Source organism: Alosa pseudoharengus, unplaced genomic scaffold, assembly GCF_046254945.1.
Source record: "Alosa pseudoharengus isolate Yale_2024_CS ecotype anadromous, Long Island Sound unplaced genomic scaffold, YU_APseudo_1.1 YU_APseudo_1.1_scf_8, whole genome shotgun sequence".
Lineage (NCBI taxonomy): Eukaryota > Metazoa > Chordata > Actinopteri > Clupeiformes > Clupeidae > Alosa > Alosa pseudoharengus.
The window spans coordinates 21,658,816-21,730,904 of NW_027468870.1; the positions used below are offsets into that span (position 1 = coordinate 21,658,816).

General features: G+C 41.3%; 2 protein-coding genes across 3 annotated transcripts in view; both read right to left on the minus strand.

Moving 5' to 3' along the window:
• The window catches only part of myo1ca (myosin Ic, paralog a), a 52,519-nt gene extending 46,485 nt beyond the window's left edge, over positions 1–6,034 (minus strand). The window contains exon 1 of one of the 2 annotated variants that reach the window (XM_076274608.1): positions 5,673–6,034. The gene's annotated coding sequence lies outside the window, so the exon portion shown is untranslated. Of the gene's footprint in view, positions 539–5,672 lie in introns of those variants that run through there. The other variant, XM_076274607.1, reaches the window with a different exon arrangement.
• Positions 6,035–14,466: 8,432 nt separating this feature from the next.
• LOC143112648 (amine oxidase [copper-containing] 3-like) lies at positions 14,467–35,773 on the minus strand. Its single transcript, XM_076274925.1, is given in 6 exon segments — positions 14,467–14,724; positions 15,016–15,148; positions 15,327–15,612; positions 25,522–25,893; positions 25,896–26,186; positions 35,704–35,773. Coding segments are annotated over 6 exon segments (1,410 nt in total).
• Positions 35,774–72,089: the final 36,316 nt, after the last annotated feature.

Sequence of the window (72,089 nt, forward strand, 5' to 3'; positions counted from 1 at the left end):
CCCAGGCATTGAGCTACAGCAGTGGCACACTGACTGATTCACACCTCTTTCTCTGTCCCACCATGACACAGGTTAAATAAACACTTCCTCTCTCTCGCTGGCTCGCTCGATTCGCTGGTTTTTTCACCCCCCTCAGCCACACGTCAAGCACGATCGCTGCTCCTTCTGACTGACTAACACATTTCCAAAACTCTCTCTCTCTCTGTCTCTCTCTCCTGGATTACAACACTACAACACGAGCAGCCATTTCACACACACATTACACAGCTGGACCGATTTGCCTCTTAAAACAGAGCAAAGAGGAGGGAAAAAAGGAAAAGAGCAGAAGGGCAGAAAAAATGACAGTAAATATGCTGGCACAGACCCATTAAAGAGGGAGTTTGCAGAGAAACAAGAGTTTAAAAAAATAAAAAAAAAATAAAAAAAGTGGAAAAATCTCTGACCAAACTGTCTGGGACTGCAAACATCTAATCGCTATGAGACTCTAAAAAAATACAAACAAAACTCACATGACTAAAAGCTCCAGGCATTCTTTCTTTTTCTCCCTCCCTTTTTCTCCCCCTCTCCGTCTCCCTCTCTGTCTCTCTCTTCCTCCCTTCCTGGCTTTCCCTCTCACAAGCTGGGACAGATTTATTTTTAAATGAAAGCCATGGAGCTGTCAAGTGGGTAAGATGAATATCATCTCTCTCTCTCTCTCACTCTCACACACACGCACACGCACACACACACACACACACATACACGCACACACACACATACACACACACACAAACACACACACTTTCTCTTTCAAACACCCAAAAAGGCACACATTCTCACATTCATACACATTTTTCTGCGGTGTATGTGTGAAACACAGAGCTGTTGGCATGGAGAGAAGGTGAAATGTGGGAATGTGTTTGTGTGGGTTGCTGTTGCAGGGACACCCCATTACATCAGTGTTCTGCAAGTCTGAGAAACCACAACATCACCCTGGCCCCCATTAAAGGAACACGCCCACTTTTTCGGAAATTAGCTTGTTTGCCGTCTACCACAGACCTGGGTTATTCCAGTTAGCCTATAGCTCCCTTTCAGCTATATGCTAGTTATAGGCTAACTGGAATAACCCACCTCCAGTGAATTATGCTAAGCTAGGCTAATGGTGTCAGACTGGGTTATTGAACCCACAGAGGAGAGAAGAGATGGGTATGTATCTTTTCATCTAACTCTGGAGTAGACAGCAAATAAGCTAACTTTCCAAAAAGTTGGCTTGTTCCCTGAACATTTGTTGCTCCCCCACCTTTGAACAATATTCTCTTTCTCTCTCTCCACTCCTCCTTCCTCACTGGGGAAAAGTGACTAATGTGTTCCCAATGCAGTGGCCAGACTTCATTCTAAAACCATTTCTAACGCCATGTCCAGATATGTAACTTCTCTCTCTCTCTCTCTCTTTCTCACTCAATCCCTTTCTCGCTCTCTCTCCCTCAACAGTAGACAATCCTCATCCTCTCTTTCTTTGACATTTTCGCTGGACACGCCTCATTCACTTAAACCTCTTTCTTAGATAAATGAAGAATCAGAGTTGAACATGCTTTTTTTTCCAAGCCACTGATGTGTTTTTTCCCCCACACAAATAGTGTAGAAAGGTCTGTTGCAGTCTGTTGTTTACCTAGTGATGTGTGTTTGTGTATTTGGTTCTTCTCTACTGTGGTGTAGCCCATACATAGTTGGGATAGGGTTATATGAGCCTTTTTAGGAGCCATTGATCCATGTAATGATTCAGTGGAGGGGTTTTTTCTCTCCCTCTCTGAATCCCCCTTGCTCTCTTCTTCCACAGTGGACAATGCTCTTCCTCCCTTTCTTTTACTTTTTCATTAACACGCCTTATCTCCCTAAAGCTTCTCCCTTCTGGTAGGCCACACGCATCCCCTCCCCATTCCAACACATCTGGATTCTGCAATCCCCCACTGACTAATTTATGAAAATTCCAAATTCCAAACAACAAGCAACAGCAGCAAAAACACAGGCAGCACAACTCGCAGTAAACAAGACCTTCTCAAGCACTTTTAATCTGCACCCCACTAGAAAACCACCACCCACAACAGAAATAGTAATGGGGAAAATATGGCAGTGTCTGCCATCTTCTCAGTGTTGTCAGTTTATAGGGCATGACACAATGCATAACATGGCATTATGCCCTCTCGTCTATACCCTCCAGGGCATATTCAGATTCATACATTGGTCATTTCCAAAGAGGGAGAGACACATTATAATTTTGGATTCATATCTTTAGCTTCACCTTTAATTTTGGATGTCTAATATCCTGGATGTCATTTTGGACGTCTAATATCCTGGTTGTCATTCTGGATGTCTAACATCCTGGATGTTATTTTTTTGGAATACGGCATATGCATGGGCAAGAATATGGCATAGACACAAAGGATTAAGTCATGAAAGATTAATCAGTTGAGGACACAGACACTACATTGTGATGAGTGACAGTATAACCTGGGTCACTGTTCGTACAGCCTTGGACACACACACACACACACACACAAACGTCTGCACATGCCTGCACACACACACACACCCATTGAAAGACTAACCTCGAGACTGAGTAAGAGTGTGTATCGGGTATAACCTTTGGCAATGTAGCAAAAGCTCATTTTCCCTGACTCATGCCAGAAAAGGTATCTACATCCTATATCTCTACCTCAGTCAGGCTCTCACTTACTCACACTCTCTAGCCTATACCTTACCAGTGCTCACTAACACACAGCATCACACAGCAATTCAAACAGTCTACTGTCTACAAACATCTCTATTACTCAATAATAATATGCAGTTTGTGAGTATGTGTGTCTGTAATTAACAACAAGAGCAGGCTAGTGAACAGACCTAGTGATGTCTGCACACACACACACACACACACACACACACACACACACACACACACACACACACACGTACATGTACAGTATAGCTTACTATCAAAATATCTGATTCCAACAGATACCACCAGTTTGACAGCAGCATGTTGGTCCAATAAACTGTGTGGAAGATGGACTGGGAGGAAATCCTATTAAGTCTGACATTTAGGCTACTCAGATTCATGCACAAACAGCTGGCATGCAGATGTACCCTGCATCATGCAAAGATCACCACCACACTGGCACACAGTTCACACAACACACTACAGGACAGTCCTCATCCCTAAGGGAATTGTAAAAGGTCTTGATCTCACATTATACGACTTCTTTTAGAATTACCACTCACCTACAATAAGCCGAAGTGAGTGTATTCAGATTATGAACCAATTAATTACATTTTTAATAATTTCATCAGTGGACACTCTACACCCAAGACCTTGGTCCAAATACATGTGTTCACACCCACCCTTTCTCCCATGAGTAGCCCTGAATACAATGTACTATGGCATATAGTTCACTAGGGCTGTTGATTAATCGATTATGCCTAGTTGTTTGATCGACAAAATATATCAATTAAATAATGATAGCGTTCCCAAAGCCCACAATTATGTCCTCAATTGTCTTGTTTTGTCCACTCACCAGCAAAGATATTTAGTTTACTGTAAAATAAGAGTAAGTACAGAGAATTTTAAGGTTTTTTTTTCCCTTAACAAATGACAGAAACTGATTAACCGATCACCAAAATAGTTAAATAATTTACCGTAATAGTAGTAGAATAATTGATCAATTGTTGCTGGCTTACTATTCACTACTCCTTACCCGTCAATTCCATCCTACTGCTATAGTGAGCAAATGTTGTGTTGCCAGCCAAATTAATATGCTCTTTAGAACATCTTAATTTTTTTCTGGGAAAGATACTTAAAACCAGTGAACTGCAGTTACATGATCACCGCCTGCATGTGTGGTCTTTTTGTCAGACACAGAGACAAGGGAGGCTACCTTGTCAAGCTCAACAGATAGGCCTACTACATAAGATCAGAGTAAGTCTTCCATTCTGAATGTGAAAGTATTTATAGCATTTTAAATTCATAGGTGTCTGGTATGGGTTTCATTGTAATCCGGCAATGGACAAAAAAACAAATCTAAAAAATTGGGATGTTGAGGGAAGGTGACAAAGATGCAAGGATGACACCAGGATGACAAATTAACGGTTTGGATTAAGGTCTTGGGTTAGACAAAATGTAGGCCTAAACACCGCGCGGGGGGGGGGGGCTGGGGGGGGGTAGCCATACCTACCATGTCAGTCTCCATGTTGCTGGATGTGGGATGTTTGAAACAAATGGAGACTCATATAAAATGGCTCATGTGGTTGGACCACAAGTCAGCTGCACAGAGTTTAAAATGTGTTGAAAACCTACACAGTCAAAGGGACCAATATCCAGAGAGGTGTCGTTTCCTTAAACTTAAACAGTTACATTTTTTAAATTATATTAATTTAATTACTCAAAAGTCCACAATTCAACGTCCAAGTCAATTATTTTGCCAAAGAAAAGTGGGTCAACCACATGAATCTCACATGAAACACATAACAGTTCACTTTATGCCACACCCTATCCAAATATCCATGGGGGGGGGGGGGGGGGGATATAGGCCTACAGTTGATGCAGCTATACAGTTGATGGGGGAAAGGTGGGAGATATTACACACATGTATAGAGCTGGTAAGGGAAATTATATGGTATCCACCAAAAAACAGCAACCTGTCAAAATGTAGAAATTCCACTAGGAATTTAGGACTGAGACCGATCACATTGTTGGTATCTGACAGTTACAATTCTAAATGAAAAGATTCCTTAAAGCTGCCAATTTAGCCAAAGGTTCACTGAACAGGGAAAATTACTTAGTTTCATCCATTTCTCATGAGTTAGTCTTTCTATGAAAAGCAGGGGAAAACAATGCTTCTACTCACAATGATGATGTAGCCCTGTAACCCTCTCGGTGTCAGCTCTTTTAAAGTTTATTATCGGACAAAGGCCCAGAAATCGATTGATAAAAACATCTCTAACTAAATATTCACAATATACTAATTCAATTCAACTATCTCTCAGCCTATGTCATGATCTGTAGGACTGGATGCAGGGTCTAAAGTCAAACTATTGTTCTCCAACAGAAGTATAGAGCACTGAGCTTCCCTCAATATCCATAAAACAATGACTACATTAATATTAACATAGGCTTCCTTTCCGTTTTAACTGCATCATCCTATTTTCACATCGGTCGAGCTAACTACGGAAGATGTTAGGTCTAGCTGAATTCCTCTGCAGGAGTGAAAGCTGCTCCCCTAGTAATTAAAGTAAACAACCCCGGAAAGCATGGTCCTTCTAACTGCTTAACAGGAGTAGAAATGCAACCTGCATAATCGGTTAGGTCTCTTCCCTCCTGCAACAACTGGTAATTAGAAACGATCTAACGGACCGTGAACGGCTGCACTATCTGATGTGGCAAGTAACCGAACACTTAATACAAATGGCTTTTGTTTTGCTTGTAACCAATTAACGCTGAAATGTGATGCTTCCTGCATCCAAAGCCTTTGCTGCAAAATGCACCACGGTAACGGATGAACTTATTATGACACCACCAAGGCTAATAAGTATATTTGTCGAATAAATTAGGATGTTACAGCTTACTTGTCAGACCTAGCTAAGGCAGCATTTACATTCAAGAAACCAAAACCAATAGGCTTATGAATCGGATACACACATACCTGTATGTGAGCAGTTAGAGGGTTGTACTTTGTAGTCTCTTGCTTTGTAGCCGTTTGATTAATATACCTGGTAGCTTATCTGGTCCCCTCTGCGTATAGCGCCTGTTCCACAACTGTGTGGTGTGGGCATTCCAGGCGTCACATTTCACGACGAGTCGCCTCGTATGACCTCCCGTTCCTTTGTGAAATAAAATAGTTTATTCCAATCAAGTATTGAAGTGCAGGTGTATTTTTAAAAAATTATACTTTGCGTGAGGGTTTTGATTCCAGACTATATGCCAGCAATATCAGACTGTCAATATAGGACAAGCCTTCAATAAATAGCCCAAATAATGATTGTTTACAGTCCTCTCGCAGTCGCGACTCTACTGATCTAGTCAGAAGCCCCGCGCCTGTCAGTGGATTTCAAGTTGTAGCCCACTGTGACATCACAGCTGTAGATTCATTATCTCTAAAGTTCTGAGTTCTTGCCATGAATGTGTTAGCCTGTCATAAATGCTCTATCACTAATCACTATGGCAGTTTGTAGTGTTACAATGCGCCTAAATGTTATGTTATATGCTAAATTACACCATAAGCAGACTACAGCGTTTAAACTAGGCTACTCTTGTCAACAAGTGAAAGCGTCGCCCTCCTGAGGAAATTTGGAGAAACTCTGTAAGTGTAGCACTGTCATTTGTATGCAGTGCCGCCGCTACCGCCACGCACATCACGCACGGTGCGTATGGCACCAAGGGACAGAGGGGGCAAGGGCGTCGTAGTGGGGGGACAAGTGGGAATAAATTACCCGGGCCCCAAGTGGGGGGAGGGCCCCTAAGGAGTTGAATTTTATTTTCCTTAATAATAAATAATTTCCTTAATTTAAAGATCTTAATAAATGTTATTAACTAATATAGATGCAAATATTTCCGGTAAATGCATCAGTTGATTGATGTATTAAATTGTGTCCAAGCCAACATTGTTTGAGGGCAGGCACCCTCTCCCTTGCACGAAATGGTTCAGTCCGCCTTCCCCTGCTAGGTGCATTTTTGAAGTAGGCCTAGCCTTCATTCTGTAGTGATGGGACAACCGACTCTTACACGCAAGTCGGTTCAACCGGACGGTCGTTGGTTGGCCTACCGAGTTAATAGATTCGGTCACCGGTTCGCGCCAGGGGGGGGGGGGGGGGGTTATATCGCGCGTTACTTCCCCCGCCATATCGCTCCAAGACATGTAGCCTCAAGCTGCAAATGTCATGCTCTCCATGTCTCTGAAATTAGCTGACATACACACTCATATTGACCTACACTAGACTCAAGCACTGCCCATGGTTAGCCTACATTCGGTCTTGTTCAGTAGTCAGCTGTGCGCGCGGTCTCCTCGTGAGCCTACCAATAGCCTATTCACTTCGAACATTTAACTTAACTACCAAGATAACATAGCCTATGTCATATAATATTTCCCCCCTTTGCAATTTAGGATATGAATTTCAATGAACAATTCCAAGATGCACGAAACATAAAGGCTTTCAACTTACCAAGAACCTAGACACCCGTTTCATTACTCATGCATTAGCACGGTTACGTCTCTAACCTGTTGTACAGTCCTCGTGACAGCCTACCAACAAACATCTCATTTAACAACTACCAAGATAACATGATGTGTATTTGTATTTTATATCCATCGGTAATGTAGCCTATGAACCTCTATGTAGGCTACATAATCACCTAAGATGCACGAGAAATAAATAGGTTTCTGCGATCGGTTGATAACTCAAACTTGCGATAACACCCGTTTGATTAGACTCATACCCTCGGTTACGGTCTCCTTCAGGCGCGCGGTCACTTCGTGAACCTACTATGAAGCCAGCAACATTCACCTCTCTAACATTTAACTTTCTAACTACAAAGATAACATGACGTGTATTTGTAGGCTATGTGATGAACTTCCCCATCGATATATGAATGGCCATGAACACAGCATCTACGATGCACTAAAACAAGGCATGGTTAATAACTTGCCGCGAACCTAGACAACCGTTTTGATTACATAGACTCATAGCCTATACCTCGGTTACGGTCTCGTTTAGTAGGCGAAGTAGCCTGATGCGCGGTCTCTTCGTGACAAACGAAGCCAGCAACATTTAACTTTATAACTAGGCTACCCAGGTAGCCTATTTGAAGCTTATGTGATGTAGGCTACTTTCCCATCAATAATGTGTAAATTGAACACAATCATCTACGATAGGCTACTAAGGCTTGGTTAATAACTAACTTGTCGAGAACCTAGACCGTTTGATAACATTAGACTCACCCTCGACTACGGTCTTGCTCAGCCTGGCACGGTCTTCGTGAGGCTAAGCAACATTCATTTCTCTAACATTTAACTGTAGGCCTATAACTTTAAGATAATATGACGTGTAGGCTAATATGAGATGTAGGCCTACTTCCCCATCGATAATGTGTGAATTGCCATGAATAAATAATCTAGGCTACGATGCACTAACAAGGCTGGTATCAAACTTGCCGAGAACCAGATAAAGGGTAGGCTACAGCAGTTGTTGCACGGTTACATTCGGTCTCCTCGTGACCGCCTGCAGCCTACAGTCATTCACTTCTAAGCATTTATTTAACATGACTAGGCTACTAAGATAACATTAGGCCTATGTGTATTTGTAGGTATGTGATATAATACTTTCCCATCAATAAAATGTCCATGAACATAAGCATCTAGTTTGCACTAGAAAGCCTTATGTGATCGGTTGATTACAACTTGCCGAGAACTGTTTGACTCGTGTGGCAGCCACGGTTACGAGGCCCGGAGAACCTAGCGAACTGTTTGACTCGTTTGACAGCCACGGTTATGAGGCCCAGAGCAGGCTCATCATAGTTTGACTGATTATACTACCACTCCAGTAGAGGCGCTAATACGCGATACGATGAAAGAGTAGCGACAAGAACACTCGAGCACAGCCAATCAAGCCAGTGTTGCTCTATATGTGAAAATGGATGTTAGGAACACTGAGTCGGTTTTTGACGTTTGGCACTCGATTCTCCCGGCTCAGTGACACGAACCGGGTTATTTAACCGACACTTCGGTCAGTTCGTCAACACTATCATTCTGCCGAAGCGGCAATGCAGACTGTCACGGTGTCTAAGAAAGCTAAATCCGGTTCCCAGAAAAGAAAAGAGAGGCAAGAAAGGGAGAAAAAAAGAAATGAGGGAAAACAAGTGTTAACAGCCTTCTTTCCCAAGAAAGGTGAGCCCAATGTGAAAGCAATAGTCTACAAATGAAATGAACTCCTGAAGGTTACAAAACACTTCAATACCACCGCGAATCCGCGATTATCAGTGCTAAAACAGCATTAACACAAAATTAGAAATAACATGATGCCTGGTTTATAGCCTACCACAACATTTCAATAGCCTACTAATCCGAAAATTATTATGAGCTAATAGCTTAACTTAGTAGGCTCAATGTTATATAGGTTCATGAGGAAAGGCTGTCAAATTAGTAGCAAAGCTAACTTGTGAAACGCATCACACTCAGCTATAGATAGCTGTTCTCTCAGCCAAAAGTGTTCAATTTGTATAGATAGCTGTTCTCTCAGCCAAAAGTGTTTTCATTCATTTCATGTTCTAGCTTTTAAACATTCTTTAAACATAATAAATTCAGTGAAGTCTTGGGTAATAAGATTATTTTCTGTTATACAGTACATATAAGAGTTGTTAGATTAATTCAATGTGTGATTAGATAGTAGGCCTAGTTAGTTGTGAACCTCATGCTTCATGCTTACAGCTACGCCTGTTTGAGTCGTGATTCACTCGGATCTTTCACCCGTATCTTTAAATTAACCCATGAGTCGCGAGTCTCTAGTATCATTAACTCGGATCAGTTGAGTCCTACTACAATTCAATCTAAAACGATAAACAGCGCCACACACAAACCTCTTGCAACATTAGCTAGCCTACTGGCCATCATAGCTGCCAAAAATGTAACAATTTCGTAGGTAGGATAACCACAACTCCACAAATCAACTCAAGCGACTGAGTGAGCAGGCAGTCTGAGATAACTGGTTAACTTCCCGCAGAGCCGGGTTAGTCGGATCAGCCGGCCGGTTAGGCTACATTGAGTACGAGTCGGCTACGGCTACGTTGTCATGAGTGGCTGTAGACGAGCGAGTATCCTCCTCAAAGTGAAAAGCAATTCCACAACAAAAGCCATTCTTCACCTCTTAAATAACATTCAATGTTCTGCATGTAGCCTAGGCATACTTTAGATTTGGTGTATAGATGTGTAGCATATTAAAATGCAATTAGGTCGCGCAGACAGTCCGAAACATTGCACGCTCTTAATGGCGCTGATTTGTATACCCGGGTTAGTCGGATCGCTGGGCCGGGCGGTTACGTTATGTTGTTATGAGTGCGAGTCAGCCGAATCAGCCGGCTACTTTGTCATGAGTGGATCTATAGACGAGCGAGTAACTCCTCGTCAAGGGGAAAAGCAAATCCACAACAAAAGCCATTCTTTCACTTCTGAAATAACATACAATGTTCTACACGTAGGCATAGCCTACTTTTAAATGCAATTAGGTCGCGAAGACAGTCCGAAACATTGCAAGCTCTGTATGGAGCTGCTCAGGCTAGCCGGGTCAGTTGGATCCGCAGGGCGGGCCGGTTACGTTGTTATGAGTGCAAGTCAGCCGAATCAGCCGGCTACGTTGTCATGAGTGGATCTTTAGAGGAGTGAGTAACTCCTCCTCGAGGTTAAAAGAAAATCCACAACAAAAGCCATGCGTTCACTTCTGAAATAACATATATTCTGTACGCATAGCCTACTTTAAAATTCAATTAGCTCGCGAAGACAGTCCGAAACATTGCAAGCTCTGTATGGAGAGTAGGCTAGCCAGTCGGATCAGCCAAGCGGGCCAGTTACGTTGTTGTTATGAGTGCGAGTCAGCCGAATCAGCCGGCTACGTTGTCATGAGTGGATCTTTAGAGGAATGAGTAACTCCTCGTCAAGGTTAAAAGAAAATCCACAACAAAAGCCATGCTTTCACTTCTGAAATAACATATATTCTGCACCCATAGCCTACTTTAAAATGCAATTAGGTCGCGAAGACAGTTGCAATGTCCGAAACATTGCAAGCTCTGTATGGAGTTCCTTGAGTAGGCTAGCCTACCTGGGTCATTTGGATCAGCCGGGCGGACCGGTTACATTATGTTGTTATGAGTGCGAGTCAGTCGAATCAGCCGGCTACATTGTCATGAGTGGATCTGTAGACGAGCAAGTAGCCTAGTTTCTACTCGTGTCAAGGTGATAATAATAATAGGCCTAATGAGAATAGTAGTAGTAGTAGTAGTAGTAATAATAATAACAATAATAATAATTTATTCACTGCAGGGCATTTCTACGTTCCTGTTTCTATGTCTACATTGAAAGTCAATTGCTTAGGCTAGGTTAAGACAATAAATAAACAGTCTGGCTCAAACTGCTTTCTTTCCGTGAGTGGGTGGAGGTTTTGATGCTATTATATTAGGCTATTTTATATTATATTATATTATATTATATATGATATTATATTAGGCTACCTAACATGATATATATATATATATATATATATATATATATAGCTATGATTAATAGGCTAATAATATTAGTTGCCTAGTATTAGCTGCCTATAATACCTATTAGAATAGATTCCTAGTAGCCTACTATTAGTATATAGTAGTGGTAATAAACATTGTAGCAGAGTAGCATTAGACCTAGGCAAATTTTCTATTGTTAACAAAACAACAACAAATAATTAATTATTATAATATAGGCTACCCTCCCTGTCAATAAGATCAAAGTTTCTGAACATGAGCACCAAAAAGATGAACAATGTGTGGATGCACTTTGACCAGGAGACCAAAACTCTTAGGCTAAATGCAAGTACTGCAAAAACCTGGTTTCAAATCATGGAGGATCCACATCCAACATGAGAAGGCACTTAACGAAATGAAGCACCCCACTGCACTGCTGGAACGTAGGACTGAATTTCTTTGCGATTTAGCAATACTGACTCAAGTGACTCGTTCAACCCGGATCAGTTTAGTGAGTGACTCAGAATAACCCGGATCCTTAAAAGGAATCGAGTTTGACAGGCCTACTTACAGCCGGTGGTTGGTTGGTTGGTTGGGGGGGGGCCCATGGCCACCACTTGTGCATAGGGCCCAGAATTTGGTGCTACGCCCCTGAGAGGGGGCGCCAAAATTTAGCCAAAACAGCTTTACTACAAACTGCGTTTCACTCTTCTTAGAGAACGTTGACAAAATGTCAAAATGCACCAACAGCATCTTACATAAGGATGATGTTTTTTGGGTCCTCTCTGTCTCCATTATGCAGCAGACCTAACTTCAACGTTATGCTACTTCTTTCAATTCGGAACGCGTCTGTCTGAGCGCACAAGGAGAAAGAGTGGCAGGTTCCACTGGTATATCATTTTTGATAATTGATTTCTCCTTTTTAATATAAGAAACGTTTTAAAGGAAATCATGAAGACAACAAAGACAAGGCTAGAGGAGATTGCAGAGTTATCCGGTTCCCACTAGGCCAGGGGTTCCCAAACTTTTCCACGACAAGGCCCCCCAAATACCACTAGGTTCTGGCCAAGGACCCCCTTGATGTGTTATTAAACCCATCGACAATACTACGGCAAATGTAAAAATACATTAAGCTAATCCTAATAATTATTTTAGCCACAAGCACTTCGCGATGGAGCATACAGTGTGTAAAAAATGTATTTGGGGCTTTCTGCTATATGAGAGCTATCACTCTACTATTATTCCCAGTCATTATCATGGGTAATATAATGTTCAGATATGCCTCACATTATTATAATGGCATTGTATAACAACCCTCATAGCAATTCATAGCACTTCCCCCGCCCACATTTTTTCTACTGGTCGGGGATCGAACCGGCAAGCCGGAGCTTGTCGAATTAAAAGATAACTAGGCTATCATTAAAAAGTTGCATTGCTTGCATAATAAAATGTAATCAAGTAATCCCCAACAATGTAACTGTAATCTGATTACACAATTTTTTTATTGTAATCTGGGCTGATTATAGTTACTTGATTTTTGTAATCTGATTACGTAATCCAGATTACATGTAATCCGTTACTACCCAACCCTGACCATTTATAAAGAGAGGGCACTTTGGCATACAGTGGGCTGCACGCACTGTGATTTGGACTTTGATGAAGAGTGGTCTTTGCCTTAGTGTAATGGAATTGGTGAGTCTTGATGTCTTCAATAATTCGCTTCCATACATTCGCTTCGCTACACGTCCATATCTCAAGAATCACTGAATGTGAAAATGTGACATTTGATACACATATACTTGGCCTAATCTGAAAACATTTCCATTTCTTGAAATCTCAATTGGTTCACTCTCAAATGGCCAACAGATCATTAAAATGTAGTAATTAATGTATTATAAGGATCATGTAGTTTAGCCAGTGCTGCTAAAGCCTGTTATTTAAGTCTACACATTTCTTCACTTTCTTACTCTACCTCTTCCTCATCTTCTTCAGTAATGGCCTACCCCAAAACACTATTGTGCAGACAGCTATGTTCATAGACTGTATCTTGCAACAAATATGAACACGGTGCAACAATCTACCGGTAATCTTAAATAATTACTATTATGTATGTCTGTGTGTAGTATATAGCCTACTGGGTATGCTTTCATGCAGATGTCAACGGTTTTCTATTTTCGTATTGAAGTGAAATAATGTGTAGATCCAAAGTTTAAATGGTAGCTGTGACGTGCAGTCACATGACATCACCAAATTAGAGGATTTTCACTTAAGATGAAGATGTATCCATCGTTATCAGGGTACCGGGCCCAGATATAAATCAACATGCAGTGACCACCAGCTGTGGCAGATTCATAATTCCATTTTTAATTAATTCCAAAGCCCCCATTTCAGAAAATGTTTCACCATGAAATGGCTTGAACCTGTTCACACACACTCTTAGGGCAGGGTATCGTTCAAACTTTTTCGATACAATTTTGATACCTTGATTTCGATGCCTGTTCCTGAACGATACTTTTTTGTATACCATATGTTTGTAAATCAATTTCAACAAAAATACATTCTCCTTAATTGGTAAAAGAAATCAAAGAAACAAATAGCATAAAAATACAAACTTTTCTTTGCATAAACATCTGTAAAAAAATATTAAAAATAAACAATATGTAAGACATTATTGCTGTATAGGCCTACTTAAGTATTGAAGTACTAAAGTGAATATTACATTGAAGTACTAAATGTAAATTGAACAGATTAGTGCACAATTTTTCTCAGCATCCTTTGCAGTGGCCTTTCGCCTTGTTGGCATCCACCTTAATGAAGTGGAGCCACACTTTGATTTCTTTGCCATTTATTACGCTACGTGAGAAAACAAAAAACAACACAGCCAACACAACGCTTGGGGAAAGTTCCCGAAAGGTTCACCGACAATACATGGGACTGGCTGGCCAGCTATTGGGAGACAAAAGGACAACATTTCACCCAGAAACCATTCATCGTGGTGTGCATGTTGTTGTAGCTGTCATGATTGGAGGAGTTGATAGAAAGTTCACTAAACAATAGACAATTTAGATCTCTTGACACAAGTTGTTTATTGGCTAACAAACGATAAGATTTATTTCTTTGGGTATCGAAATTTGGCACCGAAATCTAATCAATTTTTAGATATACGATAGGATCGGAGCATTTCGGTTGATGCCATAAAAGCATCGACGTTCGGTGCCCAGCCCTACACTCTACTCAAAACCTCCATCAAACCCTTTAAAAGTGAATGAGTCCAGTGTGGGTGTGCAGGGGTCATTTTTCAGGCAGGCCATCTTGTTGTACTCACAGCTATACTCGGACCCTGGTTCAAAGTACACCCCATCAGGCGAGTGGATGGATGGGTCCACATCAAAATAGTTGTGTGGTATCAGCATGACACCGCCACCATTACCTACGGTGACTGTGTTAGGAATGCGCAGGAAACCTGCAGTCACCCAGGCAACAAGATCCTGAAGGATAGAGAAAGTGACAAAGAGCAACATTAAAGTCGAGAGACATTGTCTCAATCCCCTAACTTATTTCAGCAGTCGTCACTATAAATATTAATAAATATATGTAGAATACCTAAAGATAGACTAAAGGTTATATGGAATATCTATTGCACATTTCTCCCAGTGTAATGAAAGATAAAAAAAAGAAACTTCTGCAATTTTCACATGTGAAATAAACATCTGACGTCCTGTTAGATGACCACATTATGAGCATGACTGTGAAGAAAAAGTTATGATTTCACCTCTTACCTCATTCACAATCGACTCATTATCAGCAATGAATCTGCTGAAGTCTACTGCAGGCGACCACATATCATCCTGGCTATAGAGACTACTACTGGTCTGCTCTACATCTTTGTGCTTGGTGATGGCCAACTTGTACCTAAGAAAGGGAGGATGGAGGGAAGGAGGGAGACAGAGGAAGAAAGAAAGAAAGAAACACAAACAAGCAAGGAAACAGAGAGAAAGATTTTTATTGAATGATGGGTGGGTTTGGGACCAGCACAGAAGTGTGAGAAGAAGAAACTAAAAAAAAAACAGAGAGAGAGGAAGGACTTCACCTGGCCCAGGACACGGAGCGCTTCTCTGGCTCGCTCTCAGGCAGGTGGTCTCCCACAGAGCTCATCACCTGGATCTTGTAGGAGCGATGGTGTCCCCAGCGGTTTGTCTGGTTGCTGGCCACGTGCAGGTAGCGAGGCATGGGCTTGCCGTGACGCAGAGCAGCCTCCTGCTCGCTGGTCAACTGCTTTTCCACCAGCACGGGGATCTTGGCCTTCCGCTCTGAGGCCTAGGGCAGGTCAATCTCTTCAAAAGCCATGTCTTTGGTTTGGAAGACGTTCTTCACACCTTTGGATGACAGCAGGATAAAAATGCCAGCAATAAGAATGTATTACAGTTCATGAATGATCTGATGCGAGAGGTAACTGAAGTAAGGTCTAGTTTCACCACTTTCCATTGATGAATCAGAGCACACAGCCATGACAAAGATTGTGTTTGTGACTACATATATGTGTCTGTGAGATCCTTCAGACGCAGATACTGAGACTCAATTATGGGCACACAGATATTCATATACTTGACAATTATATTATGAGATTATAAGGATTCATATGAGACTCCAATTATGAGAATATAATTTGAAATCACTGCTGTACAAGGAGGTATGTATATTATATACATTATGTATGTTTCCATTATTTACATATTGATGTTGTACTGATTTGCATCTAATGTAAATGAGTTTTCCAGATTTTAAATTGGATTGAATGGCAGAATTGCTGTGCATCCCTGCTTCCCAGGGTGACTAGAAAGGGTGTACAGGAGTGCATGCTTTCACACCTTTCTGTCTCTGGTCACGTCATGGATAGATTTTAAACACTAATTTAATGTAGGCCTATATTATGGTTTTGTCAGTATAGCAATTAGCAAATAAAACTTCTCGTGGCTTGTCCCCCCTGTACACAATGAAAATGCTTTTGTTGTGGTGGTGAAAGATTAACAACAGGTTAAAACTATCTCCAAAGAGCTATATCTATTGACAACGTAATGTTTCACGATTTTCTAAAGATGTCTTCGGGCCGCTGTACTTGAACTTGCATGGCTGGTTTTCTCATTAGTGACTCGCTACATCTATGCTGTATGGCTATGCCAGGTAAACGATTCCCCTATTACAAGTTTGTTTAGCATCAAATCAGCTTTGTAAACGTTATATTAAGGTGAACATCTTGCATAGGGTATTGTTTAATGGCTTATCACCTTTATGGAGAGGAGGTTTTAGTGGTGCAGTTTAGGCTATTTCATTTCTGCACTAACCAGTCATCCGATGACAAATATAGGATTTATAGGCTGGCAGGTAGGCTATATCTCGTATCATAGTTAGTAGTAGTTTCTGGCTTTGTTTGATAGCGTTAACCAGCTGTTTTTCTTCTGACCAATTTGGAGAACACAGGGCCGAAGTTATCCGTAACTTCGGGGCTAACTCTTCACTTTTCACTGCATAGTTTTATTATGTGTTGTTGTATCTATTTCCTTACCATCTTTTGAATTCCCATTTGTCCGCTATTATTGTGTTAAATGCTCCTAATGTACAGCTCTTTGAGTTCTGTGTATGAAAGGTGCTATACAAATAAAGCTTAGTATTATTATTATTATTATAACTCCTTTTCCCTCTATCTAAAAGTGGTTACCAAATGAACGAGGACTTCACTTTTGTCTGCGGATTTATTTTTTGACATTATTTTGAATATGACTCGCTCAAAATCCTAGTCTATGTTTGGCCATTAAAATTGTCAAAGGCGGGACCTTTCTTGATGCACTTGCTGCCTTAAATCAGTGCGGGAGTTTGTACTTGATGAATGAATGAAACATTGTGCACTCCACTTTGAATGAATCATTGTGCATTGTTCCACTTTGCTTAAATTTAATTCCTGAACAATTTTGTTCAGAGCTGAAAATGCAACTGTAGGCCTATACTGACAGGGGACAGATGTAGGTTGCTAGTGACAACATATCAGTGTGTTACAATCTCTTTTTAAATTACGTACCAATTAGTTAGTCTTTAATTGGTATTTATTTCATATGTGTGTATATATATATATATATATATATATATATATGTATGTATAAATAAACCCATATTTAGCAGCAAAAAGGACATAGACAACATATTAAATGTTGAAAATGAAACTTTGGACTATTTCATGGAAAGTATATGTTAATTTTGAATTTGATGCCAGCAACATGTTTCAAAAAAAGGTGGGACGGGAGCATGTTTACCACTGTACTGCTTCACCTCTTCATTTCACACAATTCTGTAAATGTTTGGTATACTGAGGAGACCATTTGCTACAGATTTGAGAATGAAATGTTGTCTCATTACTCCCCGATATAGGATTTCAGTTGCTCAATAGTATGGGGTATTCTAAGTCCTGCTTTTTTCATTATGCACCTAATTTGACAAATCTGGACTGCAGACAGGCCATCTTAGCACCTGGACTCTTCCTCTATGGAGAAATACTATTTAAATATGTGCAGAATTCATTTTGGCGTTGTTTTCCTGAAGTATTTAAGGTCGTCCCTGGAAAAGACATTACTTGGATGGCAGTATATGTTACTCAAAACATGTATACGTTATTCAGAATTGATTGTGCTTTGCCAAATGTGCAAGATGCCCATGCTGTAGGCACTAATGCTCTTCCACACTGTCATAGATGTTGGGTTTCGAACTGAGCCCAAAAAAAGTTGGATAGGTTGAATACTTGGATAGGCCCTCTCCTCCCTCTTTAGCCCAGATGAGTCCATGATTTCCAAAAAGAATGGCAAGCTTTGATTGGTCTAACCACAGGACCTTTTTCCACGTTACCTCAGTCCATTTTAAACAAGCTCAGACCCAGATAAGAGGGTGGTATTTTCATGTCTCAATACAATTTCTGCTGTTACAATTTTGGCTGCAGTTTTTGAATTGAGTATCAAACTGTGCACATAGACAATGGTTATCAGAGGTTTTCCTGAGCCCATACAATGATAGGTCTGGAAACAGGTCTGGTATTGATGCAGTGCCATCTGAAGTCCAAAAGACCACGGACATTCAATTTCAATAATATTATGTCCTGTAGATGATGAACTCCCTAAATACGTCACAATTTAATGTGAAGAAGCATTAAAATGACATTGTTTCATCATTTGTGCACACAGGTTTACACAGAGGGATGAATACACCTACACCTTTACTTCTAAGAGACCCTGCCTCTCTGGGATGCTCTTTTTCATACCCAATCGTGTTGCCAGTTACCTTAATTAGTTGTGAAACATTCTTCCTTTTGTTTTCTTTATCATTACACAACTTTCCCAGCATTTTGTTACCCCCGTCCCAACTTTAAACATGTTGCTGGTATCAAATTCCAAATTAAATATTTTCCATTAAATAGTCAAATTTGTCATTTTCAATATTTGATATGTTGTCTGTGTCCTTTTTGCAACCAAATATGAGTTTAAGAGATTTGCAGATTATTACATTGTTTTTATTCACATTTTACACAACGTCCCAACTTTTTCTGTTTTGGGGTTGTATAGGCCTAAATCAGTGGTTCTCAACCTTTTTTGAGCAAACGCCCCCCTGACCTTACTTTGATCCTCTGGCGCCCCCCCCCCCCCCCCCCCCCCCCCAACACACAAAAAAAAAAAAAAAAAAAACTACACCCCCCCGGGTAGGCTATAGGTCACACTCATGCTATATTGCTTAAATAAAAAAAACGAGCCCATTTCTGCACTGTTTTGGTTTCTTCTGGAATTATAAGAAAATGTCCCTATGAGCCTATTTTATCATTAAGCAGATTTAGCCCACTGTTAGAAGCAATAGGAGACTGGTTGGGTAAAAAAAAAAAACACTACCACATCAGCATTGGTTGTAATTATTATTTTTTTTTTTAATCAATAGGAACATTAAATCTAGGCAACAAGACGTGTCATTTTATCATGGACAAAAATCAAGTGCACATCACGTGAACAACATATGCACAATCGCAACAATCCAACCAATCACAAAACAGAATCCGCGCGTGAGGCCTGTTTAGGCCTATACATATTTCGTACACGTTAGACCGGCACATCCGGGAACTTGACTCGTGACAAACGTTCCCGCCCCTTTCGGGGGGAAAACAAACAACCCCTCTCATTAACTCCAACGCAAATTAGGGTCAATAAACGTAATTCGTACAGAAATCGCAGGAGTAAATAATAACAAAAAATACCACAAATCAATATGACCACTCAATACATAACCACTTTGCCGGTCGTTGACCGTGAAAGATACCTACAAAAGCTTAATTCAATTAATATAAAAAACATGTCCCTTTAGTCTCCCGAGTAGGCTACGAAGTGGTGCAACAACCCCACTCAGTCATACCCGGACATTTACTCGTAGCCTATCTCATCGAGTCTCCAGGTAAGTAAGCTGGGACTAAATTGTTTTCCTGTATTTTTGCCTTCATATTTGAATTTTAATGTAGTTTAGTTAACTCACAGGCTCAGATGTAAAGTATGTTAGTTAGATAATTCCGAGATATGATAATTTCTGTCATAGCCGTTAAGTGTTAGCCTAGATTTCTGTTTTCTTTGGTCTGATTCATTTTTGGTGTAACGTTAGTTGTTTGTCTTTTGAAGACTAACGAGCGATATTATAATTTCATAAAGATTTAATAACTAGGCTAATATTTATTTGCCAGCAAAGCTGTAGCCTAACCCACCTGCAACTTTTCGGCATGTCTACCGGTTCACTTTGGCTTGTTCTGAGGGAATGTTTTCCCCTCAAAAGGGGCATGGCGCAAACAACCTGCTCTGTGTGACGCGGGTCCGGTTGTAAGTATTTGATTAGCAACGGTCTTTTCGTAGAGACTACGCTCAGAGCAGCTGCAGAACAACAGCGAGCGGGGCTGGGGGATGTGAGTCCGGGCGTGTGCAGGCCCGAACTGCACTGTATGACCACTGAGCATAGATAAACAGTAAAATGTAGCTGGTACGGTAGAGGGGTTAGAAACCCATGAATGAAAATAGCCTATTTGTTTCAGGTAGCCTATTTTTGCACCAAAAATATGTGGAAACCATGAAAGTTTAAAATGTAAAAAAAAAAAAAAAAAAAAAAACCTCTCACGTTCCCAGCGCCCCCCTAGGTTGTACGAACGCCCCCGTTGAGAAACCCTAGCCTAAATTATGAGCAAATGAGTATTAATCTGCATATTCACATTCATGGGTATTTGCACGTCTTGCTTCAATAACCTGTTCATAGATATAACATGCACTAATCTTGGATCGTGTTTGCTACAGCTGGTCCAGATTGAGCATTCTGCTAAACTAAATATTTACAGGACAGAGACCCCAGACATTCCTGCCAAAATGTTACTTAAAACTGAGACATTCTTCTGATCCCACTTCTGGGACACAAGAGAACTGTCGTGGAACTTATTGGATACGACAAAAAAGACACAATTATCCGCATACAGTGGGGAATTTTCAAGCCCCACATGACCCCATCATCACGCCCCATGACATGTCTCTATTCCCCACTAGTGGGACCCGCCCCACACTTTGAGAACCACTGCCTTAGAGACACAACCTTAAGCAAACATTGGTGTAATGTTGTATAATCTATCAAAGAGACTCTGCACCTTTGAGTTAGTGGCGATTTTTCCATATCGTTTTTTAAACATATGCCCTTATTAAGAGCATTTTATGTGAGGCATAGTTGGTGAGAAAAAGTTTAGTATGTTCCCACAGAGATACCTGAAGTGGTTTCCCTGTGGATGAATGACTGTAACCCCTTCCTGACTCGTAGGTTTACATATATTCCACTGCTTGGTTGAATTTCCCATTGTCCTACGTAATTTAGAACGACCATTAACCGTATGTTATCTGCTAGGCCTGTTAAACTCGATTCCTTTTAAGGATCCGGGTTATTCTGAGTCACTCACTAAACTGATCCGGGTTGAACGAGTCACTTGAGTCAGTATTGCTAAATCGCAAAGAAATTCAGTCCTACGTTCAAGCAGTGCAGTGGGGTGCTTCATTTCGTTAAGTGCCTTCTCATGTTGGATGTGGATCCTCCATGATTTGAAACCAGGTTTTTGCAGTACTTGCATTTAGCCTAAGAGTTTTGGTCTCCTGGTCAAAGTGCATCCACACATTGTTCATCTTTTTGGTGCTCATGTTCAGAAACTTTGATCTTATTGACAGGGAGGGTAGCCTATATTATAATAATTAATTATTTGTTGTTGTTTTGTTAACAATAGAAAATTTGCCTAGGTCTAATGCTACTCTGCTACAATGTTTATTACCACTACTATATACTAATAGTAGGCTACTAGGAATCTATTCTAATAGGTATTATAGGCAGCTAATACTAGGCAACTAATATTATTAGCCTATTAATCATAGCTATACATATATCATGTTAGGTAGACTAATATAATATCATATATAATATAATATAATATAACATAATATAATATAAAATAGCCTAATATAATAGCATCAAAACCTCCACCCACTCACGGTAAAGAAAGCAGTTTGAGCCAGACTGTTTATTTATTGTCTTAGCCTAAGCAATTGACTTTCAATGTAGACATAGAAACAGGAACATAGAAATGCCCTGCAGTGACTAAATTATTATTATTATTATTATTATTACTACTACTACTACTACTACTATTCTCATTAGGCCTATTATTATTATCACCTTGACACGAGTAGAAACTAGGCTACTTGCTCGTCTACAGATCCACTCATGACAACTAGCCGGCTGATTCGGCTGACTCGCACTCATAACAACAACGTAACCGGCCCGCTTGGCTGATCCACTGGCTAGCCTACTCTCCATACAGAGCTTGCAATGTTTCAGACTGTCATCGCGACCTAATTGCATTTTAAAGTAGGCTATGCGTGCAGAATATATGTTATTTCAGAAGTGAACGCATGGCTTTTGTTGTGGATTTTCTTTTAACCTTGACGAGGAGTTACTCGCTCCTCTAAAGATCCACTCATGACAACGTAGCCGGCTGATTCGGCTGACTCGCACTCATAACAATGTAACCGGCCCGCCCTGCAGATCCAACTGACCTGGCTAGCCTGAGCAGCTCCATACAGAGCTTGCAATGTTTCGTACTGTCTTCGCGACCTAATTGCATTTAAAAGTAGGCTATGCCTACGTGTAGAACATTGTATGTTATTTCAGAAGTGAAAGAATGGCTTTTGTTGTGGATTTGCTTTTCACCTTGACGAGGAGTTACTCGCTCGTCTACTGATCCACTCATGACAACGTAGCCGGCTGATTCGGCTGACTCGCACTCATAACGTAACCGCCCGGCCCAGCGATCCGACTAACCCGGGTATACAAAGCAGCTCCATTAAGAGCGTGCAATGTTTCGGACTGTCTGCGCGACCTAATTGCATTTTAATATGCTACACATCTATACACCAAATCTAAAGTATGCCTAGGCTACATGCAGAACATTGAATGTTATTTAAGAGGTGAAGAATGGCTTTTGTTGTGGAATTGCTTTTCACTTTGAGGAGGAGCTACTCGCTCATCTACAGCCACTCATGACAACGTAGCCGTAGCCGACTCGTACTCATGTAGCCTAACCGGCCGGCTGATCCGACTAACCCGGCTCTGCGGGAAGTTAACCAGTTATCTCAGACTGCCTGCTCACTCAGTCGCTTGAGTTGATTTGTGGTTATCCTACTTACGAAATGGTTACATTTTTGGCAGATATGATAACTAGTAGGCTAGCTGTTGCAAGAGGTTTGTGTGTGGCGCTGTTTATCGTTTTAGATTGAATTGTAGTAGGACTCAACTGATCCGAGTTAATGATACTAGAGACTCGCGACTCGTGGGTTAATTTAAAGATACGGGTGAAAGATCCGAGTGAATCACGACTCAAACAGGCGTATTATCTGCACACCTAAGAAGTAGATCCATTGTTTTGGCCGTATCACACTTGTATATTAATTCGCCGAACTCGTTGTGAAGTTTAAATGAACTGTCACGTTGCATCCGAGCTGTAAAATGCAGACGTTCAGAACATTGCAACATTGTAGCATATGGCGGAGGTGGCTTTTAGCTAGATGGATGACAGCAGGCTAAGTAAAATAGCGATGTTTCAAAGCTAAAGTTCATCAGAATCTTGGGATACGCCCGCTTGACAACGGGAGAGATAGAACTAACGACTGGCCTTTGGCCGTAGCAACCATCCATTTAGAACTAGTAACGGCAGTTTGTCCTGTGAGTTGAGAAATTAGTTGATATGTGTCGGAAGAAATTAGTTCTACAAACAAAACAAGTTTTAGCGATTAAAACGTTTAAATTGTAACAGGAAATGAACACAACGCAAGTGGCAACAGTGGAATAAGCGGGATAATGGACAGGCCCGTCGCTAGAAGGCAAGCAAACCAAGCAATTGCTTGGGGCCCCGAGCTGGCCAGGGCCCCCAAGACAACGACTGGTTAAGAATAAAATGCAACGACAAACTGTGAGCGCCCCTTTGATAGTCAATGCAGTAAAGTGCAACGACACTGTTACCGGCAATACCGGGATCCCCCTTAAGGGGGCCCCTCTCAGTAGTCGCTGACAGCAGCCAGCCAAGTTTGTGATCTCTGCTGCCGGGAAAATATAAAACCTCGCAGTCATAATGAAGCGGAGTTATGCGTCCGGAAGCCAGAAAAGAAAGAAGAGAAAGGAAGAGGATGACAAGAAAAAACAAGATAGTGGTAAGTGATAAATTATACTGGATAAAATAGCTCTACTTGTCTTGTACAAATGGTGTAATGTCGCAGCAGGAAGGCTAGCCTAGCAAAAACATTTTTTATGTTAACTACCTGCCTGCCCATGCTGCTTGTAATAAACTAGAACAGTTAGCTGCTAGCGCAACGGACGGAATATGGTTACATACTGTAATATGTTTATTAATGGGATAAGGAAGACCCAGATCTGTTCCAGAATCACTGTTTATCGTATTTAATGACATAACATTTCTATAGCTTTGTAATAGGTATTGATGAAGGTGCCATAGCTTCTCTGCTATAGGCTACTAATCGACCGTGATAATCTATTTACCAAATGGGGGTTAGGAAAACCACACGATAAATTCCGTGCATCAAAGCAGACTGGAACATTCATGTCTAGCAGTATTCATGCACGCCAGCTGTTTACTGTCTTTAAAGCACGGGGTGCGTCTGTCTAATTCTTAAACAGCAGAATGCTTAAATGCTATGTTAAGATACAAGTAGGCCTGGGTCAATGTATAACATTAGCTTGGGATGTTTTTACAGTAAGCATTGGTAGTTGTGAAAGCAGCTGCATCCCTTCTAAATATCAAAATATGGAAATGCTAACATATCTTTTCTTTCTCCCTCAAGGTGCTTTGCTTAAATTTCTCAGCCCTCAGGCTCTTCCTAAGGATACCTCCACTGATGAAGGTAGAGTGAATTTCTCTCGCTGAGCTGTTAATGACCATTTCCAATATGCTAACAGTGAAATGGTCAAACGTACTTCACAGGTAATCTCAGATTTTTTTTCAATTATTTTCCCAGGTACACCATCAACTTCATCCTCCATTCATGAGGAAGAAGCTGACATTGGATTTTATGGTACGGTGGTGTTTTTGCAAATGTTCAAAATTTTCAAAACTAATGCACAGCATATGCAACAGCAGTATTTGCACTGTCAACATTTTTTATTTATATAAAGTGTGGGTGAATTTAAACTGTATGGCTATGCTGTGGTTCCTGTAGGCTTTGCGTGCGGTGGCTGGGTGGGGGCCTCCATGTCCATTTTGCTTGGGGCCCCCAAATTCCTTGAAACGGCCCTGATAATGGACTCCACGGTGGTCTGTTCACAGCCGCTTCGCATCGGGGCCGTTTTACAACCTCGACCGTGCATTAACTTCTGTGAACAGACCACCGTGTCGTCCATTATCCCTTACATATCACTTGTTTAAGAGAAAAAGGCACAGCAATGTGATTCTGGTCACAGCACAGATATGGATATCAGACATGCCCCAGCAAAGCGGCCTAATTAATTAAATGCTTTTGCCACTAGATGGCAGCGGAGACCATTTGCTATTGTAGGCTACACTGTTATTAAAACTAGGCCTACACCTCATTACATTATCTAAAAAAACAATTGTAACGCATCTGGACAATATGAATACCATTACGCACATCAATGCCAATTACTACAAAATTGATTTGTAGTTGCATACTTACCCAGAATATCTAGGTCAACTTTGAAGTTAATGAAGTGAGTATGGATATTTCCCAAGGTGTTTTCTGCGACCTGGTGGCCATAATGCAAACTGCCATCAATGTTAAAAGATGATATGTAACCAGTAGCATGCACTCTGGCTTCAACTGACCCGGTCTAGTAAAAGATGAAGTCCCAGATATAGTCGTAATTCCCGATTGCAGTGATGGATCTGATAATCAAAGCACTGTTTGCCAACCCTCCGTAATTTTTAAAAAAATAATCAGAAAAGTGCCTGCGTAATGGTCTGCCAATATCATGATCGAAAACACAGATTGAATTTCTGAACCGCTGTGTCTGACTCATGTATATATAACGGTAAGTGTCTACGTAGCCCCATACGGACGGTCCACTCCACGCACCAACTCAGTGGCGAAGCGGCCAATACCAGAACTTGAGTCGAGGAACTTGGTGAGCATCAGGGCAGGTGTTACTGAGCCGTAGACAGACATCGCCTCCTGAACACTAAGTTCATATACAATTCTTTCTCCTCTGAACTTAATGTCAAAAGCTCGCATGCCAGTGACAGAGCTCAGTCCAAACGCAAAACTCCAATCCATGTACATAACCTGGTTACCCTTAACACTGAAGAGTTGACCTTGAAGGTAAACTTGCTGGGGGCCACAATCTCATTTCAGACTATATTTCAAAGTTTGATGTTCATTTGGATTATTAATATAACATTGTATTTTGTCATTTTTGGCGAAGACATGCATTTCGTTAGGGATATTGAACATATTTAACATTCTCTAACCATCGTGATTTCGAATTGGTGCAGTTTTCAGCACACAAACTCATTTTATTCTTGTGCTCTTTTGCATTGCTCTATGCTGTTCTATGGTGCTTTCTGCCTCTAAGTTGCGCACGCATGTTTTTCGTGACGTTCCATAGAAATCCATGTATAGTCTAAGCTTTTTACTGAAAACAAATTCTTAACAGGTTATAGGGAAGTCATCCATCAAGCTACTGTTAATGGTAGCAAATATCTGGGGTTACAGCAGTGTTTGGTAATAACATCAGTTATAGGCATAGTTAACTCAAAACTCTTGCCATGATCCATGTTAGTATGCCAGCCTACCTCAAGCAGGGAAGCTCTCATGGCGTCATCGGTTGTCTTCGATTGTGGCTTCAATGTCAGAGATTGCTCTTCCTGTGAGGTACTGATAGAGCATCTCTGACAGAAAGCAAGGACCTGGACCACCATGAACCATGGACGCATGGATCACTTCCTGATCACGTCCCGGAAAGTTTACACAAGTAAGTAACAGGCAACACTTCATATTTCATGAAAGACGTTATATCTCCATTTCTAGAAAAAAACAGCGATTTTGATGAAAACTAGCCACTGTTTAGCTTGGGATTTCTCAGGAACAGAGGCGTGTAGAAATACACGGTTTGCACCCACCGAGAGCTTAAAGTCTCACCTTTTAATCGAGATATTGTATGTGTTCATAGCTAACACAGAATATGCTGTGGCTGTACAAAAATCATCAACAATGGTCTAGATTGCTGGCACTCTAGGACAAAGCTCCCGAAAACAGCTTGGCATTCAATGAGTTAAACAAATAATTTCATACCCCATTACAATTTAAAAGGTCCCAATTAAGTGTTTTGGTGCTGTTGAACTTTGTTTATATTACATTGTAGTTTGTTTCATATGGCTCTTTAAGCTGCTGTAGGACTTGACTTGAAACATGTGGCTTATGAGTGTCTTAACATGCTGCCATTCCCCTTGTAGGGCTTCAAGCTGGCATCCAAAGCTAGAGCACAACATAAAGTTACTGATTTATCATAATCTGATGAACCATCCAAACCATATATGATCACAACTTGCCTAACATCACCAAAGTGTTCCACGAGGGCCTCCACTGTATTAGATCCATATTCGAGGAGGTCATCACTGTTTTCAGGCCATGTGTCATGGTTGAATATCGTGAAACAATTCACTGCAGTGTAGTCTTGAGAGTCAGCATTGATCAGACTACCAAAGCGATAGTTGACCACAGAGATGCCAATTACAGCACTGATGTTTTTTTTTAGCTTCTGATTGCCTAAAACACCAGTTTGGATCATTCGCTAATCAGCTCTATGCTCTATGGCTATACAAGGTAAATGATTTCCCTATATCACAAGTTTGTTTACCATCAAATTGACTTTGAAGCTGTTCTATTTGGTAAAGTGCTTAGAGTAGTACTTAAATGATAAACAATGTTTCATATTTTTCAAATACATGACAATGAATATGAAACTTCAAGTAGGTAAGTAGTTTGATGGGTTTATGGGTAGAAATCATTTTATGGGTTTATGGGTTAAGGTAGTAAAATTGGTCTGAAAATAGACAGGATTTATGGGTTAATGATTGGCTGGATATGAACATACTGTGTCAAGCAAAAGCCAAAGTCTCTCTTAGCTGTATCTATTTAGCCAGTTGGATTCCTTTTAAACAGCACCGACACACACGGACACAGACTTAAGCAGACTAAAGTGGTGGATGTGAAAAATGGAGGATCGTCGTCTGCATCAGGTAGGTAGTGAATAGTGAAATTAGGAAGGGTTCAACAGGGCATTACTAACACAGTGTTGTGTCTAACTACATAACAATAAACTAATCAATCACACTCAGAGGTAACGTTCACTTGTAAGACATCACTTACTTTATATTGACTGACTGGTAAAGTTCACTGTAAAACATCACTTAGTTTATATTGACTGAATTTTACTGAAAGTAAACTGCGCATGGAGAATTACCAACAGGAAAAAGAATGCATAGTGATTCCACTTAAAGAAATAGACCAATGCTTTATATGCATTGTTTATCATTTCAGTTTATTATCTGTGTACAAAACAGACACAGAACAACAATTAAGAGGACAGAAAACAAGGATACATGAAACAGCAGAGGTCTACTAAGAACTCTTTCTCCATACAGGTTGACTTCCAACGGAGAAGAAGCAATGAGCATTATGTTATAAACATGCACATCAAAATAGATGATATACACTTCAGGAACAATTATCTTGATAAATGTGTGGAACCAAATGATAATGGAACATATCAAGTTCCACGATATCCTCGACCGGTGGAATTCCATGTGCCCAGAATATCTCATGTCACTGCTTCACAAGGGCTTCAAGACATTTTGAAATATGGTGGGTTCATAGGAGGATGGAGGAGTGGCTTCCTGCGATGGGGACTTGTGATTGGTCCAGAGGAGATCCATAATGCGGAGCAGAGGTACCTGGAGACACTCTTCCCTAATCGGAGTCCAGAAGAGAAAGAAAGACAGGAGCCTTTTCTGCACAAGTTCACCACCTCTCCTGAATTCGGGGACGCGTCTCGCTATGGAAACTTCCGGTTCACTTTCTCACTGGCTGATGTTCTGCAGATGTACAGCACACAATTCTGTAGAGAACAGAGGCCTGTACTTAGGGTTTATGAGACTGTAATCTTCAGGCAGTTGGTCAGGTATATTGTGCTGATTCATAGCCCGGATGTTCATGATTACGATGATTACCCAGAGCTGGGTGATAATGATGAGGGGTTGTGTACTTACAGGGATGGTGAGATCATCTGGCATGCTCAAGCCATCTCTGGAACACACAGGTTCAGACTAATTGAGAAAAGAGAGGAGAGACAAGTTCATGTAGATGAAGTTGACGACGAATTCTATGTGTGGGACCATGTGACCCTGGCCTTTCATATGCCCAGGGGAAAGATTCTACGATTTCCACGGGAGAATCTCAAAGGGGTCCTTTCTACATGTCCTAATGGAGACACAGACCTGAACGAGCTAATTGGGAAAGAGGCTGCAGACAAGATACTGTCAGAGATTTTGTAAACTAACAGCTATGCAAAGAATTGTAAGATTTTGTTTTATTCTGTAGGCAGGGATCGCCAAGGCTATCAATCACTCTTTATTATCTTATAGTTTAAGAATTTCATAAATGATTAATGATGTATCTCTATTAAATGCATGACAATAAACATGAAACTTGAGATGTTTATCTGAGTAGCCTGTTCCTTTACCCTGGAAATCCAGAATTCTCGCGAGAGCACAATGGAATTGTCTCTGCAAGACACTCTGGCAATGATGCACGTTACTTTTACCCCTTGCATTCCGGGGAACCAGCTAAACTGATGAAGACAGCGCTGCAACATTGGAGGACAGTAAATATTGGTCGTAGTGTTATCCGATTGCGTTAAAGTCCGAAATCATTCAGAGTAAACATGGTCTAGTGTTATCCAATGGCGTGCAGTGAGATTTTTAAATGCATGCTTGTTGCCGCCCCTCGAGTTGGGCCATTACATTGTTCGTGGCCAGACCCTTAATCTTTCTAGATTACCAGGGTCTGGATTTTCCAGGCTACTGTTCCTTTGGAAGTGCATGAATATATTAAATGTTATAGACCAGTGTTTCTTAACTGGTCTGGCCTTGGGACCCTCGATCTCCCATAGTCACTAAGTTGCGACCCATATGTTAGCGTTTAAGCCAACTAATGCGGTGAGCTACGAGGTAGAACGCGGTAGGATACTTAGGGTTGCTTTGCCATATGTACCGCTAAAAGGATGTCTAACATGGCCTGTCACAGATATTGTCTATGTCCATGGCAATGACTGCCATTCAAATGTCTGTCAAAATATAGTTCCGACATTAGATCTGATATACATGTAGGGTCCACGACCCACTATTGTGTCCCAACCCACCAGTTAAGAAACTGTTAGGTCTCTACGTAAGATAATGTATAGAACAGCGGTTCGAAATGGCACCAGATCATAACCACTGTGTAGCGAGGGTGAGTAATTTGGCCAACGAAAACGAAGCTCTACGTCGCCAGGTTAGGGAGCTAGGGATGATCTCTAGGGAGATCCGATGAGGACATGAGCTTTTATACCAGGTTTGCGTCCTACAGGAGTTTCATGGCATTTTGGACATTAATTGAACCTGCTGTGACCCACAAGATGGTGTGCATAACCAGCGCCAAGACAGCCTCTGCCAGCATCAGCACAGTCCAACAACGGTAAGTAACAAATGTGCTAACATGACGTGCATATTAAGAGTTGTAGGCCTAATGTAACTCTGAAATTGGATACAAACTTTTATTTCGTAATTGCCCCTGTTGGTTTGTGGAGTTAACTATATCTACAGTAACTAAAAAGTAAATGCTAACCAGCTGATATTGGTATTATTTTCTGATTTATACTTTGTAATAACAATGTCAAGGTAAATAAACAGAGGCTTTTTGTTTTTATATCTCAACAGAAACTGAGACCCATTGACGAGTTTCTGCTGTTCCTGATGTACCTGTCAGTGGGTTTTCCTCCCAGGGTCCTTGCAGAGAGATTCAGCATACACCGCACTACTGTAAGTCGGATCATCTCCACATGGAGAGCTCACCTGCCAATTGAGTTTGCAGCTTTTTCTGACACACAGGTGATCCGGGATTGTAAAGCTGCTGAAACTAGGTATGGCGATCATAGTGGACAAAGGGTATGTTGTGGACAACCTTGCTCCTTGTAAGGTGTACCGGCCTGCCTTTCTCAGCAACAAACAACAAATGAGTCGAGAGGATGTCAGACAGACACAGTCAATTGCACGTCTAAGAGTGCATGTGGAGAGGTGCATAACACTGCATGAAAAGTGTGATTTTCGTCACTATGCGGCACTGTAGATTGTCGTGGAAGTTCAGGTTAACGGCTGTTCACGGTAATTTGCAGGCAACACCGAAAACTGCCATGAATTGTCAGAAATTGACGTGGGCCTTGCTTGGCAGTTGTCCCCCCATGACCCCCCTCCTCCTAATTCTAGGGGAGGCTTTAACATGTAAATGAAAATATGCTGTGAGCTATACAAATGCAAATCAGGGTTGCAGGGGGAGTTTGACATTTTTCTAAAAGGTAAGAAAATCTCTGGTACAAATAGATCAGGCTCAGTATAGCCTAATTATAGACTCTTACATTTTAGCTTGAATTGATTTATTTAATTAAAGTATGCTAGATTACTGTGTATGCCATTAGCAATGGCAAATGTTATGTAAAAAAAATACACAAAATAATTTATTTCAAAAATTAACCACACATCTCCCAGCAATGCGCTCAACTGGCAGAAATTATGCTGGGTATGACGTGTCTGTTCCCTGCAAGCCCCAAACTTCTATTGGCTTTCCATAAAAATGTCTGTCCGGATGGGGATGAAGCCAGGAAACTTGTGCAATAACATGTTTAAATGCAGTACCCTTTGACACAACATTAACAACTATAAACTGCTTTATAATGGCTGGTCGTAGTTCTGCTAGAGGGTCAAGGATGGGTTCCTCAAAACTGTTAGTGTTTCCACACCACTTAGCACATACATATGCTGACCTTTCTGCTCTAGATCCATCGATTGAGTAAGTTACATTCATATATGTTACCCGTTTGCATGTCATGGCAAAACAGTCAACATCAGTGACACAAGGGTACATCTGATGATACATTGTCAACATTGCATGTCTGTCAGACACATCCAAGATTGTCTGGTGGAATGGAGACAGAGGCACCACTGTACAGTTTTCTAAGAAAAGTCGTTCTGCTGACACCAAAACACTGTGCTTCACATAAAGCATATCAGCTGTGTCATTGCATGACAAAGTCCCAACCATTTGTCTTCCTAAAATACTGGCAAATTCTGCACCATATTCACATGTCCATGGCATATGAAGCTGTTGGCTCTGCTGAAATTGCCTCATAATCTGGACTTCAATTGTCCTATTGTTGTGATTAAACTTTCCCAGTATTCCATTAAAACGCTCAAATGAAAAACACCAAAAAGAATAAACTGGTCCGTAATCCAACATGCATTCTTTCAAATGGAGATGTAGATGCATGTTGGGGGTGCAGCGCAATGGGCCAAACAGTTTGACAAATTTGGAGAGAAAAGTCTGCAGGTATCCATCTGCTACTTCTAGTCTATTGATGGATATGACTCTGGAGCAGAGTATGATACAAGCCTGCACAAAGTCAAACCACATGTCATAGTGTCTGTTGTCGATAAGCCCCTTCAGACAAAACAGTGAGTAAATGGTTGTTCAGTTTTTCCACTGATCTGCTGTAAATCCTGTGAAGCCAGATGAAATCCGTAAGGGAATTCTTCCAACCTCATAAGGTACTTTGATGTTTTCCACTCTAGCTTGAAGTTCATCAAGGCCTTTTGTTGTTAAAATTCCTAGTTCTGTCCACAGTCTGGATACATGTCTTGCCGTACCAAGGAGAAGGTTGTGCATTGGATCTATGACGACAAATCTGATGGCATCATAGTAACTCAAGCGGAAAAGTTCTGACCATCTAGCTCCATACTCCCGTTCAATTCTTTTCTGCTCTGCCCTCGTCTTTGCCCGTTTGGATAATCCAGCATAGTGTGTGTGATCCTTTGACGTGCGTGGCTCCCATGAAGACCGTTCAAATCCTGAGTAGTCCATTTTTTCACCAAATCCTTTCTTGCTGAAAGTCTTCAAACACTTGTGGCATCCTGCAAATGATGTAATATTTAATATTAATATTTAAATTACCTCTGTATGCTCCATGTCCAACAAAGCCTCCACATTTTCGAGTTGCGGGGATATCTGATGAAAGACAAAGCAGGGCTGCTCTGTAAACCTGATGTCCTAACAAAGAGCTGTCTTCCAGAATCATGCCATGCCAAAGTTCTTGAAGCTCATCAACTAAGGGGTCTAAGAAAGCATTCATATGTAGTGATGGCTCTTTTGGTCCAGGTATGAGTCCAACGAGAATCATATTTTCTTCCTTAAAAAGGTCTTCACGAGGTAGATTCAAAATGACCAAGTAGATGGCTCCAACTGAATATGGTGCATCTTTGAAAGGTTGGAACCAGTCCACATTCAGCATCAAGGCCAAATTATTTGGCTCTGCTAAAAAAGGCTCTCCATTCACATACTGGTAATCCTGCCATACTTGTCCATCATATACGTCTGCTAACACACCCTCAGGTGTTTTCCGCTTTCTCCATTCTTCACATTTCTCTTCAAATCCAGGTCTTTTAACAAGTCCTTCCAGAGACTGTATAACACTCTTGTAACAGTAAGAACGTATTGGATTGACATACTCTTTACCGCAAGAAGATTTTGCCTTTCTTAGCAAGGCAGAGCCACATTTCTTCCTTAATGCAGACTTCAGCTGTGGGTGATTGTAGAATGGTATGTGACCACAAGTCTTACAAACCTTTGTGCCATCGCGTCTGAGCTCGTAGGTTTCAGTAAGCATGTATACTGTCATACATTTTGGACAAACCACATACTGTAAGAAGTTGTCACGGAGGACACCAGTCCATTTCCTCAAGGAGAATAAAGTCTTTGGAATATTGCTTGCAAAGGCAGTGAGGGAATTAGCACAGACAACATTTCCAAGTATCCACATGAAATGGCCAGAAGTTTCATCGACAAGTCTTCTGGTTTTTCACTTGTGGACTGATCACTTCCATGGCCCTCCCCATCTTGTACAGTATGTGAGGATAGGCTTCACTCTGCTCCTCATCAAGGCTTTCCACCACTTCATCCTCTTCTATCACATACTCATCCTATGCAAATGAAAAGTAGGCACATTAAAAATGCATGCAATGCCCATACTCAGCACCTCAAACGGCCGTACTCAGTGCATGAATATGTCCATTTGAGAGTGAAAAGACCATCATTAATATGCCCATTTGAATATGAAAAGATTTTACAACTGTAGTTTGAAAAAATCATCAAGTGCATCTCAAACAGCTAGCTTTAGTAATGAACCTGTTAAAAGTACACTGTGGGAACTTCATTCAGGAGATTTTTTAAATTGTATATAATTCAATTGTTTATTTTAGTTGCTTTCATAGTTTCCTAACAGAAAATTTAAACTGTACACTGAGGCCCAGATGTACTAACGCTTTTGCGCCCACTTCAGGCGTATTTGTTTCGCAACGTGCGTGTAAAATCATTGCGAGGTATGTACAAACAGGCCGCAATGATGTAAAAGCGCAAACTGCCTGTCGCGGGAGCTGAAAGTGGCAGATTGCGATTGTCATGTCATGCATATGCATTCATGGGAGGATCCAGGGGAAAGTGGGAGTTTAGCGTAAAAAGATGGGAGGGGAAGAGTAAAGAGCGCCTTATTATGTATTCCGCGGTATGTACAAAGACTGCTCCTGAAAGCGCACGTCTATTCTGCGCCTAAATACTTGCGCCTTGTAAAAGCAGGTGTTAATCCAAATTGAAGTTCAATGCTTCAATAAGAGAACCTTTCAAAGACAACAGAATCGCTATTTAGAGCACCAGTTTTGCAAGTCTTTGTAGGCTACTATCAAAAGCAACATTAACTTTCGTTGGCCTTTCGAATGTCTTACTTTCACTTTCACGTCATTCACTTAAACTTTCCTACTTGCTAGATTTGACCAATTTTCCATAGCCTACGTTCACAAGTAGTTTGAGTAGAACTACTGATCTTCATTATCTCCCTGCTCGTTGACATCTTATCATCTATGGTATTATTTCATGATCGCTAAACGTTTGATTCTTTTTAATGTTGTCATCAGTTAACTTCATTCAACTGCGCTTGTAGGCTCTGCCATTCAGTTGTGGACGTTCGTAAATTGCGTTTATGGGCGGAGAGATGCAGAGAAAGGCGCAGTTTACACCAAGGATTGAACGATTGATAAATACGACGGAAACTTGGGTCTGTCAGCGTTCGCAGTCTGCGGTTTGTCCATGGCGCTGATAACGTTACGTTCGCAAATGTACGTACATCTGGCCCTGAGAGTAACAGTAGTAGTACTGAGAATGGAGAACAACAGTGCAGGTGAAACATGTGGGATTTTCCCGTTTGAGCTCTGGATTGCATGTATAGCTGCTAGAACTTTATACTTGTAGGCTATATTCAAAGGTAATTTCATGCCTTACCACATAACAGGAGATGTCTTCATCATCTTGCACTGACTCTGAATCACTTGAGTCCAGGAAAAGATGAATGCTTTGGTCATCTGCTGTTTCGTCTGGAAAACAACCCATGCAACATATAGTTATGCATTATAATGCGATTTTCGTATTTAATTATTAATTATTACAATAACCATAACCGCGAGAAGCAACCACATTTTATTAGACAGTAACAATTGTGGTGCTCACCGTTGTCTGAACCGTCAGTCGCTGGGTGCATTTCTTCCATCACTTCTTTTTCTGGGTCCTCGGACTGCATTTCACCTTCATCAATCTCTCCAACTCCAGGTTGAACATAACTCCTGCCGGTTGGGTCATGACTGGATAGCAACAGGCTCTGTGCGTTATCTGACCTAGTCCTTTTGTGTTTTTTCTCCCAAACTCCATTTTTGAAATAGCGCTTTCTGTGGTCATAATACTGTGTATTAGAGAGTTCAGTGTTGCAATGTTCACAGAAGCGCCGAGGTCTTTTCTTCAGTCTTAGGACTTCCATCTTTCAACTGACAGCTTCATAGGCACACCGGTCTTGTTTATATGATAGACGCGAGCTGGTCTCGCGAGTCCTTCCGTATAACAATGACCTCGTATGTGATTGGAGGAGCCTGACGAGCCTTCGACTCCTCGTCCAATCACGTGTGAGGTCATGGGCACGACCCATACAGCAGTACTTGCAAGACCAGCATATAAACAGACATGTTTGTGTTACTATACTCAGAAGAACTTTATCTCCAGTTCCTGTGTTTGGATTTTGCTGGTACGTGATCAATGGCTGGACGACGTCTCGCGTTCAACTCGCCTTCAACTCCTCTTGGACGCGATCCACAACTTTCAGCCAGTCCGCAGACTGACGAGAAGAAACTGCTGATTGCTATCAGTGGACTGTCTCGTCAGCTTAATCAACATACTGCCGATATGAATGAGCTGCACTCAACTGCAGAATTCGGTAAACTCCAGGTTGTTGTCCATAGAGGACAAGTTGGCGGCTCTGCAGTCGAACAACTGTGCGGGAGAGACTAACTCCAAGAAGAGAAGACGGGTGAACAATCCCAAGCTTGCGGTAAGAATATGTTCGATGACTGCTAGCTAAGCTAAAAGTAGCCTAGCCTAAAACCAAAGCTAAGAGTAGCCTAGTAGCCTTGCAAAAGAACAAGCTTTATTAAAGTGTATTTTTTTGTCATTTACAGGAAGCAGTACGCCGTCTTCACAACTCGGAGACAAATTGCAGGCGCTATGAACCGGAGCAAGGGTAAGATTTAAAGAATATGCTTTCATTCTGCGGTAAAAGGAAATAAATACGTATAGATACCATAGGATAGATACCGATCATAACTGTACATTTTGTTTTCACAGACTAATCTCGCCTCATAATGAGGCGGTGACCTCCTATTTGCTCGGAGCAATATCTGCAAGTCCAGATTTACACGATGTTGATAAAGACGACATTGTGTGTAAGTGACTTGTTTTTACTGTTTCTCCTTCCTTGTTTAATGTTACTGTGACTTGCGTTTGATTTTTATTCATACCACTCTCATTGAATTGTTTTCCAGCCGCCTGTAAGACCTATTATGAGACGGTACGTAGGAGCTTTAGATATACCCAGCCAGAAAACTCATTGCGGGCGGAAGCTGCGAAGAGTTCAGCTCGGAGTCGAGCGAGAAGAAAGAGGGTAAGACTTTATTTGGTGACTATTTTTCAGGTGCATTGATAGATGTGTTGTGTCCATACGCAGTGCATCCCATCGCACAGTACTGATTCATTGTTTTTTTTACAGCTGCTGGAATCAGGACAGAGTGTGCTAGCGGATGACGAGGTGGAACTCTGGAAGTCCGCCACCGTAGACCTCATGTCTGACGAAGAAGATGGCGTTGTTGTATATATATATATATATATATATACACACACACACACACACATTGTTATTGGGGATCTGCCAACCAATCACGAGTGATTTTACTTGTTTGAAAGTTGTGGTTTCATCCAATACTGAGTAAGGAAATTCAAGCCTGGCCTGGCCAGGTGTGGTTTTGCTGCCAATCACGAGTGATTTTTCTTGTTTGAAAGTAGTGGTTTCATCCAATACTGAGTAAGGATATTCAAGCCAGGCCTGGCCAGCCGCGGTTTCGCTGCCTTCATATGCTAATAGGGCCATTAGCACTCTGAAAGCTCTCCACATACGTCATTGTCCGGTTCCGACAATTTGTGGCACTGACAAACGGCGACAAGCGCGGGTTGCAAATTGTCGTCAACTACCGAAAATGAGGGAGATCTCCGGTCGTTTACGGGGACGAAAATCACACTTTTCATGCAGTGTAAGGAGAGTGAAAGAGAACAAACTGTTCGACAAGGAGATACCACTGTCTATATGCGGGAACATTGATGAATTGTTCAGTGTGGCCTGCTTCCTGGTCAATTATCAGAATGGGCTGTTAGTGGGCAACTCAGCAATTAATTAAAGACCTATCTTGCTTCTTAAAAAACATTCTTTGTGTCATTTGTCATCATTATCATTACATTAGCTTTGGGTTTTTACTGACTTGAAATGAAAATGCACAGAGATGACATTAGAACATGTAGAATTTAATAAGGAAATATTGAACACTACCACAACCAAATCAGAGTGCTTGTACGTAAACCTGAACAATAAAACCACAACATACAGGCTTACTTATTATGACAGCCGCGCAGCGAAGCGTTTCGTTCATGGGGGGCCATACAATAAATTAATTATGACCGCCGCGCAGCGAAGTGGCGGTCATATAGGTTTAGTCAGATTATGTCCAAATTTCCGTCAAGGATTCCCGGGACACTGTAAGACCGGGGTACACGAAACTTGGTGGGCATGTAACCCCACATGGATAGCATGGAACCTCCTGTTTTCGTTTTGATCTGTAGCCCCCCCGCTGGACTGGACCCCCCGAAAGGAAGGTAGGGCAGACACAGTTTTCTGTGAATATCTCGAGAACCGTAGGGTTTAGGACAGGGGTCGGGAACCTTTTTTGCCTGGAGAGCCACTTTTACCAATTTTTTTTTTTTTTAATCTCAGAAGAGCCACATAAAGACGGTTACAAGAAAAAGTTTAGATATTTAATGTACATTTACTTTCATTCAACAGAGGATTTTTAAATACATGTTCTACTAGTTTTAAAAGTAATGTGCAAGTAACTTGAAATGTAAAGTGGAATGACAGAAGTATAGGCCTTAGGCTTCCCATGTAGGCTAAACACCACCGCTATTTTCCCAGTGTTCTTTTGGTATGCAAAGTAACCTCATAGTTAACAACACAACACTCAATTTTCATGACATGACATGTCATTGGCGAAATTGAACATTAGGCCTACTGTACCAGAGATTAGATTTGGTGATGGCCTTGGAGTCTGGCTGGCTCATATTCAGTGAGGTGAAGTTTCATGCAAGAATTGAGGCTGTCATCATTTAAGGGCAACTCCACGCAAAACTGTCATATATCCATAACGCTAACATGGCATTGTGTTGGCGTTATGGATGTGACAGTTTTGCGCGGAATTGCCCTTAAACGTGAGCGCAGGTTTGTCTTTATATTTTTCATATGTGAGAAAGATTTCTCATATGCAAGTGGAACCGAACAGGGTTAACACAGCAATACTAACTCGTTGCAGTGTGCGATATATAACGGGCAGTTCATTTCGCGTTTTCAGAATCAGTCTTCGGATGGAAACTTTCCCATTTCAGCCCGCTTGTGTTCGCGCTCGCAAGCTGTGGTCACTGACGTTTCCTTTTTGTCATTTTCCTTATCTAGCCTACAGCAAGCGCACACATCAACAATAACAATTAAAGTGTTCTCGTTCATCTTTTTTTCTCTTCGGCATTTTCTTTGTTTTGGATACAACCGTTAGCTAGCTGAATTTTTAAGTAAAGCATCAGCGGGTGGAATGTTATCTCGGCACAGCTTTGTCCAATAAAAAAACGCGTTTTTCATATCTGTACAGTACATCGACGTAACCGTGAACTTCAGCGGTAGAGAACAGACATGGGATGGATTAAACTACGTGAACATATATTATATTTCGAACACTATTTTAACATTTTGATTTCAGTAGGCCCATTTTTAATTTAATACAGTACCAAAATTATTCATGACTTATTGAGTAAACAAATGGCAGGTTTGTCCGAGAGCCAGATGCAGTTCCCAAAAGAGCCACATGTGGCTCGCGAGCCATAGGTTCCCGACCCCTGGTTTAGGAGGACCATTTTTTTTTTGTATGTTGATCTCAAAGGGCCATGTCAACCCATTCCATAACCACTCATTTCATGTATAGTGCCACCTAGTTAAACACAAAAAAGTAGAAATGAGGTGTTGTAATCGCAGGTATCTGTGACCTAACATAGTCAAAACTGCACGAAATTGGAAGTGTAGGATCATTATGACACCCTCTGAATGCACACCAAGTTTCGTGGAATTCCGTTCATGGGGGGGCCACACAATAAATTAATTTATGTTACTATACACCAACTGGCCTGTAGGTGGCCGGAGACAGTTTTCTGTGAATATCTCAAGAACCGTAGGGCCTAGTGTAACGTTGGTAAATCTTCCATTGCACAGAATGATTTTTGTAGCACGTGCAACAAATGACAGTCGAAAGATACAATTACAGTGCTGCTATCAATTTGCTTGGTATAATCGCATTTATAGTTTTCTACAAATGGAATCAATCAAATTGGCCTCCATTACTCAACCAACGCTAACGGTAACATTACCTAGGTCCTTATTGATATTATAAGATTAACGTAGCCTACCTGCAGTAAAAACCAAGCATGTCCGATAAACATCCTCAGATTTATTTCGGCTTCAAGAAGAAATGGGAATTACATTTCATGTGAACATTGTCCTATCCTTATTAGACGTTCTCTGCGGTAAACAGTCCTTGTGGGAAGCGTCCATTGTTTTTCCAACCCACTTTTAACTTCCAACAAAATTACGTCTCACTGCAACGATGCGCCATCTAGTGGACAAACGACTACTTATCGCCAATACTGGAAATGCAGCCATGATGATGATGAATTTATTTTGGCTTTCTTTTAATCCTACTGAATTTGTAATTATGTATCGGCCGTTCTAATACCGATAGTATGTGGGTGCCTGTGTGTGTGTGCATGTGTATATGTGTGCACCGCCATCTACAGGCCAATGAGTGTACAGTCACTAAATGTACACATAACCTAATTTTTTTAGGACCCCCCCCTCCCCCATGGATGAAATTCTATGAAACTTGGCATACCCCCAGAGAATGCCAGGTCAATCATACACATAAAATTTGGTGCAGTTCTGAACATCTTAACTGAAGATAGGGGCGATTAAAGCAGAATAATATTGCATTTTCATTTTTTACCGGGGTGGTGCAAATCACAAATGAGTGATTATGGGCCAGGTTGATGTGGGCCCTTGAGACCAACATACCATAAAAGATTCTTCATCCTCAGTGCCAAGGTTCAGGTAGTTATTTAGGAAAAACTGCTTTTTTTGCGGTTCGGGGGGCCCAGCACGGGGAGGGAGTGGCCCCCGGGGACGAAACGAAATTTTTCCGTAAAAGTCTAGTGGGGCTACATACCCACCAAATTTCATGTGCCCCGGTGGTTCGGTGTCCCGGGTATATCGTTGACCAAAAATTCAGGAAGTAGATGACGGGAAAAAAAAAAAATAATCCCTATATGACCGCTTCGCTAGCGGCGCTCATAATAAAAGGTCTGTAGCATAGGGTGAGGGATGTAAAAGTGCTAAAAGTCTTGTAGGTGTGTGTGTGTGTGTGTGTGGGGGGGGGGGGGTGGGTCATGAGTGCTGAGGAGTGAATGAGTGCAAAGTCAGTATAGTGTGAGTTCAGAGTTGGGAAATGTTTGAGAGTGCTGAAGAGTGAATGTGTGCAAAGTCAGTATAGTGTGAGTTCGAATGGCCTGGGGATAAAAACTTCTCCTGAGTCTCTCAGTTCTGGCTTTGTGACTACATAGGCGTCTTCTTGATTTCAGCGGTAGGAATAATCCATTGTTAGGATGAGAAGAGTCCTTCAGAATCTTTTGGGCTGTTAGGAGTACTCTTCTGGAATAGATATCTTGTAGAGCAGGGAGTTGAGTTCTTATAGTACGTTCAGCTGAGCACACTACTCTCTGCAGAGTACTACAATCTCTAACTGTGGAGTTCCCATACCAGGTGATGATGCTACCAGTTAGAACACCGCTGAAGTGTAGAAGGCCTTCATGATGGATGTAGAAACTTTGAATTTCCTTAGCTGACGAAGGAAGTAGAGTCGTTGTCTTGACTTCTTCAGAACATATTGAGTCTATGTTCAATGCCTCACTAAAGAGAAGAGGAGAGATAGACTTCTGTCCGTCTGCCTCTCCATGTTTGAGTACTGACTGCCCACTACTGTTTTACTACTGTCCACAGCCTAATGTTTTACTACTGTTTTACTGCTACACTGTTTTTCATGCTATATTGGCACACATGACCAATGGCTTCTGCTACAGTACTGAATGGTTGTAACCCTATTACCTCAAGCTATTCTTGCACTGACATAGTTTTTATATTACCTTGTCTACATTATACATTACTCTCTTATTTGTCCATATTATTTATGCTGGTCTCTAGACCTTATTCTTGCACTGTTGCACTGACTACTGTTGGACTACTTTTTGCACCTTCACCATGACACTCACTCTCTTGAGCACCTTACCTTGCACACAGAATTACAGGCCAGTCCCGGCCCTGTCACTGCAAGCGTCTCATGCTTGATCATCCTCAAGCACATTTTATTTCATTTTTATAGTATATTTAGTATTAGTTTTGTTAGTTTTTCTTATCTTCTACTGTCTCTATTGTACAGTGGAGTTTTGTTATATGTATATACTTATTTTTACCCTTTCTGCTGTAAGTGCATGTTGTGTGTCTGTATGCTACCTTGAATTTCCCCTTGGGGATCAATAAAGTAGCTATCTATCTATATCAGCATAGTGAGTGTAGATATCCGTTGAAAGGTGGTGCAAGGCAGAACAAAAGGCATAAATTAGATTTTCAAGGGATAGCTGATGCTATAAATAATACATGTATGGTTAGGAACATGGATGATAAGGATTTTTGGGTTAGTGTAGTCAAACAACTTGGGTGGCCTCATTATAGGCCAGTAGACTTGCACCGTAGTTGTGTTCATGTGAAGAGAATTTGGGTTGTGTTCATGTGAAGAGAATTTGGGCTGAAAATAAAGAAAAAAACATCCACCAGCTAGTTAATTCAAGCCAGACTAATTCACTTTCTATTGCAGAACCAGAGGATATCTGTGCTGATGTTGTGAGTGATGTGGTGTCAGAACATTCAGGTAATGAACAACACGACACAGACGATGACATGTCCAGCACTGTCTGAGGTTATCTCGGATTCTGTGCATGGCACGACTGAACCTCCACAAGAAAGATACTTTAAGTATTTTACCTGAAGCAACTTATGGTGCCTTTAAAAAAAATAGGAACAGGAGTCCAACTCTGTTGGTAGAGGTGGCCATGGCTGGTCCTGATTGAGATGCTTCACATCTCGATGGATTTGTTTTGCAACAACCTGCCATGAAGCTTCAATGCCAACGGTTGGTTTTTCAAGATTGGATATCTTCTTCCTAAGAGCCATATTCTCTTTGACCAGCATTTCACGAGTGAGACTATCAGGGTATATCAGGACTTTCCCATCGTTATCAGAAACTGTATGTATGGCAGTGCCAAATTATTTTGCCACTGATGTGTGTTTTAATAGAGTGTTTGATTTCAGTCACTCTATCATTTGTTCTCATAAATTGGATTAGCTTATCTAACAGATCTGATTGTTTCACAACACAGCATTCAGCTATGATGGTACTCCTAATATAAGCATACAGTTTCTTGTACGCCTCACTTTTAGCCACTTTTTTTTACTACACTACTGTTTCTGTCTTTGAAAACACCATGTCTGATGTAAGACTGAAAATCACCCCTTCCAAATCAGATAATATGGGTAAATGATACATTTTCTGAATCCTTATGCCAGTATTTCAGTGTTTGGATTTTGTTTGTTTCTGATACTCCCTGGTGCCACAGGATTAAAAGACCAAAGATGACTTAGGCGGAAATGGCAGGAAAATGTGTGTGATTAAAAGTTTGAAGAGCTCCAGGGTTGGCTGTACTTATTCAAAATGTTCACAAAAGGATTTAAATTAAAGTTCAGAGTCTCCCCTTTAAAATGATACCAAACATAAGAAAATAAAATATTCCAATATGTCCAATATAGATTTTCAGCTATGTCAGTGTTCTGCTTGATTTATACACATTATTTTCTCAACCTTAGTTTACATTATGTGTGATAACTCAAAACAGCGGGGTTCACTCTTTATTACGACATCCCGTTATTACGACAACCCTCTATTACGACATACCGTTATTACGACATGCCTCTATTTAGACATGCCTCTACTCCGATTTTTTTTAGTACCGCTATTCCGACATTACCAATCCTCATTTTCAATTTATCTCTGCAGTTCCTGTATCCTATCAAATTCCAACATCCTAGATGCATGGATGAGCTGTAGTCATGTCATCTGCACCTGCAGCTACATCAACAATCCACCCGCCATCCACTCCAAACAATGTTTTTTCCCAATAATTGATATTGGCACACATTTCAGTCCAAACCTCAGGTGATTTTGAACTGGCCATGTGAATAAATGTTACACATTATGTAAAACACAGGTAGCTCTCCTCATTTTATTCTCTAAGCTCTCAGGGGAAAATGGTCGGAAACTCCATGCATCAAACAAACTCTGTGTGTGCAGGCCACCTATTAATTAATTAACGGCCGTCAATCAATGGCCAATTGCGCAAAGACGGGCGGAATTCTTACGCTCCAGTAGCCTAAGCCACTTCAGTGAACATTCAAATAACCCCCAGAGTTCAGTGTCCATCAGGGTGTTCAAACTGGATACATGTGCGATTTATTCAAGTTGCTTAAAGGACAATTCCGGTGCAAAATGAACCTAGGGGTTAATAACACATGTGTACCGAGTTCGACCGTTCACTGGGATTTGTTTTCATGCTAGTCGAATGTGACCAGTTTTATTGCAAACCGCTTATTAGCGTTTAACGCTAGCCTTCGGGGCACATGTACAGTAGAAAGAAATCGCTATTTCTATACCACTAACAAGGCTCAAAATAGCACCACACTTACACAGTAGCATAATGAGGGTCTCTACATGTAAACCGAAGCATTGAGAACTTTGTAAGTGTACAGGCAGTTTATTAAAAAGAAACACATTACCGTTCACGTCTGGTTCACATATACAGGCAGGCGATGTGAACTAAAATCAAACGTATTTTGCTCAATATAGGCCTATCAGAAATAATAGCTCCGATGTAACATAACTTGTATAGTGTACTTACTTAGTGGATGTCCATCTGGTCCCTCTGGTATGGATCGCCGCCGCCTGTGTGGCATTGACTACAGGTAGCTTCTAGCTCTCTCTCTCATTCTCTTCGTTGGTATATTCCGACTCGAAAAGATAAGGACGTCCAATAAGGGTTCATCCTCGATGTCTTCAAATTCGTTCAAATAACCTGCCATCTCTTATGTCTCCTGTTGTGTTCAGTGCTTCTCTTTTGCACAGTCCTTCTGCAACAACGTTTCACCCGAGATTCACTTCACATCCCAGAGTTCTGTTTAACCAAGGCGCCTGCCTGTATGTGAACCAGACGTGAACAGTAATGTGTTTCTTTTTAATAAACTGCCTGTACACTTACAAAGTTCTCAATGCTTCGGTTTACATGTAGAGACCCTCATGCTACTGTGTAAGTGTGGTGCTATTTTGAGCCTTGTTAGTGGTATAGAAATAGCGATTTCTTTTTACTGTACGTGTGCCCCGAAGGCTAGCATTAAACACTAATTCGCGGTTTGCAATAAAACTGGTCACATTCGACTAGCATGAAAATACATCCCAGCGAACGGTCGAACTCGGTACACATGTGTTATTAACCCCTAGGTTCATTTTGCGCCGGAATTGTCCTTTAATTGCATTTTAGAGGACAATGATAAAGCCATGTGCAACGCATTTTGGCTTGCCAGCAGGTTGGATAAACTCAATTTACTACACAATAATGTAGGCTAGGAATATATCTTTTATATGTCATGCGTGCAGTTGTTGAATTGCACATAACATGTCTGCATATTTATTTAGTCTTCTTTCTCTCGACTCTAGGCTAGCGCGTAATTGTGCAAAGACAGGCGGGATATCCGACGCTCCTTTTACAGTAAACCACTTCACAACGAACGTTCAAATAACCCCCGGAGTTCAGTGTCCATCAGTCCCAACGTTTAGAAACATAATCGAAAAGTCCAAGCGTGAATTGGGTGTGTTTTGATTTTGAGAGAGACTGGAGAAGGGCCGTTTCTCACAGCAACTGCGATAACCTTGTTTCTTGAAGGCTATCCTTAACTCCTCCATCTAATGAGGGTCGTCGACTATCCACCCAATAATATTTGCAATACCCTCGATATACATATTGTTGAAAAGCTTAGTTTATGGCCGTTCGTGTGAGTACAGTAACTTCATTTTGTACATTTTACCAAAACGACTGGTTTCGCCTTGCAGGGTCACATTTAATTTGTTGTCTTATCTTTTTTCGTATCAATTCGTAGGTATCCATACTCAAGTCTAATTACCACCAGACACAAATAATCATCACCTAAGTTAAATCCTCTCTCTCTCTCTCCAAAATCTCTTCCTCTGAGATGCATGCGCCATAGGCTATAATTTAGGCTACCCGATATTTCAAATGTGACTCTCTAATCAACTTTTTTAGCTCTTAAACACGAAAAATACACTGTTCAACGGAGCTGGTGTGTGTGAGGCGCACTCTTGGACTCCTTGAGACGCGACTAACCTTTCGGTTGAAGTTATTGTGCGTAGGCTATTATAGAATCCAATCCTGTTGCCCCTGCTATTTATCAATGTAGCCTTTTTTATTGTTTTTTGCCATGAATCATCTGAGCTGTGATGAAATCGTGTGTTGTTTAAAGTTGTGATTACTGTAGGCCTAGGCTATACTGCCCATATTGGAATAAAAAAATAAAGGCCCACCCTAGGCCTACTTCGCAAAAGTCAAAAATCCTGTTAATGACCTCGTGTCTGAATGGCAGGACGTTTGAAAAAAAGTTAAGTGTCGCTACTCCGACAATGGAAAAAAAAATTGTCGCAATAGTGGGACGCTTGAAAATTAATGTTAATGCCGCCACTTCGACAATTAGACGATTTCGTTGTCCCCGCGATAGTTTAACAGGTGTGATAATTCTAAATCCCCATGTTATTTTCCCATAGGGAACATCTCAAGATACCAGATCTCCTTATATGGGCAAAGATGGTAGCTTTTTTGTAGGCGAACTTCAGAGGTCTATGGTGGGGGCAACAATCACTGGAGGCCAATGGAGAAACAGGTGTCTCTGATTGGCGGCAAGTGTTGCAGACAGTAAGGTGTTTGCCTCCAGCAATGTGACGGCCTCGTTCACGTAGCCTAGAACTGGACGGACAATCCGGTATAGAGCTGCACAGTCCCGCCCACAGCCAAAACGCGGTTAGGTGCCGGATGTAAGATTCCCATTCATTTGTCCCATTGACGTTTGGAAAAATCTGTATCTAAAGAGTTTTACAGCATGTCTTAGGCTAACCAGCTACGGCATAACTCATAAGCATACAACCAGGGTGCGATTTGTGTAAAAAACAGAGGGGGGGATGATTTTGAATACGTTTGTAAACCCCCCCCAAAAAAATTAACGAACGATTCATAGCCTAGTAATGTCATGGCTAATAATACCCTATATTATTTTTGCCACCTTTGTAACATTTTAGTTTTAGTTTACCGTGGTGTATGACTTTAAACAGCGAGTGTGCTTGGTATGATGATCAGCTCCTCTAATGCAGGGTAGGACTACGTTTTGACAAGCATACAAATTCACCTTGTTCTTGCCCCATCTGAAATGACTTCTCTACTTTTGCTGCCTCCATCCTTTCTGTATTTGTTGTGTAAAAAAACGTTGTATATGATGGCACTGAAGTCTTAAGTTAGTGAATTGGCTAACAGTGTTAGTTGGTAACCAAATAGCCTAGGCCCTACACATTGCGCTACACGCTGCGTAGGCTACGTGCATTCTCTCTCCTGCTGATTTGCGTTCAGTAGCCAAGTGCGTAATATCGCAAAAGTTGAAAAAATAAATGTGTTTATTGTAGCCTACAGAAAATAAATAGCCTGTCATACTGTCAGTTAATTGCCTACAGTGCAGTGAAGAGTTTGGAGAGTAAAGTTATAGGGCAACTTGAAGTTTTATGAAAATAATTTATGAACCAGAACATAAAGACCATGAAGCTTCTATTTCTTGCAGCTGTTAAAACACCCGCTAGATAGTTTAAATACCCACCAACATTCGTTTTTGCAGTAGAAAAGTTATTTGTCTACTACTGGCTGATTTATCAAACGAGTGCTTTCTCGTTCGTCCTCCGCAAACTACAGGTGTTTCGGTAGAGAGCCATTGATTAAGCGATGCCAAGCAATTTCTGTAACACTTTTTGTGACATTCAGCAAATATCTCCTCATTTAATGTAAGTTCCTTCGGACAATAGGCCTACGTTCTACTCTACGTGCAGTTGTCCTCCATCTCAGTTGCATCAGTTTTCTAATTTTGAAGGTTCTAAAACATTATGCTTCACTGAATCCTTCTTGTTTTCTTTCATTTGTCCAGCTAACTTTTCCATTGAACCTAGTCATTTATGATGGATTACACACTCGACATTCTGAAATGTTGTGCACGATCAAGGCCAAATAAAGTTATCACGCAGCCACTGTGTCAGCAGCATCAGTGCTGACGGTGGAGGTGCGTTTCTGATGTCAGATTATTATGTAGGCTAGCCTACTAGACTGTTCTTAGTTGCAGCGCTTTACTTATATGAAGTAGCATTAATCAATATGAGGGGCACAGGGTTCCTACACATTTTGCATTCCAAAATTCCATACTTTTTCCATACTCAAATTTCCAAACTTCTCGGTAGATTTTTCTGACCATATTCTCGACATTGCGGCCACTTCTGGTTTGGGATAACTCGGTGAAAACAAAGGTATGGACAACTGAAGTGAATTAAAAAATGACACTTAATATTCGTCCATTTAGCTGAGTCATTTTTAGTTGTATCTTAGTTGTATCTTGACGATGGGGACTGACAGTTAAGCTACACAGTAGGAATGGTTCATTATGACCTGAGTGAAGTGATTAGTACTGCAAACACAAATATTTCTCCATACCCTTGTTTCTTTTTTCCATGCTTATCCAGATCTGGAAATTACTAAAATCAAATTCCATACTTTTCCAGGTTTTCCATACTGCGTAGGAACCCTGGGGGCAGAGGGGGATAAATGTTGTCCCCCCCGACGATAAAAATAATTTAGCAGAGGTAGGGATAGTAAACCAGAGGGTGGGAAATCCTCACCATCCCCCCCTACAAATCACACCCTGCATACAACATATCATTTCGAGTGAAAAAACGAAGAGAAAATCCAAAAAAGGTCAAAGGTACAAGACTGTGTACATATTTTCATTTCCGAGCGAAGGAACTACTCATCCCATAAACCACCGCACCTCACTGAATAATATATAAGCAATGCACGAACCAGCGCGAAATCAATTCCAACCGCGACAGCACGCGCAAACCCTTTCCTCCAAACAGTGATTTTTATATAGCGAATGTGCAGTTAATAGCGGTTATTTCAGGAGTAATCGTGTAAATAATAGTGTTCTGATATTGAATTTTATATTTATCATCGTGCATTTTATATCGTGTGTGTGAAAGCGGTTAACGTTAACGGCAGTGCTTCGTAACGTTACCGGACTCGTCCTATGCTGTCATCACTGCTCAGTCGGGCTGATGCATGGACTGGTGCATGGTCTGCTCTTGGACCACCATATTCAGTTTATTAATTTGCCGTGAATTATTACACAAAATGTTCATTAAATGCACAAAGTATTCCTAGGTTAATGATTGATATGAATCATACAGTAGCTAATGTTAACTAGCACTGCTAGCAGCAACGTTACCAACCTCCCTGCTTAACTCACCACAACTTTGTAGGTCCTGGCCCTTACAAAACCCACAAACTGACACTCGGACACACAACAGTCAATAATGTGACCCGATTTAAAGTGGCTTTCACCCCTTTAGACACTCACTAAAACTACTGCTGTCAAACGATTAAAAATTTTAATCACGATTAATCGCTGAATTCCTATAGTTAATCACGATTAATCACATATTTTATCGCATGATTAAAATTCTATTATTTTGCATTTCTGAACTTTCCAGGAGTCCATGTTAACAATATAAAGAAATTATTGTATATCTTGATTAGGATTCAAATGAAAGCAAAGCAAGTTACTTCATTAACTTAACTTTAAGACGTAGGTCTATTTGATTATTTCAAATCAAATTTCAAAAGATGTGCAGCAGACCTGAGACAACACAATATATTCTTCAGAAATATAGCTAATAAAGGGCATAACAAACATAAAATACTATATTCATTATCTTTGAGTTCAGTTGAAAATAAGGAACTTTTCGACATGAGTGCACTGCCATTTTATAGGCCTACAGTCTATGGTGCACTGTCACTTGCCACACACATCAGCGCAGCACACATCAAGTTTTTAACACGCAAACACTGGATGAACAATGGATTTTATGGAGCGGCGTCGACCAAATATAACTGAATCGTGATTTACACGGCGGCAAAGTGCGATGCTGGTGTGCAGAGTTGTATTGAAAAGAATGGAATCTAATGTACAGTAAATGAATGTCGAAAGCAGAGTGCATCGCACTCATGTCGGTTATTGTACGAATCTACTCTTTGGCCGGCTCGTAAGCTCAAACAAGTGTGTGCAGCATGCCTTTACGCAGCCTACTAAAGGCACATCATCAGATAGGCTACATTTAATCAGCATCACGCCCCATTGATTCTAATGGGAAAAACAGATAGCCTAATCACACCTTGACGTTACATCTAGTTATTAATTTACAGGCCATTCAATAATTTGACTAACACGGCAGTTATAAAGAACTAGAGAATGTAATTCCAGGGAATTACGAGTGCATGAAAATGAAGCTAGGACAGACATAGCATAGCTTAATAAAAAGTTGATAGTTTAGACGTAGACAGATAGTTTAATAGACATATAGTTCAATGAATGTTGAAAGTTAAATGTAGATAGTTTAAAAGTAGTTGACAGACTGATAGTTTAATGTGTGTTATAGACAAATAGTGTAAAGGCTCTGTATAGGTAGATAGTTGATGATAACTGACAGTTGGAATGGCTCTAATGTTTGCTAGCAGTTATGCTAACAACGCTAATTATTCTGACCAAGTTACTTAGCTCATGTTTTCTAGCAGTTTTTGAAAAAATGTTAACTATGCTAACCATGTGATTTAGCTAACTTAGCTAATCATTTGACTGAACAGTTATATAGGTGGATGGTTTAAAAGGTTAAATTATTTGCTAGGTAGATGAGGTTTAATATAGTTGGAATGACTGAACAGTTAAATAGGTGGATAGTTTAAATGGTTAAATTATTTGCTAGGTAGATGAGTTTTAATATAGTTGGAATGACTGAACAGTTAAATAGGTGGATAGTTTAAATGGTTAAATTATTTGCTAGGTAGATGATGTTTAATATAGTTGGAATGACTGAACTAGGTAGATGAGGTTTAATATAGTTGGAATGACTGAACAGTTAAATAGGTGGATAGTTTAAATGGTTAAATTATTTGCTAGGTAGATGAGTTTTAATATAGTTGGAATGACTGAACTAGGTAGACGAGGTTTAATATAGTTGGAATGACTGAACAGTTAAAATAGGTGAATGGTTTAAAAGGTTAAATTATTTGCTAGGTAGATGATGTTTAATATAGTTGGAATGACTGAACTAGGTAGATGAGGTTTAATATAGTTGGAATGACTGAACAGATAAATATGTGGATGGTTTAAAAGGTTAAATTATTTGCTAGGTAGATGAGGTTTAATGTAGTTGGAATGACTGAACTAGGTAGATGAGGTTTAATATAGTTGGAATGACTGAACAGTTAAATAGGTGGATAGTTTAAAAGGTTAAACTATTTGCTAGATAGATGAGGTTTAATATAGTTGGAATGACTGAACAGTTAAATAGGTGGATAGTTTAAAAGGTTAAACTATTTGCTAGATAGATGAGGTTTAATATAGTTGGAATCACAAATAGCACCACACTTCACACAGTAGCATAATGAGGGGCATGTAAACCAAAGCATTGAGAACTTTGTAAGTGTACAGACAGTTTATTAAAAAGATAGTTTAGAAACAGTACCGTTCACGTACAAGTGGGCGCCATCTTCGTCACGTGACAGCATTGCTCCAGTCCAACGTCATTCAATGTGCACAATACCAGCTTTTGTGAATTGTAAATGGCGGATCAGATAGGCCTAAATCACTGATTTGGAGATCTTAGTAATTAAGACTAATAATAGCTGCCACGTTATATTCAAATTTGACTTACTGTAATGCTAATACGTAATACTAGACAGTGTTTTATATAGTCTGTGCTCTGTTTTTAAGGAAGTTGCATAAATCCATGTCGTTCTATTAAATGTCATTTCATAATTAAATAGCCTTCCAATAGGTTGAGTGGTTATTGAGTGGTTTCTCGCGCAGATGTGCACACGCATGCATTGAATAAAAGCTCATACCACGACTGTTTGATGACACCAAATTAGCAAGTATTTCCTACTGATTGCAGAAACATTTGTTTTCTTTTTCTGTTGGTCCACCATTCCTTTATTCAATTATTAGATGAAGCCCCGGGAATAATTTCACTCCACAGACCAGGGGGGTATTCCATCAACCTCGCTAAAGGCCAAACCTGGCTAATTTTAGTGAGAATTCCGTTCCATTAATGAGGTTAACGTGAATCCCAGCTTGGTAACCATGGGAATTTATGCCACAGAACTAACCTGCTCCGTAGCAGGTTAACTTTCAAGCTAAATTAGGCTGTGTTGCAAAAAAAAAAACAATCAGTCGGAAAACGAGTCCAAAAAGATGGTTCCGTCAACCTGTGCTCTCGTCACCTGTAGCATACTACTTCAAAAATAGAAGTAGGCCTATATAAATGTTTTTTCCGACAGTGCACCAAGCATGGATTTACACATTCGCTAGCTCCAAAGAATGTATGAAGATTATACGATTAGAAATGTTTTAACTTCACATGCGTGTGGTTCTAGGAATCGTGCTACTCTGCGTCATTTACGTTCGGTGGTGGTGTAACGTGCAGCGAGACGGCATAGGATAGGATTTACATTCTTGCGTGTTCGCAGGTTCGCTTCCCATACGAAGTACTAAGGCTACATTGTTTATCACCTTGATAATGGCATTTTTAGTTATAATCTTTGATGAAAGACATGTCTACTGCTGATAAAGGGTCATGCACATTTGGTAGGCTGTTCAGTGACCGCTTTGCCAGTGGGCTATAGCCTATTATATCTGATGCAAGCCAAAGGATAATTATTCTGTAGCCTAGGCAGCTAATAATTAAAACTGCTTCATGTGTCGACGATTGTTCATGAATGTCAAATCAACTGTGTGCTACACAGATTAAATATTAGGCATAAATTGAATTGAAAGCCATTGCATTTCAGATAATTTTATTTCAAAACACTTTGGGAGACAATAGCCTATTATGTTGATACTAATTTATTTTATGACCACCTACACCTAGACAATAATTTGGAGTGAATGAACTCTTTTAATCTAAGAACGTAAGCTAGGCTATAGATAGTTTTGAATATCTATATGCATATCCATAAGTTGTTTTTGAGTTTATACTATTTATTCATGCACTCGTTTTGTTCAAGCATAGACTGTAGACCTATGTGTTCAAGAGTGAAGCCAATCAGGTTTGGCCTTTAGCTAGGTTGATGGAATACCCCCCTGGTCTAAAATGATTACTACACATTCGCCACTTGAGTAGAGTCTCCGCTGGTGTCTTGATGTCTAAGCCAGCAGCAAAATACAGTTGGTTCCTTTCTGGATCTTGCAATGGAAATTTGTGGAAACTTTGTGGTGCCCATCTGTAGCGTTTATTTTTACAATTTGTAAATGCAAACTGAATCACCATGTTGCCTAGTTCTTAGGTTCCAATACTTCAATACCACTGTACTAGGCTACTACTACAGTGCGGCAGCAGGTGTTTCGACTGGAGTGCAGTTGTCTGTTTACTTGTCAGTGCAGTACTACTAACCGGAGCAAAATAAAATTCTGCCTAGTATCTCAAAATGTAATATGATCACTGATATGCAAGGAACCATTTACAGTTGACTTGCGCTAGCCTAGCAACAGCGAACTTTGCAACTAGAAGGACTGGATGAAATGTGTTAAACGGTCTCCACTGATAAATATCACACTAGAAATGAGGTCCTATGTCCAAAATTCTGAACTACCCCTTTAAAGGACAATTCCGGCGCAAAATGAACCTAGGGGTTAATAACACCGAGTTCGACCGTTCGGTGGGATTTGTTTTCATGCTAGTCGAATGTGACCAGTTTTATTGCAAACCGCTAATTAGCGTTTAATGCTAGCCTTCAGGGCACGTACAGTAAAAAGAATTCGCTATTTCTATACCACTAACACTTACACAGTAGCATAATGAGGGTCTCTACATGTAAACCGAAGCATTGAGAACTTTGTAATTGTACAGGCAGTTTATTAAAAAGAAACACATTACCGTTCACGTCTGGTTCACATACAGGCAGGCGGCTTGGGAAAACAGAACTCTGGGATGTGAAGTGAATCTCGAGTGAAAAGTTGTTGCCGAAAGAAAGGACTGTGCAAAAGAGAAGCACTGAACGCAACAGGAGACATTAGAGATGACAAGTTATTTGAACGAATTTGAAGACATCGAGGATGAACCCTTATTGGATGTCGGAATATACCAACGAAAAGCTGCGGGAGCTCCGTGAAAGGGCTATGAGAGAGAGAGCTACCTGTAGACAATGCCGCACACAGCCTCGCACTTCTGGAAACTGTAGGCTACCTGCGGACATTGTGAAGCTATGGCCACCGAAGAGGAGTGCCTGTGTTGCATGGAGTGGGACCTGTTGCGTCGCGACCCCCAAGTTACGCAGTGTTTTGTAGAGTCTGAAGATTTCCCCTCATTGATAAACAGGGCTGTAGTTGAAACTTTTTTCCATGTCCCGAAAAGAAATTGGAGGCGGCGATCCATACCAGAGGGATCAGATGGACATCCACTAAGTAAGTACACTATACAAGTTATGTTACATCGGAGCTATTATTTCTGATAGGCCTATATTGAGCAAATTACGTTTGATTTTAGTTCACATCGCCTGCCTGTATGTGAACCAGACGTGAACGGTAAGTGTTAAATAAGTGTAAGTGTAAAATAATTATTTTTAATAAACTGCCTGTACACTTACAAAGTTCTCAATGCTTCGGTTTACATGTAGAGACCCTCATGCTACTGTGTAAGTGTGGTGCTATTTTGAGCCTTGTTAGTGGTATAGAAATAGCGATTTCTTTATACTGTACGTGTGCCCCGAAGGCTAGCGTTAACCGCTAATTAGCGGTTTGCAATAAAACTGGTCACATTTGACTAGCATGAAAACAAATCCCACCAAACGGTCAAACTAGGTACACATGTGTTATTAAGCCCTAGGTTCATTTTGCGCAGGCTGTTGTATAAGGAGACCCCTAAGCACTGACCATCATGAAGGTTGGCTCTAGCATGCTCCTATCTTATACTGCTCCTGTCTTATAATTGTTAGTAAAATGACCATTTACAATTACATTACAATGAGGTTATGTTCACCATGGCTGCCTCCTCTCTCCTCTGACTCCAGCACCACGGCTTCCGCCTCTCTCCTCTGATTCCACGGCTGCCTCCTCTCTCCTCTGCGCTCATGGCTGCCTCCCCTTTCTTCTCTGCCCTCACGGCTGTCTCCTCCCTTCTCTGCCAGTCATGCCAGGCTTTGGGGTTGCAAGACCCTAATTGTATCCCAGCACGATTTTAAAAGGATAAGCCTAAACCCGAGAACTGCAGATAAACAGCTTTTGCTGACCTTTAGCCCGAAGGGTGTTTTTGGAGTTAAAGGGGTGGTTCAGGATTTTGGACATAGGACCTCATTTCCAAGTAAGCAAGTTTGATATTTATCAGTGGAGACCGTTTTCAACACGTTTCATCCAGTCCTTCTAATTGCAGAGTTCGCAGGTGCTAGGCTAGCGCAAGTCAACGGTATGTGCTAGCCTGCCACTAAAAACAGTCTTACCCACTCCAAAGTACACCCGAGGCAAATAAATTATAACGCCAGACTATCGATGTAAATGTCTGTTTTGATAGTGTTATTTCTAACGTTATTCTATCCTTGCATTTCAACGATCGCATTACATTTTGAGGGACTAGTTTCTTAGCAGCGGCGGAATTATACTTGCTCCGGTTAGTAGTACTGCGCCGAAAAGTAAACAGTAAAGCGCACTCCAATGGGGATACCTAGTAGTAGCCTTGGTAATATCAGTCCGCCGCTAAGATGCAAAATGACTACTACCAACTTCAGAGACCAAAGTATAACTATTGCAACGCGATGCGAGGGTAGTTGTATTTCTCACACTATTCTATCAACACAGACATTTACATCGATTGTCTGGAATTTGCCTCGGGTGTACTTTGGAGTGGGTAAGCCTATTTCTATATTTTGTCTTTGTGGCTGTCAAGTGAGAAAAAGCTGTCTTGCACAGATATGTGGAATGGAAAGGCAACACTGTTTTCACTGCCATCTCAACAAGACCGGGATATTCGTTGGAGCATGACAGCCAGAATACGGACGGTGAAAGTCAAATCGCGACAGTAGACCAGAATCGCAAGAGAGCTCCAAAAGTTTATCCTCCATCACAGGTGGCAGATCGCTCATCTCTGGATTGACAAACGGATCTCGTATCCATTACTTTTCCAAGGGATGGTATTTTGTCGGGGGCATGACTCAAAGTGATCCAGTGTTTTAGTACTGTAAGGTGTTGAACGATAACTGTTGACACCTGCCCCAGACACACACCCTCATTGGCAAGAGATGACACACAGCGGTCATAAACACCCCTATTGACCCTATCGGCCCAGACTGCTAGCTTCTTTTCTTTTTTTATTTTATTTACTCAAGCATTTTAATGGTCAAAACAATAAAAACAAAAAGCAACAAAAGAATAATCACAAGTAAAATGAAATAGACAACAACCGTGATGGGTGAGCATTTGCATCAATTCTGTTCTGTCTCCAGTGGAGGGGGGGTCAACCAGGGGGGGTGCGCAGTGGGGGGGGGGGGGTTCACTGGCAACATCTCCATTGCATACATCATTCAAGCTCCTCCAGCTCGTCCTCAGCGGGGGGGGGGGGGGTCCAATCTCTTGTCCACGTATTTTCTCTCCCAGGCTTCTCATCCTCGCTAGCTTCTTTTCGAAGGCCATGATTATCATTAGCCTGAAAGATGTCACACGCTCTGCCCTGGATCGACAGTTTCTGTATGTTAAAATGGTCCAGAATGTCAGAGAGGTATGCTAATTTTATGACCCAGGGCTGATCCCGCAGGTGTGGTGGATATTTTATTAGTCAAGAACAACTCAATCTCGTGCTTCAACTCTCCGCTCACCACTTTACCCCATGACAGTCTTCTCTGGTGTCTGTTGAGGAAGCATAAACAGAAACTTGACACTGAGTGTTGAGCGAGCATAAAATCATAACTGGCAGTGAGTGAAATTGTTGTCCATCAAGGTGTAGCGTTAATTAAAGTAAGCTTACTTTTTCAATAGCCGTGGGGATATCATCCTCGTCAGCGGCGGCTTCTGGGGCTGCAGCTGATGCCGGCGGGAGCGCCTCCTCCACGACAGAGGCAGGGGCAATACCGTACAGCTAGTCAGAAAACGTACACGACACCATGTTCATCATAACCTGTAACTTAGCGTACTAGCCTATGACACGGCAACAATTCCATTAGAACAGCGGTCCCCAACAACCGGGCCGCAGGACATTCCTAACCGGGCCGTAGGCTACGACATGAGTTTTAAAAAAAATGCATGCAAACTAAATAAACTCATAATGTCACGTTTTTACATGGCATAGGCCTATATGCAGTTGTTTGATGGCACGCATGTTTGCATTTTGCAAGGTCTATTTTCTTACGTCTGTCTGTCCCACCTTCAACACTTCAGCGCTGCGCAGCCTCAGGTCAGCTCACTTCACTTGATCAGTTCTTGGCGAACGGTAGTGTTACACAAAGTTAGCTAAACTGCTAGAATGAGCAACAAAAAACAAGCATCTTTAGAGTATTTCTTTGGAAGGGGTAGGGGGGAAAAAAGACCCACTGACGATGGTAGTGAGCCAGCAGCCTGATCTCAAAAAAAGTGTAGTATGTATGTGTACGAAATGTCATTGCACGTTAGTTCGTAAAAGGAGTGTTTTGGTGTTTTCCCAGCCTCAGTAGGCCTAGCAGCCCTGGGGCCTATTGTACAAAAGCAGAATTAAGACATCCGGGATAAGTTACTGAGCTGCGCTCAATGAATCCAAAACACGATCGTACAGGCTTAATTGGTTGCACAACGAGCAAGCCAGGATGAGCAGACACGGATTCATCAAGCCAGGTGAAACCTATCCTGGATAAGTGCACGCTCACGGCTCCCTCAAATAGACCCCGCCACCGATCACAGATTCACTGATTCACCATGGCAACTAGAGCGGCTTCATTGCTTCTTCTACGGTGTGAAGTAGGTAGATAGCCTTCTCACAACAGCAACACCTCTGTTAAGGAGAATATTGCAACTAGTTCCGCGACCACCACGCGTGAAATGGTTAGGCACTCCCGTGACGTCACATTGTCGCATATGCAGGTCGGGAATGGCGAGTATGTAAAAGTTATTTAATGATCACAAACGTTTAAATAATGACAGTGGGTCTAGGTATATGTGATAACAATGTGTAGTGGGCAGTGGAGAAATTATTGGTTTCCGTTTGTGGTGACTGCTGACTGAGATAAGGGATGAGATTAAATAGATCCTGGAACTTATCCTGGTCTGGAGCAGGCTAGCTCCACAGAATAAATCGCCATGGTAACTTATACCATAACATATCCTGCTGCCCCCTATCCCGCGTTTGTGCAACTGGATCACGGATAAATTGAGCCAGGATAACCAAGATATCCCGGCTTAATCCCTTATCCTAGTTTTGTGCAACGGGCCCCTGGTCAACAGGCGATTTATTATTATTAGTAGTAGTATTAGTAGTAGCAATAGTAGCCTAATGGTAGTAGCCTATATGCCTAGTAGCCTATTATTATTATTACCTATTATTATTATTTAACCTAGTCTATAACCTAATAGGCTATACCATGGACTAGGCCTACACTTAAATTAGACTGCATTTACGCATCTAACAATCCATTATAAGGAATACGACGTTGCCCGCTGCTTTCAATACTGCCTCGACAACGGTGAAAATCCGTTAGCCTAAAGAAACTGGACAATTGCCTTCCGTAGGCTACAGTACATGCCGATCATGGATACTACGGGACAAATGGAAAGCAGAGCTTTGCAGATGTATCGGATGCCAGCTAGCTTAGCTGTGCTTGTGGAACGTTGGTAAACCTCACTCCCCGACGCCTCAAGAGTGCTGCTGGCATGTGAGCCAGTAGCCTGGGCTATTGGCTCAATTGTTAGTGCGCTCGCCTCCTGATCCGAGGTGCTGCTGTTCGCGGGTTCGAGTCCGGGCGTGTGCAGGGCTGAATCGCGCAGGTTCAACGCAACGCAGGTTACACAGACATAGCTTCACTGACTATTAGTCAGCTTAATTAGGGAGCGTACCTATGTTCCCCGCTTTGTATAGGACCGGGGAACATAGGACCCTTTTTTAAAACCCTAACCCCGAGTGGGGAACATAGGGATGACCCCCTTAATTATATTTGGATCATGGAGACAAACATAGAGCAGGGGCCTCATGTACAAAGATTGCGTACGCACAAAAATGCTGCGTACGCCACTTCTCACGCTCACGTCCGGATGTACGAAGACTGACTTGAACGTGAGAATGTGCGGTCCTCTGCGCAAACTTCATGTCTGGCGTACGCACACTTCTAGTGGGGTTTTGTCCGTTGTCGACACTTAGTAGCCTCCCAGATAGCAAATCATTTTGGCTTTGTTTTGGTATACATGTGGCCTCTTTGGGCTTGTTTTGGCACAGGAAAAGCTCCCTCTAAGTCTTTTGGGCGACCTGTGGCTTAATTATGATTTGCCATAATACATAAAGGGCGCCATGCAATTTTGGCTTAGTTATGGCCTATGTCTGGTTAACCAGCTGAAAAGTTGATGAGCGGGACCGCATCGCATGACTTACGGGCACACTTTGGCATCTCTCTGGCTTGCCAAAAGGCTGTGCAAACGGCGGGGATTTTGAACATTCCATGCCCAGAAGAGCTGCAGTCTCACATCAGTTTGCTGGCAGACAACGTAAGGTAAGTCGCGTTTATTCTCATTTTAAAAAGACATTGTCATTGCTAACATCAAGTTACTCAGAATATTCGTTTATATGTTATAAACGCCAGTCATGCCCTCCACACCGTTACATGTAAATAGCCTGTATGCCATATAATTCAGTTAGCTGATCATTGGCTACCTTTGTAGCCTATAAAACTGCATTTAACGTGCATTAAGGCATTTTAGATGTGAAGTATGGCAGGCTAAATGTATGTACGTTACCTTCGAAAACATCGAGAAATTCAAACGGGATCTGCTAGCAAGTTGAAGGAAATGAACATAACGTTAGACAATAGGCTAGTAGACATAAACAGTAGGCTATAAGATATTTAGGGGCAGGACTATCATAGGCTACCTGATAAACCATTGGCCCAACTTGCTGCTAACTCCTGGTTGATTGAAGGATCTTGCTTTCTAAGCAGTCCACCATCTGTAAAGCCACCATACATTGCAGCGAACTACTTCACGAACTCACATTTTGATGACAGCCCTACGCTCCGTTGTAGGCGTGTTGTCAACCTTTGCTATTTTGTGGTTGAATCATAGAGCTGGTAAGTCCCGCCCCTTCCGATAGATAGACAGACAGACAGACAGATAGATAGATAGATAATTGATTCCCAAGGGGAAATTCCATTCTGATATTCTTGTAGGCCTACTGTTAGGAATATCAGTAGGCTATGATTTATTCAGATGTCTAGTGCAATAAAATTAAGGGTAGGCCTAGGCTTAAATGAATTTTTCATTTTTTTCCTTTTTGTTTCAGTGCATAATGGCATACTGTAACTGGAGCAACATTCGCAGAAGAGCTCAAAATAGAGTTGACCGTAGGCTCCTGTCCTTGCAGTGCAACTCGGACACATTTGCAACTCAGAGTGATGATGAAGTTGACTGTAGTGTGAATAGGCCTAATTCTCAGTTGTGTGATCTGGACATGCCTGGAGAGCTCTAATAGTGAAACAGAACCAGATGAAAGTTCTGATGATGACAGCGTCCCCACTCCCAACTTGGCATCTCTCTTATCTGACTGGGCCATTCAGTTTGGTGTTTCTCTGGTTGCTCTATCAGCACTGCTCTCTATACTCAGAGTTTACCACCCTTCCCTACCAAAAGATGGTCGGTCTTTGATGAAAACAAAGGGTCTGTCTCATTCCGAATACTTACGTCAGTGCACTGCTAATGTGCACTGACCACTTACAGCCGTAGAGCCCACTTTTGATCGTTAGTATTGTTCCAAAAGGAACACTTATGTTAAAAAGCTTACCGGAAATGACGGTATGACGTGACGAACGCAACACACGTGAACGCGAATTTTCAGCCCGCCAAAAATATATGCCGGCGTTTATTTACAAACACACACGTTCATTAACCAATCGTTCACAGCATGTGGAAACTACATCGCCTCCGACGCCAACGCAGGATCCTCCTACTATTGGCTGAACATGAGGTATGTTCATGTATTTTACAAACACCTATCATGCACAAGTTGCAGTGCAGCAGTAGGCTACACCAGTAGGATTAATCAATCACTTTACCTTTTCAAAACAGTCAGGAGCAGTTCCTTGCATTAAGTTGATGAATTACTAAATGTACACAGCAGGTTCACAGACGTTTTACCATTTAATGTCACAATACTTCAATGCAATTACTAAATGTTTTTTCACTGTCTATATAAATGTTATGCAGGACAGTGACAGTAAGCTGCTAGTTATTATTTTACCATCAGTACTTCAGTGTGCTCCAAGTGGATAAACAATTAAAAGCTCTATCAGTATAAGACTACACAAAAGTGTATGAATTTGTGCTCAAAATGTTAAGTGATCTTTACACTAACATACACCAAGCAATAGGCAACAGAATAGACAGGCCTATTGATATGCTCTATCATGTACTAATTCTGATGAATGTTAAGAAAAGACAATGAATTAAGGAAAACACAGTAACAGAAACAGATATTCACTTTATTTTCAACAAAAAAACATAATTAATTCACTTTCCTCTCCCCACTCACAGCGTCCTCCCAGCCCCAGAAAGTACTGCCAGATTAATAACACAGTGCCAGTGTTGGCACTATACTTTGATGGCCACAGTGACATGAGGGTTGACTATCGCCTTTCAAGGGGTGTCCTTCAACGCACTCATGGATGTGTTGGGCAGGGAATGCGACCATGGCTGGCGCCCAGAAATCGACACCCTGATCTTTCTTTTCTGGCTTGCCACGCCCTCCTCCTACCGTGTGGTTGCCAGGGCCTTTGCCATGCCCCGGGCAACTATTCACCGGGTAGTCCACAGGGCGAGTGGGAAGATCGCCGCTCTACTGTATCGAGTGGTCCGACATCCCACCGCAGAAGAGCTCCCTCACCTCGGGGGTCGCGTTGCCCGTCTGGCCAGATCTGCATCCATCGTTCAAGGCATAGACAGTAAAAGAAATGGACGAACAGACTCCGTCGTTTTCAATGGGAGGGCACTGAGTCAAATAGAAAGATTTTTCAGTTGGTCCCCCCAGTACTGCGCAGACTCACACTTAACTTCGTGACGTTAGCCATCGAACTGAATCTTGTAACTCATATGATAGATACACAGAAATTCTTCTCACACTTCCTTCGCCTTCAAAGTCATCAAAGTTAAACATGTATTTATGTATTATTATTAATATCATCCTCACCAAGTCGTGTTAATGTTGAAGCTACCACACATGATCATCTTCAAAAACAGTCATGCTAAAACAAAACAAAAAAGTTATAGCCTTGAAGCTAATCTTCTTTCCACTTTTCCGACCTACGGTCAATCCATCGAAAACCTCTGAAATGATTAGTGCCTTTTTATAAAAATTAGGTTTACTTTTTTATTATTATAAGCCTCTGTGTAATGCTTTACCTTATCAGTGCCCTCCCATTGAAAACGACGGAGTCTGTTCGTCCATTTCTTTTACTGTCTATGCCATCGTTGCACACTGAATTTTGTGACCGTTTTTAGGGGGTCATCCGGGTACCTGCAGTGCACTGACTTTTTGTGTTATCTACACCAGAGCCATAGAGAGAAAGAGTTGCGACACTCCCATTGGACTCCGTTGTACGCTTTTTGCCGCCTACTTCCTGGGTATGCAGCCTCACGTAGTTCCAAAAAGCCATTCTATGGCGTTGGACATCATTCACTTCCATTGCTGACTGTCGAGTAACTTCTGAGGTAAGTTGATTAAATAGCTAGACCTACCTGTTTTGAATTGTCAAGTATCTATATTGTAGCATAGGCCCTTTATGATGCATATACTGATCTTTTGTTGTATGTACACAGCGTAATTATATATATATTTTTTATCTTGGTAGACGACCGATTGCCTGCTAGTTTGTTAGCTTGACTTGCCTTCTGTGAAGGTAACGTTATATCCAGGGGTAATTTGATTAAATAGCTACCTCTTTTGAACTGTCAACTGTTTATATTTTATCAGAGGCCCTTTATGATGCAAATACTGATCTTTATTTGTATGTACACAGCGTAATTATATATATGTTTTATCTTGGTAGACCACCGATTGCCTGCTAGTTTGTTAGCTTGACTTCGCCCTCTGTAAAGGTAACGTTAACGTTATATCCAGGCGTAAATTCATTAAATAGCTACCTCTTTTGAATTGTCAACTCTGTATATTATATAAATAGGCCCTTTATGGTGCATATGCTTATATTTATTTGTATGTGCACAGTGCAATTTATATATATTTTCTTAACTTGGTAGACAACCGATTTTCAGTCATTGCCTGCTACTTAGTTATCTCGATTTTGCGAGCTGTGAAGAAGGTATCGCTACACCAAAAATTACGAAGTTCAGTAGTGAATCTCTGACATATTTTATTTAGTAAATTATTGATGTTAGATTACTAGGATCATTAAGGTTGATTAAGGACGTTTTTTTTAGGTTGTATCTGCTGAACCTGGCGGTGTTAGCTAGTCAGCTGAGTACTGTGTATCTGATGCTAGTAGAAATAAGGTTTGTTTAATTACACCCTTGAAAGGGCTGTTGGATTGCATGTAGGAATACAAATTATTTTACACACTAAAATTTTTTGACTAATTTGTTTCCCAAACACTGCTGCTGCAGGCGGCTGCTGCTGGAGGCGATGACTGCTTGAGCTGGCTGGTGTTGGCGAAGGATGGTGATGGCGGCTGCTGCTGGTAATGGTGGCGGCTGCAGGTAATGGTGGCTGTTGCTGCAGGTGGCGGCTGCTGCTGGTAGCTGCTACTGCTGGCGGCTGCTGGTGGTGGCGGCTGCTGCTGGTGGCTGCTGCTGGTGGCGGCTACTGCTGGCGGCTGCTGCTGGTGGCGGCTGTTGCTGGTGGTGGCTGCTGCTGGCGGCTGCTGCTGCTGGTGCCGGCTGCTGGTAATGGTGGCTGGTGCTGGCCATGGCTGTTGGTGGTGTCTGCAGGTAGTGGCTGCTGGTGGCGACTGCTGACGGTGTGCCGGGAATGGAGAGGCCGAATACATCCAAGGATCCTCCCTCCCTCTCTCTCCTCAACCACTTTTGAATTTGCTCAGAGCTATTATAAGTGTGGTAAAGTATAGTATATTTGCGACGTTATAATATGTTGTGAATGGTTTGCCCTATATATAGTGTTACCTGCTGTGTCCATTGTTGAATCTATTGTCGCCCTATTTCGCTTCATCTGCTTTTTAGTGTCCAGGACACAGATGAAGAGGATGTTAGTATGCGTTGTCGAGAGGAACTGCCCTACAGTGACTGGCCATAGTGCATAGTGGAACTCCACAGGTGTGAGTCTGATGTATGCAAGAGAAAGTATTTTCTAGGCAGTCCTGAGTGAACTGGCTTGTTAGAATATATTTGTGCCCCTGTCTCAACAGATCTTGCTGGACCACCAGTATCGTTGTTGTGGCCACTGTACGTATGTTTGTTGATATTATTCATGCTTGTTCCTTGTTCATGCTTGTTCTCATTTTTTTTGGTTTCACACTGTTCATTTTTATCTTATGCCAGGTACCTTTATTATGAATGTTGTCCTTCCTTTCAGCCCTGATGCACTCTGAAGCCTGATGTATGTGGAGGATTTTTTTTTATGTATTAATCACTTATAATATTCCTCCCTGTTCCTTCACTTTGTTCTTGTTTTTCCAGTTAGATACACACATTTACACACACACACACATCTTGTTGTCTCACTCAGTATTTTTTATTAAACAATATTTGATTCATTCATCCAAGCTTAATGAGTTGTTATTCTTTAATATATTTGATTCTTTGTGCATGGCTTAGTATTAAAATTATCATGGTTGTGTGGTCAACTCCTGCCTCATCAGAAAAAGTGGGTGTAAATGCTGAATGGACTATTCTTTCTCAAAAAAGCAAAAAGGTACAACGGAGTCCAATGGGAGTGTCACCTGTCACTGTTCTCTATCACTCTCTCTGCAGCTAACCTTACTCTTACTCTGTGCATTAACCCAGAGCCGTAGAGAAAAATCTTAATAGCTCTGCACTTACCTATAGACCCAAACATATAAGCATAATGCTTTTGATAATATGTGAATGGCTTAATCTTAAAATTATATTCTTAGTCTTAACATGATCATGTTTCACGTTGTGGTCTGGGGGTGACCACTTATCAGAAGTGAGCTAGCTGCTAGGCGAATGCTGAATGGACCACGGCAGACCTAACGCTACCACGAAGGTAAGCTAATGGCTGAATCGGAATTTATAAGTAAAATCACGGTAATCAATAATACAGCCCAGTTGCGATAAAATGAAAATCATGAGACATCTGTCATCACATGAATGATATGGAAAAGAAAACTTAAGTTAGAGCCGTTCTAGCCTGTACTTCTGTCCATGCGAACATGAACATAAGCTTTTCCCTCCAAACATGTAAAACGTATCTAAGTAATATACAGCTTTTTCATTGTCACCCTGCCTCTCAAAATGCAAAACTGACATTAACAAATATGTAATCATGCAATAACAGCTGAAAAAGTAGTAGGGTGTATGTTTATATATATATATTTACCGTTAAATAACGCAATCGCTGCTGTCTGTCCCATAGAAGAACATGACAGCCAGCGTATGTTTTGGAACTATAGCGGTTTACACGAACCACGTGACTGCACTGGCGGTGACATCAAAGAGTGTCGCAACTCTTTCTCTCTATGGCTCTGATCTACACTATATACTTAAAACTAAGTGTTCGAAGTGTAGAAGTAGGCGGAATGAGACAGACCCAAAGACACAGTATGTTGTGGAAGCGTTAGCAGGCGGCTCTTTCTATTATTTCGGAGTATTGAACACGCTGTCTGGAGCACTTGAGAAATTGTCATGTAAAGTTAAAGATAGACATTTGTTTAAATTACAACTTAACATTGATGGTTTGCCACTTTTCAAAAGGTTTTTTCAAAAACACAGGTTTTGAAAAAAACCTGTGTTGATAGCGCTGTTTTGTGGTAAATCAAAGCCAACTTCCCTGTCAGAGTACCTTGGTGCTCTTGTAAATGAGTTGAAGACGTTACAGAATGGATTTCTTATTGGCCAAAAGACTTTCTTTATGAAAGTGAGTTCAGTGATATGTGATGCCCCTGCAAGAGCTTATGTTAAAGCTGTCAAGGGTCACACTGGATAAATGTACTCAGGCTGGTGTTTACAGTAACCATCGCATGACATTCCCGGAAAAAAATGCTCCTCTCAGGACTGATGAGCATTTCAAGGCTTGTAGTGATGAAGGTCATCATCAAGGGCTCTCGCCATTTTGTGAATTGGATATAGGCATGGTTAGCTGTTTCCCACATGATTATATGCATTTGGTGTGTCTAGGTGTGGTGCGTAAGCTTCTTGATTTGTGGACGGGTTCTACTGGGCCTCATCATTGCCGCATTTCAGCCGGTCAATGTGGTGTCATATCTGACAGATGGACTGGTTTGAGAGCCTTTATTCCGTCTGACTTTGCTAGGAAACCAAGAGGGCTTATAGAGAGACTGAGATGGAAAGCAACATAATTAAGGCAGTTTTTGTTATATACAGGTCCAGTTGTACTGAGGGATGTTTTAGCTGATGAGATGTACAAGAACTTCATGTTGCTTTCAGTTGCCATTCGTGTCCTATCTAGTCCCTCATTGTGTCTAGTATTAAATGATTTTGCCAAGACACTACTATGCTCTTTTGTGGACCATTTCAGTCAGTTATATGGGACTGACTTTGTAGTTTACAACATACATGGTCTACTTCACCTCTGTGATGATGTAAAGGTTCATGGTCACTTAGACCTAATTTCTGGTTTTCCTCATGAAAACTACTTACAGATGTTAAAGAAAATGGTTAGGAAACCACACAGTCCTTTGACACAAGTGATCAGACGTGTCTCAGAAATTAAGAGCAGCAGTGAGGGAAGGATTATTGAAAAACAAAAAAACGTTGCAACAGGGCAGCACAATGAAGGTCCTGTGCCACAGCTGATGGAGAGCTCTGTAGAGCAGTTTAAAAAGTTAGTCATTGATGGTGTAACAATCAGAACTTCGTGTGGTGGTGACAACTGCTTAAGAATTAACAATGATATTGCTTTGGTGCAGAACATTCTTCTGCATGAAGGGTGCTATCATGTACATGTTGTACACTAGAAGAGAGAAACTTTTTAGTTACCCTGTCGACTCCTCTGAATTAGGCATTCTGGTTGTTTCAGGCCTGTCACCAAATTTAAAATGTGCACGGCTTGATGAGAATGTCAGAAAATGTGTCAGAATTCCTTTATTAGAGTCTAGAGACACATTTGTTGTATTTCCTCTGCTGCACCTGAATTGAGCGGGTACAGCAATGAAGAGGAAATTAAGCCTAATTGTTTTTACATGCTCACGTTCACACACACACACAAACACACACACACACACACTCAGTAGCCTAAACCCTGAATTTGTTGATCCTTATTGTTATGTTGTTGACTTGCTGCCATTTAGGACTATGTTCTGTTATTTTGGAATTGTTCTTGTTAAATATTTGTTGTGAAATCTGCTATCTGCAACCAGAGAAATCTGCTATTACCATGCTGTCTGTGAATTGGGTATTTGTGGATGAAATCTGAAGCAGGCGGTTAGTAACGTTTGTAGCTAGGTAAGGTGTTGTTTTCTTTGGTTTGGTTGTCTAATGTGTTTGTGGTGTGCTTTTGTTGGATTCTGAGCCTATACGGCCCATACGGCCTTTATGGCAGAACTTATTCAAAGTATACCAGTCGTTGGTTTGATTTGATTGTGCTGTACAAACTGCTGTTGAATGGAACACCTTCCACAAAGAATTCCTGCAAGCTTCAACGGTTAGTTACATCAGCAAAGCTTAATAGCCTACATACACAGATGCATTTATACACACATGAAAGCCTTGGCATACACACACACACACATACACACACACACACACACACACAAAATAAGGGAGGGGGGGGGCATAAAACAAACAACACATCTCGGCTGCCACCGTTGTGCCCTTGAGCAAGGCTCTTAACCCTAAATTGCTCTAGGGGACACTGACCCTGAAGTAACTGATAGTTGACAAATGTAAGTCGCTTTGGATAAAAGCGTCTGCTAAATATGTAAATGTAAATGCAAACAGAATGTGGTTACAGGCATGCACACAAGGAAGTAGGGTGAAACTGGTTTACAGAGTTTGATTTTTGTTCTCATTACAGAAGACCAGCTAGGCTATGTTTTCAGTCGTTTGCTTTGACGAGACTAAGGAGGTAGAGGTTGTGCCAACGCAATGGGCAAGAAATAGGACATGCAGGTGGCCCCCCTACAAGGCCGAGGGAATCAGCCGGGCCATAAGGCAGCTGGAGGAGTCTCAGGACTCTTGGCCTCTGTTTGACAATGCAAGGGTTTTGTTTTCTTCAGGTATGCATCTTTAAATAATTAACTGATCAGTAATGATATCAATAAATACAATCCTAAAATTTAGTTCTGTTCAACAGATGACTATCTGGAATGTCGCCAGAAGCTGCCACTGGCTGAAAACCAAACTGATTTGGCATCAGAGGCTGAAGACCCAACCACTGAACAAAGACCCAAAAGACAAATCAAGTATGGCTTCTTTTGTTCCTCCCACTTTGTTTCATATCCTTTCCATCATTTCAAGTCAAAGTAATTATGTCTGCATGTGTCAAATACTTTGGGTAAAGAATTTTAAAAAGTCCTCAACATTATGTCTTCTTTTTTGTCTGTCTCTGATAAAGGCCAAGTAGACGCCGCCAATTTGATACTGAATATGAAGACTCCACTCCTCCAAAAAGACAGGCCCTCCAAAATTTCCCTAAGGCCCCTGCAATCCCTGGATCCAACATCAGGCGCTACATTATCTCGCAGCCCGCACAGAATGGGTGTTTTGAGGTCCCTGTGACCAATGAGGAGCCTCAAGATTTTCAGGTAGAATTCTAGAATTCTGTGTGTGTGTGTGTGGGGGGGGGGGGGTTAGGAAGAGGCAGTATAAAGTGCAGATGTGCAGTAGGAGAGGGATAGGTTGGCTAGGGCTAGGGGCTGCAAAGGGATGGGGGTTATGGGGGCAGAGTGCTGTAGTATGTTGAGTAGAGGGCTTACTGGTGGAGGTGGGGGGGCAGTGTGCTGTATGTTGCAGAGGGATTTCTGATGAAGCAATGTGCGTGTGTGTGCGTGGGGGGGTGGCAGAGGAGATGAGGAGGGGTAGTGTGCTGTGAGTATGTTGGGAGAAATAATTGCAATCCATTCGTGTTTAAAATGGTATTCTATTTTTTATTTCTATCATATTTGTTATGCCCACATCCAGCATGTAATGACCCTGGGGACATCCCTGCACCAGGCAATTGAAAGCAGTTATAATGGAGGTGACTTGGCAGGGTTAGGGTCAGCAGAGGAGACAACATCAGTCCATGTCAGTCCAGGGGCAGGGATTAATCTTCTGAAGGGCCCCTCTAACTCAAGGGACATCTCACCAGGGCCATGGCAGACCAGGGACAGGGACTCAGCAGGGCCACCCAACCGCATCAGAGGTTGTGACCAAATGTGTGGAAGTAAGAATTGTTTTGCACTGCTCCAGCCTTTACTTGTTACCAACATTTTTTCCTGTAAATAATTTTGGAAAAAAGAGTAGACAATCTTATGTTCATGTACTGGTGTACAATAATGACAGGGTTTACATGCACGTTCAATATGGCTTGATCCAGTGTTGATAATAATCATGGATACGTTTAAATGCGCACGAAGCTGGGACAAATATCCGATCACATTCAGAGAGAGTAGGCTACATATCCGATGCAACGCCGTCACTGTTACTGTGTATGTGACAGCGTGCCTGCACTTCGAGGAGAAGCTGTCTTTTCAACAGTGGCTTATAATCAAAATAAGGAAAACTCATACTTCCTCAATAGGCAACAGTGATCAAACATAAGTGTTTTTCTACATGCCAACGCCTGTCACTATTGCAAAGAAGGCTTGATAGATAGATAGATAGATAGATATGTGACCTCTACCAGTTAATGGAATAGTGACTACGCCACTCCCGTTTTTATTTACCAGGGAGGGAGGGCCCTAATATTATACTCTGGAATCAGATTTCAGAGTTCACTAGGAAACACTATTAAAGGAAACTGCTGTTGCCAACCAATTCTTCTTTTATTTTCACAGATTCTTAGGAGAAACATAAAATGTGCAAAATTGCAATCAAGAGTTTACTTGTCAATGTATCAGAATCAGTTGCTCCATTAGGACAATTAGATTGGCATTAAAGACAGTTACTCAGGACAGCCACTGCCTACCAGATACTCAGTCATATAGCATTAGAAGGGGGAATAAATAGATTGGGGCAATATTCAATACTCTGACGGGAGAATACCCTTGTGACTAAATACAGTACGGCGTAGAGGTAATAAGTAATAGCTAACAGGTTGTGCAAAATTGCAATAAATCGCAATAAATAACAATAGGTCATCTCAGACGGCAAACTAACAATAAATAACAAGGAACAGCAATAGGTCACAGACTGTGCAAACCAGCAATACATAATAAATAGCAAAAAGTCACCACAGGTTGTGCAAATTAGCAATAAATAGCACAGTAAATCACACTAAAGAGTGCAAACCAGCGATTAACATGAGCGTATGCTATCGTAAACAATTGTATACACTTAAACTAGCCCAAGTATTTAAAGCAGGTTGAGCACAGCCAACTGGGTTCCACAACAAGCTGTTTTACCAAAGAAATAAACCAAACAAACAAAATAAAACACACACACACACACACTCACACACAAAAATAGGGCTGGCCCTAGCACAGCACTCACAGGAAATTACCCAGTCACACTCAGTTTCAAAAGTTGAAGTCTAGTCTCCCCTGCCTAAATAGTCTTGGTCAGCAGTAAGTAGACACCACCAGCTCAGGATTGCACTTCGCCCATAGACCACCAGAATTGCACAAAATTATTGAACTCGCCCTTATAGGAGTGAATCATTCAATGTTTTATAAATAAGTAGAACTATTGCACTTGCCCATATAACCTAATGTCATTAAGTTTATTCACAAATATTACACAAGCCCATTTTTAAAATATGTAGAACTATTGCACTTCCCCATATAATTTAGTAACCTGTCATTATTCTTAAACACAGTCCTACTTCCTACAGGCTACAGATAGATGTACATACACACATACATGCATTTAGGATTATTTAAAACTGCCTTTTAATGCTTAATGTTTTGTTTTTGTTTTTCAGCTGTACTGCGTGATCTGTTGGTAAACCAACAAATTCTGCTGGACCAGCAGAAGACCATGATCCGCATTATTCAGGACCTCCACAAAACCATCCAGGGAGGTCAGATGTGCACCAACACCAGGCACACTGATTATTTTCCCCTGGGGGATGAGGGGGCACTGGAGGTCTTGGAGCGCGACCTCGCTAGCAGGGACCTTCACCAGGAATTGATTTCTCTTAAAATGGTATGCTGAGTGATTTATCAAACAATAG